This window comes from Chenopodium album, chromosome 4 (assembly GCF_948465745.1).
Source record: "Chenopodium album chromosome 4, dcCheAlbu1.1, whole genome shotgun sequence".
Taxonomy (NCBI): domain Eukaryota; kingdom Viridiplantae; phylum Streptophyta; class Magnoliopsida; order Caryophyllales; family Amaranthaceae; genus Chenopodium; species Chenopodium album.
Window position 1 is genome coordinate 45,119,664 of NC_137837.1, and position 72,089 is coordinate 45,191,752.

Below are 72,089 nucleotides of genomic sequence, written 5' to 3' on the forward strand. Positions count from 1 at the left end.
GCATCAGTCATTGTAAGAAACTAAATATAAGTAGCCGACTTTGTTGATAAATAAAAACATACAAGTGTGGTCCTAGTGGAAGATTTTTCCACAAACTTCTCCCAATCCTCCACCATTATTTGTTGATATAAATCCCACGGTTTCTTATTAGGTTTCTCTTCTTCTCCATATGCAGGCAGATTTTTCTTTGGTCTTCTCTTTCTTCTCTTATGGATCCATCTCGTCCTCAAGTAACTCTTGAAGTTTTTGAATCGCTCTTGTACAAAAGCTTCAAAGACTTTTCTCTTGGCCGGCTCATCAAGAATATGGAACATACTCTGTAATTGGCGCAAACATCCACGTTAGGCAAGAGAAAAAAAATTTTAAAAAGGGAAAAAAAAAACCCGGGAATCGGGCAGGCAGCAGCCGAGATAGCTGCAGCAGCCAAGATAGCTGCATCTGCCCAGGCTGCTGCCTCGGCAGCTGCAGCAACCCAGGCAGTAGCCGAGGCAGCTGCAGCACCAAGGCAGCAGCCCAGGTAGCTGCAGCAACCCAGGCAGTAGCAGCAGCCCAGGCTACTGCCCAGGCAGCTGCAACACCCAGGCAGCAACTCAGGCAGCTGCAGCACCCAGGAAGCAGCCCAGGCAGCTGCAGCACCCAGGCTACTGCCCAGGCAGCTGCAGCACCCAGGCTACTGCCCAGGCAGCTGCAGCCCTCGGGTTAGGCCCGGGGGTTGTTTTTGCAATTTTTTTTATATTTTTTTTGCCAACATATATATGAATTTAAAATAAAAGTGTGATTGAAAGAAATACTTACCATAGTATCGTCCCAAAATGTTTGAAGCAACCCGTGAGGTATATCGGCAAACTTTAGTGTGATTGGTATTTTTACGAGTTAGAATGCCAACTTGACTAGAAAATTTGTCGCGCCATTGGCCAGTAGGTTGACCTAACTCATCAAACTCAAGCACCATAGGAACGTCAGGTTTCTTGAAAACCTTAGTTGCACCCCTACTCCTTCTGTTTACCGAAGGCTTTACCCCTCTTCCACCACCGGTTGTTTTCACTTGGATTTGCATTTGAGTTTCACAATGTGAATCACCTATAACTTCGGTAACCACATTATCATCAATAGGTGGGGCAGTTTCAGCTATACGCTCAAATTCATCAAGCTTATGTTGGAACTCGTCTTAAGTTTGGTCTTCCGGTTCCCCCATATCCGTCTCCTTATTAACATCATACAACTCATCACCATCATCATCATCCATATCCTCATCAGAATGAAGGTTCTCATCAGGATCCATGATATGTGCACACCTATAGTAAACAAGCAAAGCATGTTTTTAGTCATCAGTAATAGCAATCAAATCTGAGGCATGAAGAAAGACAAACACTTACCCAACTTCTTTGGTTTCATAACAAATTCACATATAATCCTCTAAACAATTCATATATTTAGTTCATATTACGTGCTTATACGTTGAAAATGCAAAAAAAATAAAACACTTCCCGAAATAAACAAGGTTGTTGGAGCATAAGATATTTAGTAAATAAAACATGCATTAATAAAAGTACCTCATTCGTGTATTCCCTCATTGTGGTCAGTTCGAATATAAGTAGCATCATCATCAACTTCAGTTGCTACATCAAGTGTAGGAGCAGTGAAAGGGGGAGAATCATCCAATGCATCATAGTCTTCCTCGTCCTCAACCTCTTCAACCCCTAAAATTCTCCTTTTGCCAGCCAGGACGATGGACCATCTTGGATCAGACGGGTCAGTTACATAGAACACTTGCTTAGCCTGAGATGCAAGGATGAATGGTTTAAGACTATCTCGCAAGTGGCCAAGATCTACAAGAGTGAAGTCATCATTTCTCACGTTGCGCCTATTATTATCGACCCATTTACACTTGAATAGACCAACCTTGAAGTCACGGTAATCGAGTTCCCATATTTCCTAAATTCGTCCATAGTATGATAATAGTGCGTCAACTGGTGATGCATCCTTCGCACTTGCAAACTCTCTTGATGAAGCCACAAGAGTGACACCACTATTTTGAGTCGATGAGGATTTCTGATCCCAACTTTTAGTCCTAAATGTGTACCCATTTATATCATATCCCTCAAATGAATGAACATCTTCCTTTGGACCATAAGCTAGCCACTTTATTGAATCAGACACAGTCTCATCCAATTGACGCATCACACGATCATGGAACCACTTCACAAACATCTTATTATGCAACTACATTAGTGCTCTTTCCCCTTTTGATGGATATTCAACACGCAAACTATCCATGTGCTCTTCTAAATATGGGTGAACCTCCGTAATATGATGAAGCACAAATAGGTGAGCTTGCATGATTTGATCTCGAGCAGCCCAGATCCTTTTTGACCCGATTGTGCCATGACCATCAAGTCTCCCTTCATGTCGGGAAGTGGGAAGCCCAATAGGTTCGGCAACGGCAACATACTCTGCCACGAAATTCCCAATCTCCTCGGACACAATTCCTTGTATCATACTGCCTTCCGGATGGGCTGGATTTCTTACTTTATCTTGTAGTGTACCCATGTGTCGTTCAAAAGGGTAGCACCACCTCATAAATACTGGACCGCACAACTAAATCTCACGAACCAAATGCAGAATCAAATGCACCATTATGTCAAAAAGTGAAGGTGGGAAAAACATCTCAAATTTGCACAAAGTTACTACAACAGTCGCCTTGAGAGCATCAAGTGTAAAGGGATCAAGAACTTTGCTGCAGATAGTATTGAAAAACCCACAGAGGCTTGTTATAACTTCTCTCACGTGCTTTGGTAAAATACCACGAAGTGCAATCGGTAGGAAAACTTGCATCATCAGGTGACAATCATGGGATTTCATACTTGTCAACTTCAATTCTCCATTTAAGGAAACAAACCTTTTCAAGTTTGACAAGAACCCAGATGGAAGCTTAATGTCATATAAACAAGCACAAAACCTCCGTTTTTCTTCCTTTGATAATGTGTAGCAAGTTGGAGGTAAATACACCTTTTGGTTCTTTCCTTTTCCATCACCTTTCTTCTTTGCGATACCCGTGGTCTTTTCCTTGCGCTTCCCCCTTACGGTTTTGACCACCATCTTCGTTTCCCTTTTCCTTAACCTTCACCATCCCTACCTTAGCTTGAACCCACAACTCCGGACGAACACCCCACTCTTGCAAATCTAACTGCGCACTCTTGACATCCTTCGTTTTTCCAGGAATGTTCATAATTGTCCCTAGAATTGCATCACAAACATTCTTCTCTATATGCATCACATCGAGACAATGTCTAACATCATGTTCTTTCCAGTACTCAAGCTTCCAAAAGATTGATTCCTTTTTAAAGAGAGCGTGTGGGTCAATAGGTTTCGTTGTTTTACCAAAAACACATGGAATACCCTTCACTCTCTCATAAACCTCCTTTCCACTCAATGGCCTAGGCGCAACCCCCTCCTCAACTTTCCCATCGAAGGCCTTTTTCTGCTTACGATACGGGTGATCGCGCCTAAGAAATCTTCGGGTCCTCACATACACATCTTTGCCATAGTGGTCAAGGTACACGTTCGGTGTGTCATTAATACAAATGAGACATGCTTTATGCCCTTTGTTCTTGTACTCGGACAGATTTCCATATGCAGGAAAATCATTGATTATCCACATAAGGGCAGCACGCAAAGGAAACATCTCGTTCTTATGGGCATCATAAACGGTAACACCTTCGTCCCACGTCTTTCTCAAATCATCAATAAGGGGCTCAAGGTAAACATCAATGTCGTTTCCAGGTTGCCTTGGCCCCGTTATAAAAAGGGAAAGCATTATATATTTCCGTTTCATACACAACCACGGAGGCAAGTTGTAAATCACTAAAAGTACCGGCCATGTGCTATGTTAAATACTAAGAGTGCCAAATGGATTCATACCGTCCGTGCACAACCCAAGCCTTAAATTTCTGACTTCACCACCAAATGCCCTAAACTTCATATCGATGTTCTTCCATTGTGGAAAGTCAGCCGGATGCTTCAACAAACCATTTTTATTTCTTCCCTCAGCATGCCATCTCAAGTTCTTGGCGTCTTTTGGTATTGAAAATAGACTCTTTAACCTTGGAATAATAGGAAGATACCACAACACCTTGGCATGAGGTCCTTTACTACCAGCATTGCATCTTGATCGCTTGTAACGCGACTTACCGCAACGTGGACACTCCTCCAACTCTTCATATTCATTTCGATACAGAACACAGTCATTAGGACATGCATGTATCTTTTAATACTCCAAACAAAATGGACACATTAGTTTCTTTGCATAATAATAGGAATTAGGAAGTTCATTCCCATCTGGCAACATATCACATAACGCAGTCAACAAAAAAGTGAAACTAGTGTCACTCCAATTATGCTTAGATTTAATGTTAAATAGTGAAAGCACGGCTGAGAGTTTTGTGTATTTTTTGGACCCGGGATACAAAGGCTTTTTGGCAGCCTCTGATAATGACTCAAATACATCAGGTCGGTCACCAAATTAACCTTCAACATCACGCATCATCTCATCCAAGTGATCATCAGCACCACCATCCTCGGTGTCATCCCCTTCACCACCATCATCACTCCCATTTTCTTCTTCAACATGAATCTCGGCACTTTCAACATGCGTCTCATTGCCAACAACATTCTCCCTATATGATCCGTTCTCACCATGCCAAACCCAAACATGATATTGAGGCCTAAACCCATGACATTATACATGAGCCTTGATGGTATCCACACTATTGACCCTTATGACATTATTACAATTGACACAAGGACAATAAAGGTAGTTGACACCCGTTCTAAGCTGATAATGTGAAGCACTCTTGCAAAACTCTTGAACCCTAATAAAAAATTCCAATGTATCACGTCTACCATACATCCAACCGCGATCCATTGACGCTTAAAATTGCCTTTAAACATACCAACACATTTCAAACAATGATAAATGTAACATATATTATGTAATCAAAGTACATATCATACATATCATCCATATATCGTAAAAATGAATGCTCCCAAAAGGTCCTTATCACTCCAACCTAACCCATCCTTGAACGTCTAATCTCACTAATGAATGTATGTCAACTTTTCAATTTTAAGGAAAATCCGGCAGCATTTCCCCCCAGTTCTCAAAGTACACGATGTAGGTAATAACTTACCTACATATGTACCCAGAGAACATGGTGAGAAAATGAGAAGCCCGGATATTCCTTAAAATCGAAAAAGAGACATACATTCACTACCTAAGTGAGATTAAACGTCCAAGAACAGTCCCAACTGGGCACTATTCAAGACTTTCTCCTATTGAGAAAGACTCGAACGGGTATCTAGGCAAATAATGATGCAAGCATTCAATTATTATTTGCATTTATTTGACATTCAACAATAAACAAGTTCATTCATTTAAATAGGGCTAATAATTAAATTAACGTACATACAATAAAACTAAGTTTACATATATATATATATATATATATATATATATATATATATATATATATATATATATATATATATATATATATATATATATATATATATATAGCAATCCATTATATTCATACATTGCAATTTACTAACCACATTTAACAAACTAAAATGTTAACTAATATATATTCTATTCATAAATTTCATTTAAAGCTACTCAAATTCAAACAATATATATATATACATATAAAACTTGGGTTAACTACTTGAAACCCTAACTTGAAATTTTGGAATAACAAAAAATTAATACTAATTAATACATCTGAAACTAAAATTTAGCAAGAACTAACCCTAATTTGAGAGTGAGAAAGACAAAGATTGAGGATGACAATTAGAGGTAGAGAGAGATACAACACCCTCGAACACCACCACCAAGTGCACCCACGAATGGAGTGGTGGTGGTAGTGGACAGAATCTGAAGAAGTGAGAAGAGAGGTGAGGACGAGGGAGACAGAGAGGAGGAGTGAAGGCGGGAGACAGAGAGGAGGAGTGAAGTGAGAACGAAGAAGTGAAGTGGTGAAATTTTAGGGAGGAGAAGAGCTATCCCGCTATTTTTTTTTTAAATGGTAAGCGGTTTGGCCTTGAACCGCTTGGTAATTTAACTAATGGTAAGCGGTTCAAGGCCAAACCGTTGGCCATTAGTTAAAAGGCAAGCGGTTCGCGCCAAAACCGCTTGCCAATCCACTTCTCTCTTTTTTCTTTTTTTTTTTTTACTTAAATGGGAAGCGGATTTTGTAAACCGCTTGCCTATTATGGCTTCCCATCATATTTATTCTACTAGTGTAATAATCAATCATCAATGCATACATTAATCAGATCATAAGGGGCTTTCGCTACGTATTATAATCAAACAATTAATTTACCGGCATTAAATCTCATCTTTCCAATCTCGACTTAACCGTTTATAAATTAACCTACCTATTGAAACTAGACCTAAATATCAATTCTCATATGTCGAATCTCGAATTAATATTGTCAAACTCATGCATAAAAGACCAGGCCTAATCTAGTCACAGAGCATTAAATCAATCAATAGGAAATTAATCTAGCATTGACAATCAACAACAATAAATTACACTTTCATATTATTTATGGATCCCCACAAACCCTAGAAATAAAACTAATCACACATATTAGGAACTAAACCAATCAAAGCAATAAAACAAGACATGATCAAAGGAATAAAGTAAACAACTAAGATTAAGAAAAGAGAAATTGTTACCAAAATAAATCTGGAATTAAGAATCAAATTAAGAACAAAGTATAAGACAGAGAAACTAATCTAGAAGCTAAGTAGATAGGGAAAATCTAAGAAAATAATTAAGAGAGTAAAGAAGAGAGTCCTAAACTCGTTTTACAGAGAAGTATTTATACTCCGTAATAATCCTAAACAAAAACAAACTTAAATGACGCTAAACGTCTCCTAACAATAACACGCGCCCGATCGGGCACTGACCTTTGCTTCCCTCGCCCGGCCTCCGGGCGCTAGCCTTTTTGGCCGGGCGCCTCTCTTGGGCCACTAATTGGACTACGATTGGGCTCCAATTCTTCGGGCCATTCTGGGTTTCCTCTTCGGGTATTGAATACTCGGTCCAAATGCCCCGGTATTACATATACCGAGCCCTTAATCACCGGTTTGATGGCTCTAACCGGCCCTGGGCCATAGAATCTGGTCGTGCTTCTCTAATGCTCGTAATTGCTCCATAATAAATCGGGAAAATGCTCCAAAAGTGCAAATCCCTGCAAAAGTCAACCAAATCTACAAAAACACTAGAAAACACAAATTAGTAATAAAAGTTTTTCCAAAGAGCCAAAACCACTACTAATTATGACTAAGGGACGGGGATAAAATACTATATAAAATAGACACATCAAGACTCGAGCAAAATACCAAACTGTCGTCAAAGCAACAGGATCGTCGCCGCACTTTGCAGTGTAGCGCTAGATAACAAAGCTGTCGCCAGGCGCTGCCCAACACAGTGTGGCGCTGCAGTCCAAATCATGGAGCCATTGCTGGAACTTTGATCTGGGATGCTTTCGGTATTATTACTCTACAGAACATGCCTAAAGTCGTACTGAGTCAATTCAGATTAAATTATTATACCTTAATTACTCAAATTAATTAATTAATTAATTAGGCAAAGTCCTTTTAGTCATTAATTAGTTTTTTTAATCTTAAACATAAGTCAAACAAACGGTTAGAAAAAACACATAGAGTATGCACAACAAATAATGCACAATTAGGCAAGTAGGCCCAATATGATGCAATGAGTTCGCAACCTAACCATGGCTCTAGTTCTCTAAAGTTCGGGATATGGGTTAGTGAAAGTGGGTCCATGGTTAATTGTCCGGATACACAGCGCGGAAGCCATACCTTTTGAAGGGTTAGCGCTAGTGGATGGGACACCGTGAGTTAAAAACTCGCTTACATGGTTTGGTGAATTCAACATTCTAGAATGTACTCTTTGTTGCACAAAGCGTTCAATCAGGTGGATGGAGCATGAATTCCTAGAGGGTTCTGTCCATATGTGAGAAAAACTCAATCAAGAAGTAGGATTGAGCAAACAGTGCTAAAAACTGGTCAAAATTAGAACGCATATTTCTGGCTCGGTATTAGAGAAATTAGTGCCAGTGAACAAAGGCTGGTGTCGCGATTTGGCTCTGATGCCTGGCGACAGGAGTGTCGCCTGGCGCCAGAGTCAAATCATTGGCGACAAACTCTGTTTTCTGACGCTAGTTCGTACATGCCTCAAAAACTTTCTGTGCTCGATAAAATTTTCCAGTTTCGCGCACCATTATTTCTATCCTTTTTGTGAAAGATATTCCTTAAATTTCCTTCGTGTAAAAATCCTATGTTTTTAACTCATTATGGATGGTCTTTCCAATGAGATCTTTTTTATGCATATGACAATAATTTTAATCAAAATTACGCACATGAAATACTTAGAACTTTTCGAGACTCATCCACTCATTCTAAATCATTGCCGAAATAATATTCAGGGATTAAAATAGAAATACTCCCCAGTGGAGTCGCAAAAAAACTGTATGGAATAATTCAAGCATTACCCCTAGCTTGAACCCCACTGTGATCATACAGTAAAGTACAGTGGCGTCCAAAGAGAATGAAGATAGAGCAAAAGAGTCGTCAACAAGTTTAAGGAACTTGTAAACTGTTCACGAGGTGAAGGTTACACCCCTTAACGATCCAAGAGATCGTTAACTCCAATAGGTCTGGAACCATGACTGGTAGTTCGGAGATGAAGGTATAAATCAAACCTAAAAGAGATTAAACTTGCCCTAATAATAGGCCTCTACTTTATTCTGATCGTATTCATGTGCGCTTTCTGATTAACATGCAATTAATATGATTAACCCTAAACATGTTCATCTGTGTTGGTTGAATATTAATGCACAAATAAAACTATTATTGGCGATCACTTAAATTATAATCAAATTAACCCTAAACCAGATTATTAATTATCTTATTAAGCGTGATTACAAGTACAAATTCCCTTTAAATATGCATAAAAAGCGTGATCAAGCAATAACAATAAATATAATCAAGCAACATAATAATCATCATAACAATAATAATAAATCATAATAACAATCATATGCATAATCATGATAAAGCATAATGTTAATCTCAAGATCCTAAGCATGATACTAACAAGATTAATAAAAAAACCTTAGCATGTCACTAAGCAATAAAAATTAAAGCTTTAGCTGTAACATGATACTAACATAATATTAAGGAAGAGAATAGGAAGCATTCTTTTAATCATACTTGATATTAGGAATTTTTAGTTGTTACCCTAAACATGATACTAAGAAGCAATAAAACATCCTAACACTATACTAGGAATCAAAATAACAATCTAAGCATGATTTATATATCATAATATCAATAAAGCAATTAAAGCACTTACTTGGATGCCTCGTACCTCTTTCTAATAACAAAATACACATGTTAGTAACTTCAAGGAAAATAATAAATAAAACAATTAAATTAAATAATTAAAATAGAGATTAAGAAATTTTAGACTAGATTTGGACCAAACCCTCATAAATCAAACCTTTCACGTCTAGGGCGAAGGCAACTTCGAATTATGCTAGGTGTGTCTAGTGCTAATGTATAAGGAATTGTGTTTGTAAAAGGCTAGGCTAGAAAGAGGGAGAGAGAATCAAGAAATTCTTGGTGAGAGTTGATGATTGAAAAGGGGGAGATATGACCTCTACTTATAAAGAAAAAAGAGGGTCGAAGAATAAGAAAAGCATCCGAATTCGAATCGAAATAAAACTTGATGGACAGTAGTTTTTGCGGATTTTGTTTTTATCATATCTTTTGATCTATAAGTTCAAGTAAGGAATATAATATGTAGTTGGAAAGATCTTGAAGTCTACTTTTTAACCCAATAAAAATAAGATTAAAATAATTTTAATATAAAAAGATATGGCGGAAATAGTAAGACGGTGTCAGTTTTAGATAGAGTTTCATATCTCATTCATATCTTTTTCGTTAAAGCTCGGATTTAATATTATAATATATCATTGGAAAGATAATTTCAAGATCTATCCCACCATAAAAAATTTGGATAAATATTATGAGGCACGAAATTAATATCAGACTGTCTTTGAACATCTTTAAATTTGAATAGAATTAGGATTAAAAAAAAAAAAGAAAAGTTTTAAAAAAGGAAAGTTTTTATTTAACTCAAATTCTTTAATCATATCTTTTCAAAAAGGACAATTAAGATCTTTTAGAAACTTATAGAAGCTTCTAATTAATCCTAATTAGTTTAGGAATAGGATTAAACCTTTAGACCCTCCACAAGATCATTAGGCCGTAGGTAAAAGCCGGTTTGGGCCCAGTTTAGTATTTTGGCCATAACTTCCTCATTATTCATTGGAATTGGGCTTATAATATTTCGTTGGAAAAGTCATTTCAAGCCCCATCCAACTACACTATTATTCGACCCATATCATGGAACAAACTAAACTGGAATGCACGTTTTTCAAAAATAAGGTAAGAAAAGAAATATTTTCAAAAACAGAAAGAAGAGATATTTTAATAAAAACATCCCCATCACTATACTTTTCACACTTTTTCTTTGTTTGATAATCAAATGACCTGAAAGATATTCATCACTGGGTTTGGTTTTGGGGAGACACATTTGGGTGCATACAACAACCCAAGAAATTCGAGCAAAAAATCACCCAGAAATTCAAGAAAATTAAATTCGACCAAAAAAACCCAGAAAATCGACCCAAAAACACCAAAAATTCAACCCAAAAACCCCAAAAATTCGACTAAAAAAACCCCCTCAAATTCAACAACCAAACCGCAATGTTGACAACACCCATAATCGGAAATAATTTAGGTTTTCAAACCCCTAATTTCGAGCAAAACAACCAAAAAAACCTTAAGAAACCCAGGAATTCGAGCATTAATTCAAGAAAATTCGAGCAAATTCAAGAAAAAAAACTGAGCAAATATTCGAGCAATTTCGAGCAAAAAAAATCGAATCAAAACCCCGGGATTTCGTTGAGTGAATTACTGCCTTTATAATTGAATATTTGAGTGAATTACTTGATTAATTTTTCCCCCCGAAAATCCGAGGATAGACGAGCAAATTATAGCCTTTATAATGTTTGATTAGTGTAGCAGTTCGACCAGTGTTCTCTCCTCCAAATCAACAGCATTTAAGCTTGACATTGTTGAATTTGTGAAGTCGATTTCACCTAAGGTGACATTGCTTCTATTTATGTTCAATATTTTCATTTTCTCAAAAAAAAAATGTTCAAAGAAAATTGGGTTAATATATGTAATTTTATTTGTATATAGAATTAATTAGAAAATTTTTTATAGTTTGATTGGATATTGTTGGTTTAATATATGTAATTTTATTTGTAGATAAAATTAATTAGAAAATATTTTATAGTATGATTGAATATTAATGGTTTAATATATGTAATTTTATTTGTAGATAGAATTAATTAGAAAATATTTTATAGTATGATTGATTATTGTTGGTTTAATACATGTAATTTTATATGGCAGATTCTTAATTATACGGAAGTGAATTCCACAAGTTGCTCGAGGTTCTGGTTGTGGACAAACGATTAAGGCGGTAGTACACATACGAGATTGTCTTCACTTGTGGTATATATATCTTAACCATTCTTTTTATTAACTTATTTTTTGTGGTTGGTATAATGATTGTGAATTGTATGAGATTTTGAATTGTGATATAATTAATTGGAATTGCAATAATACTTGCATTATTGGCTTAGATACCCGTTCAGGGCTTACTCATTAGGAGTAAGTCTTGAATAGTTCCCGATTTGGGACTATTCTTGAATGTTCTATCTCATTTAGGTGCTAACTACTTGAACTGTTTTTGGGTCTAAGAAGATCATGGGTCACTATTTCCCGATCGTTCTCTGGGTACATATGTAGATAGCCGATTATCTACATTTTGTGCTTGGAGAACTATAGGGAAATGTTGCCGGATTTTCTTTCGAACCAAACTTTACTAGTAGTTATTAGTGAGATAGGAAATTCAAGAATGGGTTAGGTTGGAGTGAAAAGGACCTTTGTAGTCATTGCATTTACATGAGATAAACTTTGAATGAAAATGTTTGATGCCTTATATTCTTGTTTATGGTTAAGGAGCTATATATGTTAGAAAATATACACATTATCTTAAAATTAATTTTTTTATTCAGTGGTTGAGAATGGATCGAAGTTGGATGTATGGTAAACGAAATTCTACAAGTTTTTTTACGAAGAATTGAAGAGTTTAGCAATGTTGCCTTAAAACACCAAACAAAGAATAAATCAAAGATTATTCTTTGTCCTTGTTGTGACTGTAATAATTCGAGGGGATATCGGGATATAAATGATATTAAAGATCATCTAATTCTTTGTGGGTTTAAAGAAAACTACACAAGGTGGACATGGCATGGTGAGAGCATATATATTGAGGTAAGTTCTAGTTATTTCCCAAAGAAAGATGAGAATCATTTTGATGATGATAATCAGTACTACAAAAAGCGTGTTTTTTGGACGTTTTTTAGGCCTTTTTTCGACGCTAAAAAGCGTCGCAAAAATATTTCTCGACGCTGCTAAAAAGCGTCGAGAAAACGTGAGTCGAGAATTTTGAAGGACACAAAAAAACGTCGAGAATATCGACGCTTTTATGTGTTCTAAGTAATATACGAAGTGTCGGAAAATACTCATTTCGCGCATTATCCCGAATTGGTGTAGTCTTTTAGCGACGCTTTTACATGTCCACATACTCAAATTTAGCGATGCTTTTTGTTGTCTTGCGTTTATTCGTGCCAGCCTATTGTATGGCGGGAAACTCTTGCAATATGAAAATGTGCAAAATATGTAGACATTAAAAAGCGTCAAGAATTTTTTTTAAGCTTTTTTTTTTCTTTTTTTTTTTGTTCTTTTTATTCAATTATTACCATCATACATACATTATAGTTATTTAAATTTATCATAAATGAAATTAATAACAGTAAACATAAAATAAACAAATATTCTATATAACTACATTAAAATAAACAATAATTAATTAACAATAATAAGAGTACGTAAATAATTACCAAATTTATAAAAGAAAACATCAACACGATTAAAAAAAACGTTGCATATTATAGCAATTAAATAAATACATCACTAATATAAGAATAAAAACCAAAATAGATAGATGGTGGCCTTATAGATGATATAGTCGCTTGTTTTGATGCTCAAGTGTCCCGACCTATTCTCTTGTTGCACCTTCATTACCTTTTCCAATCATAAAAAAAAAAGTAAAAATTAGTACATTACACAATATAGGCTCAAGATTCAACATGCTATATATAAACAACAATGAAAAGACCAATGTATTTAAACCAGAACATACACATGCTTTCAGAGCATATTAAGAACTAGTCCACAATAGAAACTAATAAAAGTCTTTGTATCAACCAAGTATAACGAAGCACCATAATTATATCATGATAAATATCAAAGCATAAGATAAAACAATTTAAATGAGGTTCAACAAGTATATAAGTAAAGATAAACAATGACAAAGCTAATAAAAAGGATAATCGACGCTTATACACACACACAAGCGCTGAATTTCACACACACACACAAACATTTTGAATTTCAGCTCTGATTTCAAATATGATTTTCAGTTCTGAACTTCATATCTGAATTCAGTTCTGAAATTATAAGAGTTTTGGTCCACAATAATGTTTACAACCATAGAGAAAAGCAAGCAAATGATTATAAACTAACACAGCTAAAACCAGCTTCTAATGAATTAGTAGAAACATCAATATGAGCCATGTAATTATAAGAGTTTTGGTATACAATAACATGTACAACCATAGAGCAAAACAACCAAATGTCTATAACAGGACACAACTACAACCAGCTTCTAATGATTATAATGCGGAAAACAAAAATTACCAATGAACAAAGATATCATGATTTTTAAGCAAGTTTGAGATTTCTCATGGTTCATAAAGATATCATGTCTCATTATGACTTTAGAAAAAAGCCACAAAGATTTCAGAAAACCAAGATTCAATCTAGTTATAATCATGTCTCATAATGGAAAATGCAAGTTGATCTGAATTTTTATCCATTTGATAGCAGCTTATTTGATCAACTTGTTAATAACATCTCGTTGCCATTGCAAAAGATACTATAAGCCAGCAAGCATAGGAAAAGTCAAATACTTTTACATTTTCAACATAAAAATCATTTAGGGGATTTTAGAACTTCCATTTCTAGTAAAATATATAAATCTGACATGTAATCTATAAAGTGGTAAAAACACTTTCATGTATCATGTAGCGTGGTACAGCCAATGACTACACCTTAAGCTTCTTAAAGGTATTTCTTTCGACGATGAATGTTTGGCCACATATCCGTGTCAAGAACATGGCAAATAGTGTGAGAGGCCACCTGAGCTAGAGATACAATTTACATAAGAGAAAAAGATCAAAGAATGTTGACTTTTACCTAAACAATCATAATACATACGGAACCAAAAACAATAAAACAAAATAAAAAAATTATTGAAAAGAGGCTATCAAACAACTCAAAAGTGATCATAATCGTGCTTCAAATGCAGAACAAAATGCTAAATTTTCATAATAGACATAAAATAGAAGCACAATAAAACATAATAATACATTGTATACATGAATGAAAAAACCTTAAAATATCTACTGTCTATGAATCAAATATTTAAACAATACTGACAAAGAAATTACTAACAGGAAGGTAATTTTTCTTACTAAGTTTATCGATAATACTTCCAGCAAACATATAAAGATAAGCTTATCGATAATCTTGAGGCTTCTCCTCATGCGCGCTACTTCTTATTTTCGTGTCATTGTCATCAGCTTACTTGTTACTGATTGTCGTACACAAGGTAGGCTCTGTAATCCGCTGCTGCTGCATACATTCTTGGGTCATGGGGGTGTGGTATGTATCCGTAACCACCATCACATATGTGTCCTCCGTAATAGCCTCCATTCCAGTGATTTCCATAATCACCTCTTGACTGACATCCATAATTGAAGTGTTATTTAGCACAGAATCGCAATTCAAGGCGAAAAATAGAGGTTGTTAATACAGTCCAGCTTGGAATGAAAGTCAAGTTCTTGCATTCAACAAAATGTCAACAAAATAATCCATAATCTAATTAAATATACAACCCTCATAATCTAGAACAAACTCATCAACATATCTTGCATTTTTCATATGTTTTAGCATATAGATCAAAAGCAGACAAGGATATTAGGTTCAGAAGAACTATAGAGTTAACAAAGTTTCAAATTCAACTTGATGACGATAGAGTTACACAAATAAAAAGAAAAGATAAGCAAATCATAACGGGAGCAAGACGATGCTTGAGTCCTTTTAAAGACGTTAGGCAATTACCTTAGAGAATACAAAAAAACAAGAATTGATTAGCAGTGAAGAGCACTAATATGAGCAGCAATCCTAAAGTATTCCTGCTTTAATTCTATAGGCAACAAAAACATATGCAACACGGGAATAAAAGAGTGCAATAATATTTTCAAACACCCTAAAATATACCCTAAATCAGAGAGGAAATCCCTAGAGAAATTAGAGAATAACTCTACTAAAACCCCACCCAAACAGTAAGAATAAACCAATTCGAACAAAACAGAGAAACAAACAAGTCCAAAAGAAACAACACCCAAATTAAAAAAAAAATCACCTAAAAAGCTTCTCTAACGAAGGAGAACGAGCCAAATGAAGTCAGCACTCACAATAGCTCCTACAAAAATCAATGCGAATTGTGATGAAATTGTGAGACGAAAAACAATGCAATCATGCTCATTCAAAAAATGAAACAAAAACCTAATTTTCTGAATTAAATTAAACCAAAAGCATAAAATGAAACATAACAGAAACCCTAAAATCTCAATTACTCATGAAGCTAACCCATATCTAAACATAATATGTAAGATTATTGAAAAATAAAACATTAAATTAAACCAAGATCTATTAATTGATTCAAAGAGAAAGTATGTACCTTAATATTATCGATTGGCACTAAGAGGGACGACATAGATTACAATTTTGGGTCAAGTTCTATAAATTGATTCAAAGAGAGATAAAGATATGAATTTTACTTAGAAGCATGCATCTCGCCTTTTCAATTGATCTATTCTTTGAGAAAGGCAGAGATGCAGTTCAGTATTCTGATTTGAAATTGATAATTTAACTCTCTCTAACAAAAAATTTTCAACAAAATACCAAAACAAAAAAGAAATTCACCAAGATAAACACAAGTATATCAAATTTTTAAAAAATAAAACCTTCGTGTACTACAAAATTTTTAACAAGGTTCAACAATAGTTATCTGATTAGTGATTGGTATGGGGTTATTGGGTTATAATACAAGCTAAGACACAAAATCCCTATAATGAAATAAAAATATTAAGAACTAATAAGAATCCTAGATTTAAAAAACAAAGAAATATAAAGGAAAAGAAAATGAAAACAGGAAATTACATTGCTCTTCAAAGAACCGGATTCATTTTCTTATCAAAAAAATCACTCATTGTACTAATCACTTATCAAATTACAGGGGAATCAAGATTTTTCATCATAAAATGCAAGGAAAATGTCAAAAAATAATACATTCATAGCCCAAGTTCCTAAAACTATTGAGAATTATGTGCTCAATTACAACAAAGTTTTCTTGACGGAGAGGATTTAATTCTTTACCACTGACAGTACATGTTAAAGGAGAATTTTTGGGTCATATTTTTTAGTATAAGATTCAAAAGGATGATATTGTCATACTGATAGTAAACTAGCTAAGACATGCAAATCTTACTGTTAACTACATTCCCACAAATAATTTGTTAAGAGATATCAATCACTCTTAACTTAGCTTGCTGAATTCATCCTAAAGATCCATTAATTTCATTCAAGTATACAATCAAACTCATAGAAACGAAAATCATAGAACAATTAAAAGAAAAACCAGTATTCTGATTAATTTTTTAAAAAAAAATGGCAGAAAATCAATTAAAAAATGAACTAAAAAGGGGAGAAGATACCTTGGCATGAATCCCGAAACCCTTGAAAAAAATGAATTATTTGAAATATTTCGGTAATTACATATTTTAAAACAACATTAAACAAAAGAAACCCTTAATAACCAATCGAAACACTTAATAGATGGGCAATAAAAACCCCAAAAAATCGATAATCTACAGTGGGAGAAGAATATACCCTTAATTTTTTCAAACTTGTTACCTCAATTTGGGGTAGATCTGGAAGTTATGCAAGACAGAGAGGGCATGGAGATCGATATCAAAGAATATTTATATCATACCAAGGAAATTTAAAAAAATGATTTGATAGAGGAATTCGAATGATATATTAGCAAAATAACCAACAAATTTATAAAGAGCAAGAAGATTACTAGAAATTGAAGAGCAACGAAAGAAATTACCACCATTTTTCGCCCAATTCGCTGAACTTTTAAAGTTTTGGGAAGCAAATCAAACTGAATTGAAGAAGTTTTGATGGAATTGACGAAGTGGTATTCGGTAATTAGGTTTAGGCTGATGGAAAAAGTTATAGTGTTGTTCATGAGTGAGTAATGTATAGTGGGCGAATTACTTTTATCCGAGTAGCTTCCAATTGAAAGCACGTGCAATGATATGACTTTCCAGACGCTTTTTAATGTCAAGACATTATGAAGACCCCAAAAAGCGTCGAGAAGACACGTGATATAAATTTATTTATTGACGCCTTACGCACAGCGTCAACCCAAAAGCGTCGAAAAAGCAAGGGAATTGTAGTAGTGAATGAACACCAAGGTGAGGATATCGATACAGTTGATATTGGTGTTGAAAGTGAGAGTGAAGTGGAGAAGGACAGGATAGATGAAATGATGCATGATGTTGAAGACCATTTCAATAAGTTTCCCCAGACATATGATAGTATTTTAACAGCTACAGAAACCCCGTTATATCCTGGTTGTAAAAAATTCACTAAACTTGCTGCTACTATGAAGTTATTCAACTTAAAGGCGAGCAATTGTTTGACCGACAAGGGTTTTACGCAGTTGTTGGAAGCCTTAGTAGAAATTTTTCCCGAAGAGAATAAACTACTAAACTCCACCTATGAGGCCAAAAAACTTATGTGCCCTTTGGGTATGGAGTATGTGAAGATACATGCTTGTCCCATTGACTGTGTTGTATCGAAGTGAGTATGCTAATTTGCATGAGTGTCCAAGGTGTGGTGTTTCTTGTTACAAGATGAATGATACTAGTGAGTTGTGTAAGAAAGGGTCTCTGGCTAAGTTATTATGGTATCCTCCAATTATACCGAGATTTAGGCGACTCTTCTTAGATGAGAAAACTGCAAAATTATTGAGGTGGCATGGTGATGGGAGGAAGAAAGATGGGTTAATGAGGCATCCGGCTGATTTTCCACAATGGAGGAACATTGATCGAAAGTTTAGGGACTTTGGTAAAGAAGATTGAAATCTTAGGCTTTGTCTTAGTACATATGGAATGAACCCATTTGGGACACTAAGTACCCAATATAGCACTTGGCCGGTTCTTCTAACTATCTACAATTTGCCTCCTTGGTTATGAATGACGTCTAGATACATTATGTTGTGCCTTCTAATATCTGGGCCTAAACAACTTGGAAATGACATTGATGTGTATCTAGTGCCTCTCATTGAAGATTTGAAATTGTTGTTGAATGAAGGTGTCCAAATGTTTAATGCATATAGTAAAACCAATTTCACTTTATGTGCCATGATTTTTGTACGATAAATGACTTCCCAGCTTATGGGAATTTGTCGGGGTACACTGTGAAGGGAACAACTTGCCCCATTTGTGAAGATGATTTGGAGGCATTACGCCTAGACAATTGTGGCAAGCATGTATACATGGATAATCGCAGACATCTTCCTTGAGACCACCCTTTTCGATTCAATAAGGATGCTTTTAATGGAAAAGGGAAGTTGAGAGAAGCTCGTGGCCCTTTACGTGTAAGTGAGGTTTATCAGCGAGTCAAAGACATTGAGAATGAGCTTGGTAAGCCTTACAAAAGCAAATCAACTAGGGGTTACAAGAAGAAGTCTGAACTATGGTCTCTTCCATATTAGAGACATTTAGATGTTAGACATTGTTTAGATGTAATGCATATTGAGAAAAATGTATGTAATGTTATTGTGGGAACTTTATTAAATATGCCAGGAAAGACAAAGGATGGAGTTAAAGTATGAAAAGACATGGCTGCTATAGGTCGTTAGAGTTGGCACCTGAATCTCGAGAAAAACACTGGTATCTTCCCCCACCCTGCTTTACTTTGTCTAAAAAGGAAAAAACAAGCTTTGGTGAGTCATTGCATGGCTTAAAGGTCCCAGATGGATATTCTTCTAATTTTCGTAGACTTGTGTCAATGTCTGACTTGAAATTGGGTAGCATAAAATCTCATGATTATCATGTCTTGATGCAACAACTATTACTAGTTGCCATTTGGGGAATTTTGCCACCACAAGTGAGGTATACGATTACAAGATTATGTGTCTTTTTTAACAATATTTGTAGCAAGGCCATAAATCGAAGTATATTAGATGACCTGCAGGCAGATATACTTGAGACAATATGTCGATTTGAAATGTATTTTCCCCCATCTTTTATTGACGTGATGCCTCATTTGGTTATTCATCTTGTACGTGAAATTAAACTTTGTTGACCAGTGTGTATGAGATACATGTATCCTTTTGAACGAGAAATAGGTGACTTAAAGGGAAAAGTAATGAATCCGACAAAACCTGAAGTTAGTATTGTACAACGAACAGTTGTTGAGGAAGTGGCAGCATGGGTTGCTCAATATCTTGCACGTTCACAAAAAATTGGGTTGCCAAAGTCGACACGATGGGGGGCTTAGAGGTCAAGGTACTATTGGCAGCAAAAGGATATACATGGGCTTTGAAATGCAAAACAAGGCCGAGCTTTTTGTGTTGCAAAATCTTAGTGAGGTTCATCCTTACTTGGATGAGCATATGCTTGTTCTTAAAAATAAGTATCTTTCCAAAAGTGATCTTCAGCTGATTAAGAAGCATAAATTTTCATTTGTTAAATGGATCAAGGAACGAGTGATGTCCCAGCTGTCCACCACACCTAACGATATATCAGACACATTGAGATGGTTGGCATATGGTGATAAATGTCAAGTCATGTCATATGAGGGATACGACATCAATGGGTATTCTTTTTACACTAGCCAACTAGATGACAAGTCAACAAAGCAAAATAGTGGTGTTAAAGTAATAGGCTTGTCATATGAGTATGTTAGTGCACATGATAAAAACACTTCTGGATAAAGAAGAAATTTTATTATGGAATCATTGAAGAAATAATAGAGCTTGACTAATTGCATAAATTGCTTATTATTGTTATGTGTACAAGTTTATAATTTATAAATGATACAAATCGATGTCTTAATTTATTTATGTCTTCTTTTTTTCAGATAAGTAATATTGGAGGAGGAGGATATGCATAATCCTTCCATGTCTTCGCAAGGTGAGGAAGATGAGCCACACAATCAATCACAATCAAAGTAACAAACAACCAACTCTCAAAAGAAAAAAGAGAAGCCATGTGGTCCTTCAAAGGGCCTGAAATCCATGCCTGGGGTTCCTAGAGTGCTTGAATGGGATAAATTTTGTCGACCCATTGGAAAGTGGGAAAAAGCATACAAAACTCATCTTGGTGAAATAAGCCGTGCAAAAGTGTCTGTATTGTACAAAGATTGAAATCAAGTTCCACAAGGAATAAAAGACACTTTGTGAGAAGATGTTGAGGTAATATTCACTATTAAATGTTAAATGTTATACTACTATATGATCATTTTGACATTATTTGAATATGATGAAAACAATTTATTTGAATATGATGAAATTATTTATTAATTTCTCTTTTTTTTTTAATTTTTTTTTTATAGAGAGAGTTTCAAATCAAAGAAGATGAAGACAAGAAAAAAAAGGTCCTACACAGTTGTGATAAGTGTTGGAGAAATTTTAAAACAAAATTGGTCAGTAGTTGGATCACATGTACCAGGAATATGCCGAAGGAGAAAAGAATGCCGTATGTACTCTATGATTTCATATCTGAAGATATGTAGAAAACATTTGTGGGGGAGGATAGTACAGATGATTTTAAGGTTTGTGTGTGTATTAATATCAATAATCGTGCATGTTATTAATACTTATTTAACGGATTCTTATGTACTATTCTCCATTTATGCTCGTGAAAATAGGAAATCAGTGAGAAGGCAATTAAGACAAAGCCGGTCTTTCAACGAATACCCTCACCATTTAGGAGGCAAATCATATGGTGAAATGAATATTGTATGGCGTAGAATAGGGTATATTCCCACATCATCTTCAGCATCTAGTACTTCATCTTGTTCTGGGGTTGTGTCTAGTTTGTCGGATAGGACATATGCTTGGCTTCTAGAAAGATCAAGAGAAGATGATAAGGGAAATCCTTATTTGCCGGATGAGAAAACAAGAGAGGTGAAAGAATCCATTGTAAGTATATAATAAGTCTTTATTTCAATTTTGAATATATTTTGTTAAGTTTATGTATTGCAACTAAAGTTTTCTAACTTGAAGTCTTTGTGTAGGATACTTTTAGAAAGCAAAAAGCTGATGGAAAATTTGTTCCTAATAAGCATGATGATATCTTAACTCGTGCCCTTGAGAAAAAAGATCGTAATGGTCGGGCAATAGCATTTGGCAGTGGAATTGGCATTAAACCTCTATGGGGATCCGGAGAGAGACGTAGTGGCCGACGGGGTCAGGAAATTGGAGATGCTGAGCTGGAAGAATTAGAGGCAAGAGTAGCCCGGAGGGTACGAGAGGAGACTATGAAGGAGATGGACTCTAAAATGGATTCCATGTTTCAAGAGAAGTTTATGTTATTTGCTAAATAGATTGGTATTCAAATTCCAATTGAATTGATGGAAATGAATAATATAAACCGGACGACTCCACAAAATCCTCGTAGTTGCCAATCAGTGGGTGATGATCCATTTGCAAACATACAGGTATCCAAAACTTTTTAATTTAATTTTTTTATCTTTTTTTTGTTTTGTAATGATTTATGTCTGCGATATACTTTTAACTTTGTAACTCAATTTGTTTATTTTTTTTTGTAATGATTATTTTCTATCTTTGAAAGGAATCGGTTCCATGTCTGCTATCATTGTTGAAAAATAATTCTGAGAAAGTCATTGTCGCTGAAGGTACATATCATCCGGAGTTAATCCTTGATCATCATAGTAACCTCCTTCCAGATCACGTGAGGGTAAGTGTTGATGATTTTTTTGACGAGTTCAAAGAATTCTCGGTTCCAGTTCCTTCTTCATTCATCAAGAAACTTAAGTGTGCTACCTTTACCCAATAGCCGAAACACTTGGTTTCACTCATGCATGACAAGGTAAATTATTTTTATAACAATTTACATAGTTTTCCATACAAAATATAGCAAATTGTTGAATAGATTTGCTTTACTATTGATTAGGAATTCATATAAATTAAGAACGATGATAACAGTAAAGTGGCCAAAGAAAACATGCAAGACAAAGTGAAAGTAGTTGAAAGTGGTCACGAAACAAAAGAGTCCAACACCAATCCAAAAAAAGTTTTTCTTATGGATTATGCTTTGGAAAATTGGTCTCGGAAGTGTGGGTCTCTGAATAGTTTGTTATCTTCATTACCCGAAGGTGAAACTATTAAGGTAAAGGTTGATGCTTGGACTTTTAGTTATGATGACAGTAAGGACATCATTATCAGACGTGAAGATGTCAATCAACTTCTCACGGGAGCTTGGCTGAATATTTCAATTTTGCAAGTTTTTATGATGTAAGATATTCAAATTTCACTCTTCCCATATATACTTTATTACCACGTTTATAATTTTATTACATGATATATATGTAGGGCCTTGAGTGACATACTCGATACGGTGGATGTGGCTTCTATTGGATTCAGGTGTCCGGAGATGATTTCAGAAACCTATTTGCATAGTGATGCAGATCGTATCCTACTATATATACATGACACATGTGATTGAAAAACAAAAATCTAAGCAGTTCATCTTATGCCCATACCATGAAAAGTATAAACTTTGAACTTGTATTTATTTGAACTTTGCAAATTGTTGATATTATTTACTCATTTACAAATGTGTGTCTAATTTATTGTGTAGGAATAATTGGGTTCTTTTGGTTTTATGCAAGGCTAAGCGTGACGTCATCATCTTTGATTCTTTGAAGCAGACGCAAAATTTAGCAATTAAGTTTGCAATGACAAAGTAAGTCTAATTTGTTATTAATGTCATGATTTTATGTGTGTGTAAGGATAATAGATGGGTTTACATATTATATAAAAATATGTTATTTGTTTTAAATGTGTAGTGCTTTTTGAAGTTACAAGGCACTAAGTGGACAATATAGGGGAAGTAAATTGACATGGAATTTGGGACAGGTTACCTTAATTCCTTTCCCAAACTTTTAGTTTCTTAATAATTTAAGTATAGCAATTTAATTCAACTAATAAATATATTACATTTAATGTCCTCAACAATTGGGTGGACGTGACTGTGGCTACTACGTCATGCATTATATTTACGAAATACTTGAATATCATCATAGTGTAAGGAGGGTGATCCAATCGTAAGGGGTACTCTCCTTAAATGTCCTTGGCCACTTAAAAGCCTAGGACTTTACACTTGTTAAGGTGTAGTAGGATTTGAATTACTGACTATTTGGGGGACCTTGAATTAGAATGATTCTATCATCACGCTTTTTTATAAGAAACAAGTAGGAGTCGCAAATGAGTTTTAAGAAAAACTCATAAACCTCGTTCATGCCTTTCTTCCATGTGGTGTTCATGGAATAATTAGCACAAATCATAAGTTTACCCATTCCCAAATTGGTCTATAAACCATAAATGAATTCGAGAGCGAGGGTACTAAGATAATGTTCCTTTTAGAGAGGAATCATCATCCAAGCCCTAGTACGACCTCTACTAGCTCTTCCTTTTTCACAATTTCATCACCAAACAATATATGCAACGCGATACCTAAAACTATGTTAGTTGATTTTGTTTACAAGCATCAACTCACGTAGGAATTACATCACAAAAGTCGTTATTCTTTTTTAATAAAATTCGTGAAAGAACAATAAATAAACAAGATTCGCCTTGGCTTAAGTGATCAACCAACAATTATTTAATTCAATTTTACACTACTAGAAAATCCGTGTTTTTAGGACGCTTTTATAGCTTTTTTTTTGACACCAAAGAGCGTCGAAAATTAGTGAGTCGAGAAAATTCGGTGTCATTAAAAAGCGTCGCAAATCTCGACGCTTTTTTGTGTTCAAATTTTTATACGGAGCGTCAAAAATTGCAATAGTTGGCGCACTTTCACAACTTTAGTGACGCTTTTTTGTGTCTACAATCTTTAATCCGGCGACGCTTTTTAGTGTCCAGAGCTTTAAATATTTAATGTTTTTTTTATATTTTTGGCGATGCTTTTTTTGTCTATATTTTCTAAGGTTGGGATGCTTTCGCTTGTCTATATTTAAAAATATCTAAAATATATTTACAAAAAAAAATTCCACACTGAAAATTAGGCCAATTTTTTTTATTGAATATAAATATATTATATAGTATATGTACAATATCTCATATTAATGAATGTTGTTACAACAAATATAATTCCAACATCTACTTCATTTGTAACTAGTTGTAGACTTTTAGTTGAACAAATTTTGAGACATCGATAATAAATCTTTACATAGCTAAAAAAATATCCTTCTTTTGTTCTTGTAATCTTGCACTGTTGGATTTCAGCTATTTTATATTGCCTCTCATTATTCATACCTGGATGTCCACATAATCTGTTAACCCTGCACAACAGTTTAGCATTTTCATCAAGACATCACCAAAATAATCTAAATACAATAATAGACCAAAATTAGTAACCTCAGGGCGTCATAGAGAATACATTCTCCAAAAACCATTTTCCACCTAATTAAACCAAAATCACAGTCTAAATTTCAAAACCAATTACAGAGTAGAAAACTTTCCAAAAGTATCACGACATCCATATACTCAGAGGATAAGCTAAGACATCATTTGCAAAAAAAAAAAAAAAAAAAAAAAAAAAAAAACACTCAAACCAGCAATAAGCATGAAATAAGGATAATATGCACCAAAACATGGACTTACAAACCAAAACCTGAACCAAGCATCAGATTGGATCTTGACATCAGGCAGCTGGAAGCATTTCTACAACAAATTTGCTACCTTTTTCACTCACAATATTCTTTTGGCCTTCTTGAGAATACCAAAATGCTACGAATCAGCTCAAATAAGTAATAATTAATAACAGAAGCAACAATAGATACGTACCTTCAACACCCAACCTTTTACCTAGGCACACTGCCATGAGGTTGCCAGTGTGGCTACTATGTCAGCAAGATAAGAGAGTAGGGAGATCAGGTAGGCTGTAGGCACCAAATTAGCACAAAAGCAGCCTAAGTTATCAAAGGTCAGCACATATGAATAATTAAGACTAAACCAAAGATGAATAAAATTTAATTAGAACTAATTAAAAAAATAAAATAAAAAAATCAATCAAACCACCAATTAAAGACATTCAAAAGGAACTAATGTTTTAGCGTTTTTTATAGTAGTGCACCCTCTGATGTTTCTGGATCCTTAGGCAGGAACTAATGTTTTAGTGTGGCATAAGGAGACTAAAAAAATACCAACAGCAACATTAGAGGATCAACAGCAGCAGCAACATCGAGAAGCAGCAAGGGAAGCGACAACAACCTGGTTTAGCGTCCTGCAGCATCAACGGGCTAACTAAAAGACTTCCTTCAAAAAAGAAAATTAAGGGTCAGAATAATTTAGTAATAAGGAAAATAGGAGATTATAAGTTACTTGATCCTATGTAAATACAAGGATGAATATATGTAAATACAAGGACGAATATACATAGTAACCACATTATATTTACTAGAACAAGAGGGTGCCAACTCAAACATAACAGAGGATAGAGTAAAAAATCCACAAAATTATTTCCCTAAATTTAGTAACCTCTAAGGGCAATATTAATTAGTATGATTTGAAACCCAAAGTATTGTCGTTAAGTCTTCTAAAAGGAATAAAACAAATACCTCTTATGCTTCAAGTCTAAAGATGACAAGCTTGCAACAAGAATTAACAAAGTTTAAGATAAACCTGCAAAAAGAAGACAGAAAACCACATATCTAAGTAGAAAACGGTAATTAAAATATGATATCACTAGTTTCGGAGCAACATGGGGGCAAACGTAGCACTTTAACCCCTCTTACATAGAAAATCAATTCAAAGCATATTCTAAGAGTAATAATAATGTTTGACTAATTTTCTTACTTAAACATGTCGTGCATACAAACAATGGATTAGTAGACATCCACTGAACTCTTTTGTCAAGTTATTACTACTCCCTAATTACCTATTAAGTTCAATAAGCTTCGTAGAAAAGAAAAACCATTGCATTTATTTAAAAAAAATAGAGAAATAGCATTATTAGAGGGGTTAATGAGCATATTAACTTTAAGACATCAAAAATGTACAATAAAAAATTCTACCAAATTAATCAGTCTCACGGAAACAAATTAAAGTATATATGCTCTACCCCCACTAAAAGGAATAACCGAATAAGCCTAGCTATCAAATAGGCACTAGTAGCAATACAAGCATATCCAGTTGAAGTTACGACGTTTCTCATACTAAATCACCAACCATATGGAACAGAGCAACACTAAATCAACCCTCTATTATATCAATCCATACTAAATCACCAAACATATGAAATAGAGCCACACTGAATCATGATATAAGAAGCCTAACACTCTAGAGTCCTACATTACAAATAAAAAAGTCCCTTCTTATAATGTCAATTACAAGTCTTACAACATTTTCAAAAAAATTTGGCTGATCACATCAGAACTAATATTGATTCAATTGATAAGCACAATTTAATCAAATTTATAAACCTTCTACAATGAACTTTTATAAATTGTGTCATTTTCTTATCCCAAATAACTAGTACCACCAAGATCAAATAAGCTAACTAATATAACTTTTCTTGCAATTTTTCTTTATACAACTAATCTATCAAATTACAAGCTAAGCTTCATTAATTTCTAGCAATGTAAGCTCGTGGATACAAAATCATATCATTCTAGTCATAATCATAATATTAAATATAAGAAAATCAATAAACATATCAAACTTGAAGAAAAGAAGACACCTTGACATAATTCTGCTTCAGACGGTACTAAGCTCATCAAAATTGTTCTTTAGACATCACTTAGCTTATCGAAATTGTGCTTCAAATAACACTAAGCTCATCAAAATTATGGATTAACTGTAGAATAACAGCAGGCTAATTTTTCAAAAATTAAATAAAATAGTAGCATAAAAAGAACATAATAATATATAAAGAAACCTTTTATCTCTATTGTTCATGAATCAAACTCATAAATAACTTCAATTTTGTTACAATATTAATATAAATTGAAAAACAAGTTCACAAAATTGTTAAAAAAAAAAATTGAATACAAAAAAGAAAGGATGTACCTCGATATCATCGGCACTGAGGGGGACGAAACTGATTTCAATTGTAGATGAAAATCTGGATTTGAAATTGATATACCTTAGTGTGAAATTTATTCAGAGAGATATGAAGATCTGAATTTTAAATGGAATTACCTTATTCCAAATTGAATCGAAGAGAGATTAAGATCTAAACTTGATGAAACTGATGTACCTCAATTCGAAATTGATTCAAGGGGAGTCAAACATCTAAATTTGAAACTGATGTAGAGTACCTCATTTGAAATTGATTCGCAAGAAAAAAGTTTTGAGTTTAGAATCCATGGTTTCATGAGTAGATTTGTAATTATATTCTAGTTTCTAGATGAAGGAGAGAAGAATAGTTAGGGTTTTATGTTCAACCGTTTATTTTTCCCCTAAATTCTGCATTTGTGGGTTTTTTATTCACGTGTGAACACGTGCTAGTTGTTCTTGACGCTTTTAAGAGACAAAAATTTATTTCGACCCCGTAAAGCGTCGATAAAACACGCATAGAGTAAATATTCGTTGACGATCCTTGCCCAGTGTCGAGGGTCCTGCGTCGAGAAACCACGGGTTTTGTAGTAGTGCTAGTCTTTATTTCACGCAAGATACTATGTAGAAATGATTAATAAATTATTTTAAAAGTGATCAAACAACACTAATTAATTAATTAAAGTTCTATTAAACAAGAAAATAAAGGTGATTTAACTAAGTGCTCGGGAATTTACCACTTCTCTTTGCTAGATCTCCATTTAGAACACTTATGGACACCTTCTTGTTGGGGAACCTCCACCGTAATAACAAAGTATCGAAAGGGTGAGTATTTAGGACAAGAGGTCTAGGTTGCACATGTTCACAAGTTATTTCGCCAGAGTTTTTAGGTTAAATTTTGTCTGTTGAAGCATCGGTTTAAGCTCGTATTTATAGAGAAGGATTAGATTTAGGGTTTCGAGCTTTCTGCCGCAGCATGTGTCACGCGCAACAGATGAAGTTGCGCGCGGCAACCCAGCACAAGTTACATAGTTGCGCTGCTATGTGCAGCGCAACTATTGGTCTTGCGCGTGGCTTTATGTTAAGATTCGATTTTTATATTTTTCGTACAATTTCCGAATAATTACAAATCTTCCGCAGCGCAACTCTGAAAGTTGCGCTGGGTGTCACGCGCAACTAAATTAGTTGCGCGCGACAGCCCAGCGTGACATTGTGAGATGCGTGCTGCTTTTTCTGAGGCAGCTCTAAGTTTTAACCTAGGCGCTCCTAAATCCATCATTATTAGGGTTTAAGCACGGGCTTAAGCCTAATTATGATCGGGTTTAGTTAATTGGACCTTTGTTTTGGCTTTTCTTTAATTTGGGCTAGTCTTTTATGTTTTGTGGCTTAACCAGTTATCCATAAGTATTATTCACTTTGATCCAACACGAAAATGGCTTTATTTATCGTCATTGCACTTCCTTTCGGGACAGGAGGCCAAAAGTAGATGTCTACACTTAGCCCCCACTTTGATCGAGTCTGGAATAGACAATGATCAAAGTAGTCAAGGAAATAAATCCGTGACTCATTCTGCAAAGTTCTCTAAGGATAGAGAATCTTTCAGTAATGTTTAAGGATGTCGAAACAATCCTTGGTTCGCGAAGTATTTAAAACAAGTAGCTATTAAGGCTACAAAAAGTCCTTCCTAGTCTTAACGCGCTAAAGAATCTAGATTGATCCTTTGCAATTGTAGAACGCTCTTATAAGTAAAAGTATCCTGGGTGATGTCAGGTCATGAGAAGAAATTGGTTTTTAAAAAAGGATAAAAGGGGAGGATTTCCTCTCAATCGTGTCATCGTTGTTCTAAAGTCCTTCGATATGTCATTGAAACTTTAGCCCGACTTTAACAAAATAAAAGATGAAAAAGGGGTTTTTGGTATTCGAGCCGAAATGGTCCGGTATTTGAGACGGACGTCCACAAGATAGAAATGCATGTCTCAGGACTGGGGGCACGTGACTACATAGGCGCGACATGGTCTCGTCACTTCTTTATACAGGGGGTGGATTCGACACCCTAACTGTCCGGTAAGTTAGTAAGCGCACTAACTACCGTATTTGCTCCCATTCAAGAAGTGCCTGAACTTGAAGGTTCGGCGCGCCTGTCGACTCGTTGAGCTAACTCCTACATTAATTTTCTACCTATTAGTTCCGAGAGGTAGATCTCGCAAAGCTTGGGCTGAGTGAAATTTTACGCATCACCTACGCCGTACAATTTGGTGTCGTACCATACGCCATTTGAATTTTTACGCTGCATGAAAACGCCTTCCTTTTTGCTTCGGACGTGAAAAAAGAAGAAAACCTGGACATTTGTTACGTCAGTATAGTAAAATGACAAACCTTTCTATGAGTGCTTTTACGTAAAGCACCACCACACAACGTCTTAAGGAACTCTTACGAAAAAACGTTTAAAACGTATGCTTGGGGAAGACACAAAGCACAGTGTGCATGCAATATGATGCAAAAAACTAACAAAAAAGAAAATAAACTACAATATGCAAAGTAATTAAAAAGACTTTGATAATTTACGCGCCATTACGTCTAATAACGAGCAAAAACCGTTAAAACATGATTAAACGGATCAAAATCAAGATTCCGGCCATTTATTGACCTGTATCCGCGTGCAACTCAGTGGGTTGCGCTGGCCTGGCGCGCGCATCGTTCTGAGTTGCGTTGGTATGTCAAGCACAACATATTCAGTTGCGCGCGACAATTATGTTAGGAAAATGAAATTGTTGAGCGCGATTTTCATTTCGCTCTTTCTTTCTTTCTTTTGCTATTTTCGCCCCTTTCTCTCTCTAAGAAGCTTTGATTTTCTTGTTTTTCGAAGCTAAAGGAAGTAGATCTCGTCCCTTATTCATATTTGCCATAATTTGTTCATGCTTGCTGAATTTGGGCGATTTTAAAACCGTTGAACCCCAAATTTTGAATTTGGGGGTTTTTTATACGACTTGTTTTCATGAATTTGTTTGTTTGTCGTTGTGACATGTTTAAGCAATATATTGCAACAAATTTCATGTGAAGTGGTAAAGTATTGATCCTGTATGAGCATGTCAAGCATATATGTGTTGCTTTTTTTTTTGTTCTAATTTTGACTTTATGCTTGAACTTTATTTCTCTTTTGTTTTGCTCACATAGACTATATTTGTTAATTTTAATGTAAATTGAAGTGCTAAGAACAACAATTATGCATTAAAATTATAACTGAAATTTTGAACTTTTATAATAGCATGAATTCTTTCTTGCGACTCATGTTTATTTTTTCATGCATTAGTTTCAAAATTGGTTTTATCAATGATAAAAATAACCGACGGTTATTATTATTTACTTATAAAGCTGTGATCTCAAGATTTGCACAAAACTAGTTAGTTTAGGGAATTCTTGAAGACATCATCGAACTAGAGTAGTTTGGCTATACTTTAGGCTTTTGAGCCCCCATTTTATATTATCGAATATTGTAGCCCCTAATGTTGGGTGACTTCAATGACTTGTTTATTTTTAATAATTAGACCCTTTCATGTTGCTTGAAATGGGTCTAGAAATCCTGTGTTTCATCTTATTATGATAACAACTAGGATCTTGGAAACGATTAAACTAGTGTGTTTAAATCGTTTTTTGACCATTCATAGTTTTAACAAAGAAATTTTCTAAGTATAATAATATTGGTCATTCTTTAGAACAAGTAAGAGAAAAAAAATGTAATTTTGTTCAGATTTTTTCGTCTATTCTTGCTACTTTTGAATTCTTTCTTTTGAGTGTGATTTTTTTTTTTTTTTTAATTTTTTTGTTTTTTTTTGGTTTTGCAACGAAGTTATTACATTTCATGTATTAATCTTTGTTTTGGATTTTGTAGGATGTGCAACAACCGTCTAGTAGTCGCCGAGCACCCTGATTCCTCCTGTACACATTTATATATTTTTTTTGGAAACTTATGTATATATATTTTTTTGTATATATGACACATTTGTATATATGTCATTATTATTATTATTATTATTATTTGTTTCCAATGTTTACATTAATGCCAAAAAATTTTTGAGGAAGGGAAAGGGTTCCCGACTTACCCCCCCAAAAAATAAACAAACTCTTAAAAAATAGGCAAAAAGAAGGAAAAAGAAAAAAGAAAATTAAAAAGTAGGAAAATAATAAAAAATAAAAAGAAAAAGAAAGTAGGAAAACAATGGAAAAAAGAAAAGTCAAAAGAAAATAAGAAAATAATAAAAGAAAATAAAAAAAAAAGTAGGCAAGAAAAGGGACACAAAGTGTTAGAAGACAAGCATATGATTCGTCTTAAGATCTCGTGAATATTCCGTCATTATATGAGCCAAAATACGGAAAGTAACCATAATTACATGCCGCGTCAGGGAAGTTGCGCGCATGTAATTTTGTGGCGCGCGGGTGTCGCGCGCAACTTCAAGAGTTACGTACGCCACCTATTAGTGAACTTTCCTTTATGCCGAATTTGCCGAAAATTCGCCCCTCTAAGGTCTATTTGAACGTGGTTTTGTGTAGGCTTTTGATCATCTCGCATTCATTCGCTTAGTAACATAAGAAATTTAAAAAGAATTAATCTCTCTAAAATCTTATTCTCTCTCTTTTTATTTGAACAATAGTGAAGACCTTTGAACAACGTTTGAAGCAATGGGTCACTTCCCTTCCAGCAGAGGACAAACTAGCTTTCAAAATTTACCACTTAGACCCTTTATTGAATTATACGCAACTAGTAATTAACTTTGATTTCCTTCATGCCGCAGTCAACCATTGGGACTGTAACAACAATCTTTTCTTATTTAGAGGGGACAACATTGTCCCCCTTCCTGGTGAGTTCGAGGCCTTTCTAGGATTCCCTACAAACATTGTTCCTGTGACTTATTCGCCTACCTTGTCGGATCCCAAACCTATTTTTCAAAGATTTTTTGGTTCGTCCGACAAAGACATGACCAACATAGGAACTGAAGAAGGCGTGAACTTAATTCAATTTATTGAACACTTCGTCACCCCTCGTAAGAACATGACTAAACAACGCTTTAAAATTCGTGCTTTATGTTATTGTCTTGTTGTTAATTGTTTACTTAGGACAGACAAAGAATATGGGAATTATTCAATGGTGTCCATAGTAGAACAAATAGAGGGATGTCATTCACCTGCTCCTTTGGTTTTGGCGGAAACCGTTCTTCGGAGTTGCGCGCGAAGGGTGCGCGTGCCACCTGTTCGTGTAAAAAAAAATCGCAAACTAATTTTTTTTCTCTATTTTTTCAGATTTGGCTCATGAAGCATTTGTGAATCGTTGATCAGCCTCAAAACATTGAGGCTAATGGAGTAAAGACATTCCCTGGACGTCGAATCCTTTATAAGCATAAGAATGAAGAGGAATGGACGTCGTTTTTCTGTCAAGGGGTCCCTAACATATGGTTTGTGATTTCTTGGTGGAACATAAATAATATGATTGGGAATAGTCTCAGTTGCCTTTATATTAGGCTTTTAGGCCTATCTAGTACTACTTATATTTTTCCTTGTAGGGTGATGAGACAATACAGGATGAGGCAATATATTCCTCCGCAAGATCGTGATGCCCCTAAAGATGTGACTTTTAAACACGAAAGGATTGCTCGTTGGATGGAATATTGGTCAAGTCTTCCTAAATGGGTAATACAAAATCCTTGGCGAGTATCACATTATCTTCCTTTTACAAGGCTTGGATGAATGCGACGGATAAGGGTGAATTAAACAAGGCTCGATCTGAACTTCAATCCACCACCGCTCGCAATCCACCTAAGCCTTTGATGCATTCAACCACTACTACTACTCATAGTGGTCAAAACAAAGGAGTGAGAAGAAAGTTAGACTTCTCGTCCCCTAAGGCTCAATCGAAGGAAACAAAAAGAAAGGCTCCCTCCAAACCCGCACAACAAGGTGTAAAAATTATAGAACCTTCACCAAATACTCACTACAAAGCTCCAATAGTCAAAGGGAAAGGAAAACAGTTTGCAAAGGCCCAAATCCCAAAATTGAAAAACAATGTTTGGGTGAAAAAGAAGAGTGTAGAGGAAAGCTCCAAGGTTTCTGAAAATGTTTCGATGGAAACTACTCCTCCATCATCTGTGACAATCGAGGATATAGTAAAACCTTAGAGTGTTACACAATTTTACCATTAGTTTTTTTTCGAATAAAGTGTAATCACTACTATGTTTTTTTTATCGTTTACTATCTAGTTCAATAATGTCTCTTTTAAATTTTGAATGAAATAAAATGAGCTTCATATTTTTATATTTTGATATGACTGAGTCATAAAGATTGCCTACGTATTCACATTACAAAATCAGGTCTTTGCGTAGTTCTATTTTTTAATTACATTTTTTTTTTGTTTTTTTCTCTTTAATATCTTAGATAGAAATTAAATGAAAAAAAATTAATCAAATCTTGTTTAAAAGAATTAAATCAAAGTTTAATTTTATTTTCCGAGTATATGTTATATTTAAGAAACACCCTCTTTTTATCGTAAGTAGAAATCGCAACTTCATTCAAATGCAAAAAAGAATCGGGTTCGCATTTCATCATCAGGTGGCGCGCTACTTCTGGAGTTGCGCTAGCCTGTCGCGCGCAACAAAATTAGTTGCGCGTGACATCCGCGCGCAACTATTCCAGTTGCGCGCGACACCTGTGCTACGAATGTCTCTAAAAAATTTATTTTCAAAATTCGTATTATTACCCCCCGAAGTGAGAAGATTTTTTTCGTAATGTTAAAAAAATTGAACACTTAGAACGGTTTATTATTTCTAAATTACCCCCTTAAGTGTTATGTATTTTACCGTGTTATTCGGTAAAATGCATAACACTTAGAATCTTTCAATTGAATGCTAATTAAAGTTGGTTGTATGAGTGAACGAGTTTTGTTTCGGGGGTTTTTGTCCCTTGGGAGAGTTACAACACTGAGACTGGATTCAGCAAAGGACTCTTGTACCTGCAAAGCAAACGGACCGCCGGATGGTCGGTGGTCCGCCTCCGAAGATTAAGTTAGTAAGTATCCGGTAGTAAAACGTGCGGAAATAAAGTTATCTGCTCGGATTCCAAGCTCAGGTAAAGTGCTGTTTGTTCCTTGAAAACGACAGCTCTGTAATAAATGAGAAAGTGACGTGTTGTCTCGTATTGCGTGTATCCGTTGTCATAAATGTAGGAATTGTCCCTATTTATAGGGTCCTTTTGGAAAGTGTGCCGTCCTAGGATCTGGTGACCTAGGGATTAGGTCACGCCGCAAAACGGCACCTCAAGGTTTGGGCCCTTGAAGGCCGCCATTCCAGAAACAATGTCTGAGTGACACGTGTCACTAAGCCCAAAAGGCTTTGGGGCATCTTTTAGGGTGACACGCGTCGCCCTCTGAATGGTCCATACTAGATCATCAATCTTTTTAGGACAAAAGGATGTTCGCCCACCACGTGTCATCATCTCATAGGTCCAGATGACACCTTTACTAATGACACAAGGCAGTTTCTGATTGGGCCACCTGACCGGGTAAAAATACCCAAATCATTTGCCCCTCACAGGGGTCACGTGCATTGCACATGGCACCTGTGACAGGTGTCATCATCCGACTGGACGGATTTTCAAATTGCATTTTGGGGGGATAAATTAGGGTTACCCCTTCTATAAATAGGAGGGTTTGACTTCATTTTTGTTTTCACACCTTTGCGAATCTTGGAAAATCTCTAGACTTTTGACTTTTCAAAGACTCTCAAAGACCTAAACTTGTCAAGAATCCAACGCTCGGCTTTCTGTCCGTCTGCTTCAGCCAACCAGGCGTCTCGTAATACCTTCTTCTTAGGTAACCGCCTGCTCTTTTCTTTTATTCTTTCTTGCATTTTTCATTTATCAAATGGTTTCCCAAACGTACACGGCACGGCCTAGGTTAGCGATCAGCCGGTCACCGGGGATGGCTGAATCTAGAACTAGGAGTGCCGAATGCTCGTTCAAGAACTTTCCTTTAAGTACATCTCCAAATCCGATAGTGTCTGTGCATCTGCAGGACACGATGGCTCGAACAAAGCAGACAACGAGGAGATGTAGGCCGGATGGTTCCTTTTACCATTCGGACATTGAAACTGTAAACTCTAACGGCTCCATTAGGGTGCCTGCTAGCAAAATTTCTGAGCACCCCCCAAACCCTTCTTTAGACCTTCCCCTAACTCCAACTTATTACTCTTCTCCTTCTTCAAGCGGCACCCCCAGTGATACTATACCGCGGGAAGCCGACAGTTAGTACCAGGCTGAGCCTTCAGAATAGGCGTTGGAGGAGAGTCTAGGGAATGGCCCTAGCCGGCAGTCCCCTAGCTCTAGGGAGAGTTCTGATGACAATTCGGCGTTGTCATCTTCTGATAATGCCTCCGTTACTTCAGAGGACGCCCGAGCAAAAATAATCACTGCAAGGGAATCCTTGTCAGTGGAAAAGGGGGAAGGCTGGGCGGAGCCGAGTGCTTCTAGGCGCTTGGAACGCGCCCCCTACTATCACCATGTTCCGCAAAGCAAGCGTACCTCTATGACATCTGGTCTTGCTAATTTCAAGCGCAAGACCGTAATGGGTCATGGCTTTTCCTTGTCCGTTTCCAACAAGGATGACACGATAACCTGGCCGACCCTGGCCAATTATAAGGACCAAGCCTTCGGCTTCTACGAGGCGGTCTTTCAGGCTGGTCTACGCTTCCCTCTCCATCCGGTCGTGGAGAGAATACTGGACGGATACCAACTGGGTATCTGGCAACTTGTCCCGAATTCATGGATCAATATTATCGGGTACGTTGCCGCATGTGAAATGCTGGAGGTGGATCCCAGCTTTGAGGCATTCGCCCACATTCATTATCTCAGCCGAGCGCCTGCCAAGGGTGGCGAAGGCTGGTACACCTTGTCCACCTGCAAGGGGTACATGATGGCAGTCGGCAAGGAGAACAAATGGAAGGACTGGAGAACAAAGTTCTACAAAGTCCATTCCTCTGATAGCCGACTAAACCAAAAATACAATAGGTGGAACAAGGATCCGCCCCTCCTGGCTGGCAAGAGCGCCTTGCCCCCTCTCCCTAGGCGGGCCCAGGAGGAAATTTTTGACCGGGGTTTGTTCAAAGTGTCCGTTCGGACAAATGAGCAGGGGGAGAAAATAGTCGTCCCCCAGAGCTACCTTCCCCTTTACAAGCGGCTGGAAGATGGGGTGTTCTTTGCCGCTTGTGGGCTAAGCTCTGAGATGCCGAGAGGTAGTCGGCCGTCTGATTTTATGCAACCTTTAAATTGATGTTCAATGTATGTTTATAAAGTCTAACTCCTGCTTTTGGTGCGGACAAAGCTATGGAAAAGGTCTCGGCAACAAGGAAGCTGGCTGTCGTCTCTGTAGAAAAATATCGCTCAAACGTCCTTAATCGGGCGAGTGACGAGTAGAAAATAGTCGGGACTCCCAAGGTAGCTATTTATGACACTTGGTATATTTTTCAACAATGGTTAAATTTTGTCCCCCTATTTTTCTGACGCATTTCTTTTTGCTCATGCAGAGTGGTTACACCAGGACCTCTCCCTCCAAGCAATCCCAACCCAAGATTCAAAAAACTGGGGCTGGTGATGTGAGTGCATCCGGCAAGAACCGGAAACACATTGCTCACAAGCCCAAGAGAAGGGACGACTCTACTCTCGAAGCTGACAGGGAGGTCAGCAAACCGGATGATACTCAGGCATCGAAGGGTGGCTTTAAGCAACCCAGCACTGCTGTCGGCTCAGCAGGAGAGAAGAGGCGTCACGGGAAGGAGGAGGAGGTTCAGCCGGACAGTATAAACCGCGCCTTTATTGAATTTCTATGTCAAGATAGTTTCTTAGAACTTCTTTGACTAACTTTTAATTTTGTAGCTCCTGTACAAAGGCTGACTATCGTCCAAATGGCCAAGGAGATGCTGAGGGCGCTTGACCCAGAGGACAAGGCGTCCGTAAAAGGAGTCGGCACCCTCAACTTGGATGCCATCTTGGGGAACCTCTATGAGGTAAAATGTTAGCTTAATTTTCTTAGTATTTAAGCACATATCCGACTGGTCTTGACCATTCGGCTCTTTTCTCATTTTCAGGCTATGCTGCGCATCCAGGGGCTAAGAAGGCCAATCCAGGAGAAGTCTAAAGAGGTAACAGCCGCTAAAGATCGAGCCGAGTCCGCCTTAGACCGATCTCAATTTGAAATTGCTCAGAATGAGCTTCTGACCCTTGATATGATGTATTCCCAAGCAGACGCCAACCTGCAGGTGAAGAAGGACTTGGATTCGGCTTGCTCCAAAATCAATGACCTTAAGGCCGAAATTAAAGGTCTTTAGAAAAAGCTTGAGCCTCTTCAAGAGGCCAAGAAAGAGGCCGAGAGGGCCAAGGAGCGGGTTGGTCGCCTGGAGGTGCGCCTGTCGAACCAGGAGAAGTAGTTGAAGGCCAAGTTCAGTCCCGAGCTGAGGAGGAGAAGGAGGCCCTTGTCAAACAAATGATGGAAGACTATGAGGCCATCATGCGGATGGCATGGGAGGCGGTACAGCCGGGTGCTGATTTTAGCATCTGGAAATCCAATTTTGATCAAGCAAACGAGGATTTCAATGCTGAACTCCTTCGCCAAGATGAAGAGGAGGCGAACAAGGCTGATGCTGAGGGCTAATAGGCCGGCTCCCCTTCAAGCTCTTCTGGGGACGAGGAGGGGGACGAGGAGAATGATGAAAATGAAGAGCAACCGGCAGGTGATGATGTGGCTGCCAATGTTGATAACTCCCTTGCCCCTTAAGCTTTTTATAAGTTCTTTCTGCAGCCGAATAGCCATTTATCTTATCTTCCGGCCTGCGTGCCGAGTATTTGTGTATCTTTACCGACCGAGGGGTTGGGTAAATTAACAATTTCTCTGGCTTTGCCAGCAAACAATCTTACCCAGTCGTCTGGTGGGGATTGGGCTTTTTAATTTTCAATCATTCAGTCGTTTGGCTGAAGTTATTCATATTGTTATTGTTTTTTTTTTATTTTTTTATAGAAATTATTTCATGCATGTCTTTTGGCTAAGTATTATAACCTGTATAACATGCGAATGTTCTTGCCCCTGGACGGATTTCGAGTGGTTTCGGTTGAGTGGATTGATTGACTTAGAAATTATTGATACTTAGAAGAGTATGCATGGTTTCTAAGTCAATCAATCACTATGGTGATTGCCCCAAACCACGTGACAGACGGCCATCTAGAGCTAATGAATAATTGTTTTTATTCGGCCATTGGCACAACAAAATGCAAAATTCTTGACTTAGCAATTTTTCTAAATAGAAAACCTCAACCTGTTTTGCCCCAAGAGCTAAAAGCAGGCGCATCCGGTTATAGGCCTCGTCGAGATAAGATGCTAAGTTTTAACTTAGTCTTAATTTTACTTAAGAATAGTCCGCATGTCTTGCCCCAAGAGAAAAGAATAGGCGCATCCGGCCTAATGCCTCAATAGCCTCTACTTATGAAACGGTGACCCTTTTCCGACTGTGCTAGAATAGTTAGAAAATTCTGGCCTTTTAGATTTCACTTTCGATTAAATCAAACGACTGCGAATGCTGCCTTAGCATTCGGTAGGGTCGCTTGGTGTATTTGTAGAGCAATGTGCCACCCAAATGGGAGATTCTTCTCTTGGACGAATTCGCCCGAATGGACGTCGCCGGTTATCTGACTCATGTTGGAGCACACGGTCATACTCATGTTGGAGCAGACTGTGACCATTCGGCCTCTATTTGTTTTTAACATCCGGCCATTGGCCTCAAAATGATTTTATCTGGCCTTAGGCCTTTTAAAGAATTAAGCAAATATTCGTTAAGTGTTAGCATAAACTTAAAGAATTTCGTAGAAACGACTGCTTTAAAGCAGTCGGCTCCTTTAGAGAGATTGGAACGTCTGCTGTTGGGACAGACGCTATCCAAATACATTGGCCGTCTGTATTCTGTACAGATGACACTAATAAAAAAGACAAGTTGGGAAACGAAGGCATATTCTAATTAGAAAAATTTGAAATGACAAAATTTGAGGTATTTACATTCGTACTTAGAAATAGTACTTTTTCAAGTTGTCTACATTCCAAGTTCTAGGCAGCTTCCTGCCGTCTGGTTCGTCTAGGCGGTAGGTGCCGTTTCTTACTTACTTATATATTCGGTAGGGGCCTTCCTAATTTGGGGTCAGCTTTCCCTATTCATTCGCCCTACCGACTGCCTCCATTTTCCGTAGCACAAAGTCCCCCACTTTAAGAGGACGCTTGTGTACTCTTTTGTTGTAAGTCGTGTCATTCTCAGACGGTATATCTCATGGCGCAAGGCAGCATTGCCCCTGCGCTCTGGAAGTGAGTCCAATGCTAGTCGCATGACCTCCCAGTTAACTTCTTCGTCATATAACATGACTCGAAGAGTCGACTCATAGTGTTCAATGGGCAGGACAACTTCTGCACCATACACCATGAGGAACGGGGTTTCTACAATTTCCCCTTTTGCAGTCGTTCTGATGGACCAGAGGACGTGTGGTAATTCATCCGCCCAAAGACCACTAGCCTGTTCAATTTTCTTTTTAATCCCGTCTGAGATTAGCTTGTTGAAGGCTTTGACCAGGCCGTTTTCTTGAGGCCGACCGACTGATGCAAATAAGCTTGAGACCCCTTGGTCTCCCAGCCAAGTCTTGAGTTGAGGCGTCTCAAATTGAGGACCATTGTAAAAAACCATAGACATAGGCACCCCGAAACGAGTGATAATATTCCTCCAGATGAAGGAAATGACATCCTTTGTCTTGATGTTTTTGACCGCCTCCGCCTCTACCCACTTGGTAAAGTAATCTACATCTACCAATATGTAGCGCTTGCCGCCTTGTGCCGTTGTGTAAGGCCCAAGTATGTCCATGCCCCATTTGGCAAAGGGTATTAGGCTGTGGATGGCCGTTAGGTCTGTGGCCGGACGATGGATGAGCTTGCCAAACTTTTGGCAATTGTCACATTTTTTGACCATTTCCATGGCATCCGATTCCAGAGTAAGCCAGAAATAAGGCCGCCTTGCCTTGGCAGCTAAGGACCTGCCACCTATATGTGAGGCGCAGTAACCCGCATGCAAATCTTCGAGGACCTCTTTACCCTTCTCTAGGGTAACACACTTCAACAGGGGTTTCAAGAAACCAGTTTTGAAGAGTTCTCCCTGCCTCAGCTCGAAGTTTGCCGCTTTCTTCTTCAGAACAGCCGCCTCCTGGGGTGAATCACGGAGCGTGCCGTCTGCAAGGTAAGCCCGGATGTTGTCTATCCAGGTAGAGCTTCGGTCGAGAATTCCAATGGGGTCTTCATTAGATATACTTCTCTTTTCTATGACCTCCTAGAAGACCGACCGAGGCGTTTCACAGGAGGCGGATGATGCTAGTTTTGACAGAGCATCCGCCTGATTATTTGAAGATCTGAGCACCTGAGTTAGATGGAACTCCTCAAGTGTCCCAATTTCACTTTTGACCGCATGCAAATATTTTATCATGGCCGGATGAGTGGCCTCGTACGTTCCATTGACCTGGAGTACGACAAGTTGAGAATCAGAGCAAGCGTCAATCTTCTTTGCCCCTGCTGCCTTGCAATACCGAATGTCGGCTAGTAGGGCCTCATACTTGGCCTCATTTTTAGAGACCCGAAACTTGAACCGTAGTGCATATTCGTACGTATCTCCCTCTGGAGATTGATAGATAATCCCTGCACCACAGCCGTTCACAGTGGAGCTCCCGTCCACATACACTTTCCAAACCTGGTCAGTATTATCCGGTGCAACCGGCCTTCTCATTTCGACAATAAAGTCGGCGAATGCTTGCCCCTTTATTGCCTTTCTTGGTTTGTAAGTGATTTCTAATCCTTGCATTTCAATCGCCCATTTAAGCATTCGTCCAAAAGACTCCAAGGTTGTGAGTGGCCGTTTGATCGGTTGGTCAGTATAGACCTCTACCGCATGCACCAAGAAGTAGGGTTTTAGCTTCTTGATGGCCATGTAAAGGGAAAGGCCAAAATTTTCAACCATGGGGTAACAAAGCTCTGCGTTCCTCAGAACATGGCTAATGAAATACACCGGGAGCTGGATGTCGTCTCTTTCAGCTAAGAGAACGGCACTGAGGGCATGATCAGAGACGGCTAAGTACATGAAGAGCTTCTCTTTGGGCAAAGGGCTAACAAGCCTCGGCAAAGAGTGCAGATGAGTTTTCATCTTTTGAAAGGCCGCCTCTGCATTGTCCCCCCATTCAAAGTTGGTCTTCTTTTTTATTGCCTGGAAGAAGTAGAGACACTTGTCGCCAGAACAACTAAGGAATCTCTCCAAGGCCGCCAGGCAACCTGTTAACTTTTGCACTTCCTTCACAGTACGGGGCGACTGCATGTCGATTACCGCCTGTATTTTCTCAAGGTTGGCCTATATTCCCCTTTGGTCAATCAAAAATCCGAGAAACTTCCCAGACTTAACGCCAAAGACACACTTTTTTGGGTTTAGCATGACCTTGTGCCGCCTGAGTGTGGCGAATGTTTCTCGGAGATCAGCTAGATGATCCACTTGTTGTTTGGATTTGACTATCATGTCATCAATGTACTCCTCTACATTCCTTCCAATTTGATTAATGAAGACCGTATTAATCATTCGTTGGAAAGTAGCAGGCGCATTCTTCAAACCAAACGACATCACTGTATAACAGAACAACCCCTGATCAGTGACGAATGCCGTCTTTTCTTGATCTTTTTTCCACAGGGGGATATGATGGAAACCTGAATAGGCATCCATAATAGTCATCAGGGCATGTCCGGCTGTTGAATCGACCAGACTGTCGATCTTAGACAGTGGATAGCTATCCTTTGGACATGCCTTGTTGAGGTATGTGTAATCAACACACATCCGCCAAGTTCCATTCGGCTTTTTTACTAACACAACGTTAGCCACCCACTTAGGAAAATTGCACGGCCGAATGAACTTGGCGTCTAGCAGCTTTTTAACTTCCGCGGCTGCCGCCCGACTTCTTTCCTCGCCATGGTTTCTTTTCTTTTGCCGGATGGGCTTCTTTTTAGGATCCACGGCGAGTTTGTGGACAGCGAGATTCGGGCTGATGCGTTGCATCTCTTCCACTTCAAAAGCAAAAATGTTTTTGAATTCTTTCAACAGTTGGTACAGGCTCTCACCCAGATTTGCAAATGCAACCGTCCCCACCTTAACCGTCCGTTCTGGGCGACTGTTGTCCAGAGGGATATCAATGTGTTCGCCAGCAGGTTGTGGACGGAGATCATCCAACCGTTCCCCGGTCAGTGATTGCTATTGTTTTTCATTTTTTACCACCACCAGGTGATCAGTCTTTCTTTTATTTCCGTCTAGTGGGGCCGACTGTTCTTCCTTGACATCGTCGAGGTCGATCATTTGCTTGCCCCGGTCGGATGCTGCGGCCACAGGCTTGACGTCCGAGAGATAACACTCTCGAGCTATCTTTTTGTCGAGCATCAGAGAATGTTTTCTTCCTACCATCTGGCTGTATGTGTCGGATGGCTTTTCTTATGCCCGTTTCTGGGAAACGGAGCCTGGTAAGGTCAAATTGTGGCCGAACCTTCTTCGTAGGAGCAGGATGAAGAGTCGGCTGACGGTCCTGACCGACTTCTGTTTGCCAGCTTGGGCTGGCTTCTTTGTCGATTGCTCCTTTCTAGGAGTAGGCGACTTCCTAGAGGCGAGTTGTTTGATTTCACCCCTAAGACTACTAAGGAGTTTCATGAGTTCATCTCGAGTGACGGGAGTCGATCCTGTAGCCTAGGACGGATCACCCGTCCGCACCGAGGTCTTTTTTGGCTGACCAGCAGTTTTGCTTGGCCCCGCCTGATCAGTGTTACGCTCCCGCTTTTCCCTACTGCGGATGCATTTTTAGATGACGGACCCGTTAGGATCCACATAGGTTTCGACGTCAGCGTCGTCCCCTGAGTCATGGTCCGTCTAGACCACTATGTCTTCTGGAAGCCAATTGGCCTCAAGATTTGGTACATGGACTTGTGAAGCGATTTTAGAGGTACTCTCCCCACAGATGGCACCAAATGTTTCGGGGGTTTTTGTCCCTTGGGAGAGTTACAACACTGAGACTGGATTCAGCAAAGGACGCCTGTACCTACAAAGCAAATGGACCGCCGGATGGTCGGTGGTCCGCCTCCGAAGATTAAGTTAGTATGTATCCGGTAGTAAAACGTGCGGAAATAAAGTTATCTGCTCGGATTCCAAGCTCAGGTAAAGTGTTGTCTTTTCCTTGAAAACGACAGCTCTGTAATAAATGAGAAAGTTACGTGTTGTCTCGTATTGCGTGTATCCGTTGTCATAAATGTAGGAATTGTCCCTATTTATAGGGTCCTTTTGGAAAGTGTGCCCTCCCTAAGATCTGGTGACCTAGGGATTAGGTCACGTCGCAAAACGGCGCCTCAAGGTTTGGGCCCTTGAAGACTGCCATTCCAGAGGCAATGTCTGAGTGACACGTGTCACTCAGCCCAAAAGGCTTTTGGGCATCTTTTAGGGTGACACGTGTCGCCCTGTGAATGGTCCATGCTGGATCATCAATCTTTTTAGGACAGAAGGATGTTTGCCCACCACGTGTCATCATTTCATAGGTCAAGATGGCACCTTTACTAATGACACATGACAGTTTCTTATTAGGCAAACCAGGCCCGGTAAAAATACCCAAATCAAGTTTTATCCGTATTTCATATGTAATATTTCGTAAGGCGATCAATGTTTATTAATTGGCGAATTTCATCTCCTCCAATATCCATTAATTTGACGGCTCCTCCTGATAGGATTTCAATAACGTGGTAGGGACCTATCCAATTAGGTTTGAATTTCCCTCTTGGATTAGTTGGTGGACCCCTAACCTCCTTTAGTACAAAGTCACATTCTTTGATATTTCTAGGCTTTACTCTTTTATTAAAATGACGCACAATGCGCCTATGGTAGACTTGTACATGATGCAAGGCTCTTAATCGTCGCTAATCGAGGAATAAAAGCTCTTCATACCTCGCTCTTACCCATTCAACTTCCGGTAGCTTACTTTCAAGTACGATGCGTCCATTCCAAAAACTAAGGAGTATGGATTTACCCCTGCTGATGTTCGTATAGACGTCCTAGAACCCCATAATGCGAAGTATAGTTTATTCGGCCAATCTTTATAATTTTCTGCCATTTTCTTAATGATGACTGTTATATTTTTATTTGCCGACTCTACAGCTCCATTCATTTCAGGTCTGTATTAGGATGAATGATGATGTTTTACTTTATAACTAGTTAAGAGGGTCTCGACTTGAGCTTTGAATTGAGGTCCCTGATCACTAATTAATTCATGTGGAACTCCATATCTACAAAATATGTTTAGTTCGAGAAACTTTGCGACATGTTAAGAAGTGATTTTCACGTAAGAAGCAGCCTCAATCCACTTAGTAAAGTAATCAATGGCAACTAATACGTACTCGTGCCCTCCTGATCCTATTGGAGAGACTTTTCCAATTTTGTCAATTCCCCAAGTTGAAAAAGGGCAAGGGGAAGTGATATTGTATAGTTCGGATGGTGAAAGGTGTTGTAAATTAGTGAACATTTGGCACTGTGGACATTTTTTAACATATTGTATGCAATCATGTTCCATAGTTGACCAATATTACCCTTGTCGTGAAATTATTTTTGAAAGCATTTTTCCATTCATGTGAGGTCCACAAACACCTTTGTGAGTATTTTCCATAAGGTGTGTGGCTTCCGGTTGGCCTATACATAGTAAGCTTTGACCATTAGGTCCTTTTTTGCATAATTGACCATTTATTAGACCATATTGGGCCGCAAGTGTTCATAAGGCTCGTTGGTTTTTCGATGAAGTATTTTCCGGATATGTGCCATGATTAATATGTTGGAGAATATGATCATACCAAGGATTGTCTCCTTTAATGTCATTTATTTCCTCTATTGCGTTACAATACACTTGTTCAACTCTTCTATCAACGCATAATGGCATCATATTTAAGTGATCTGGAATGTTGATCATTAAGGCTAATTTTGCTGGTGCATCAGCAAATTGATTGTCATCCCTTGGGAGATATTTAAAATCAATACGTTTAAAATGCTCGATGAGTTTCTCTAGGTGTGCTTGGTATAATATCATTGTGGAGTACTTTATTTTCCATTTTTTTAATATATGATTTAGAATCAAACTGGAGTCTCCATATACCTCTAATTTATGCATGTTTAAAGGGAATTGATACTTGTAATCACGCTTAATAAGATAATCAATAATCTTGTTTAGGGTTAATTCGATTATAATTCAAGTGATCGCCAATAATAGATTTATTTGTGCATTAATATTCAACAAAACATAGATTAAACAGGTTTAGGGTAATCCTATTGATTGCATGTTAGTCAGAAAGCGCACATGAATACGATCAGAATAAAGTAGAGGCCTATTATTAGGGCAGGTTAAATCTCTTTTAGGTTGGATTTGTAACTTCATCCCCGAACTACCAGTCCTGGTTCCAGACCTATTGGAGTTGACGATCTCCTGGATCGTTTAGGGGTGTAACCTTCACCTCGTGAACGGTTTACAAGTTCCTAAAAAAACTTGTTGGCGACTCTTTTGCTTTATCTTCTTTCCTTTTGGACGTCACCTGTAGGGAATAATTTCAAGTCTTTAAAATCCCACTAGCTTGAACCCCACTGTGATCATACACTAAAGTACGGTGGCGTCCAAAAGGGAGGAAGATAGAGCAGAAGAGTCCCCAACAAGTTTTTTAGGAACTTGTAAACCGTTCACAGGGTGAAGGTTACACCCCTTAACGATCCAAGAGATCGTCAACTCCATAAGGTCTAGAACCAAATAAGGGTTCGGGGATGAAGGTACAAATCCAACCTAAAAGAGATTGAACCTGCCCTAATAATAGGCCTCTACTTTATTCAGATCGTATTCATGTGCGTTTTCTGATTAACATGCAATCAATAGGATTACCCTAAACCTGTTTAATCTACGTTGGTTGAATATTAATGCACAAATAAATTTATTATTGGTGATCACTTGAATTATAATCAAATTAACCCTCAACAAGATTATTAATTATCTTATTAAGCATCATTACAAGTACAAATTCCCTTTAAACATGCATAAAGGCGTGATCAAGCAATAAAAAATAAATATCAAGCAACATAATAAATAATAATAAATAATCAATCATTAGAATAAACATGAATAATAATAATCATCATCAAAATAATAATAATAATAAAAATAATAATAATAATAATAATAATAATAATATTATTATTATTCATAAATTATCATAAATTATAACAATCATAATCATGTTCATGTTAATGTTAAAGCATAATAAAAATAGCAAGATCCTAGGCATGATACTAACAAGATTAATAACAAACCCTAGCATGTCACTAAGCAATAAAAATCAAATCTTTAACCCTAACATGATACTAACAATCATAAATATTAGGAAGAACATAGGAAGCATCGTAACAATTATAAGTAGCTTAATACGCTCTTTTTGTTGCATAATTGGTCTTCCCTCACATTGCTTGACTTACACACTTTGACCTCCCAATTAGTTGAATCTGTTATGATTACATGTGGATCCTATCCCTAGGGTTTTACATACTTGATTTCAATTCGTTGTTTAGTCATTCTTTTCCTAGTTTACATACCTACACCCTACCATTTCGGGATAGCTTGATTTAGGCAATAGATAATCGCCCACCGTTCCTTAGTGGTTCGACCGTCAACTTACCATTATACTTGTGTAAGGGTGTGTTGAGAGATTACAAATTTTTTTTGGCCTAGGGTACGGGTTACTTTCAACGACCTATTTCTGACTGTGTAGCTTTGCAAGACTGGGACACCGGGGAGATTCCTTGTGGGGGAATGGTCACTAGGCTCTTGACCAACCTCCACCTTGATCATTATTTGCCATATTTCAAGCCGGTTGGATATACCGCCTCCCTATACCTTGATATGAAACAATTGGGGCAAATTCAATTCATTTCCAAGCATTATGAGGAGGGGCATTATGAGTGGCTTCGGGATAACAAGCATTGGTGCTACCTTCCCAACCCATCTTTGACATCTCTCCGTCGGACGGACACCCCTAATGTGTGGCATATCCCCAAGAGCTTCTGTCGCCCCTACTTTGAATCCATTGAGGAAGAAGAAGAAGAAGAGGAAGAAGAGCCACAACATCAACAAAATCAACAACAACAACAACAAGGGCAAGTTCAACAACCTCAATTTGCTAGCTCCGACTTGGAGGCCCTAAGCAACCAAATGCGTGGGTTGCAAATTCTCTTGGAGGGCATGTATGACCAATATTTTGATGCCCTCTACTCCCAAATGCGAGGTATTTTCAAAATGTAACAAGGTATGTTTATTTAATAACAACAACTCTATGATGCGGAGGTTAACCGAGGGAGCATCACTCCCCTGGTTAACTATCCTTACTTTCCACCCCAGCAAGGTCCTTTACCTTCGCATGGGCATCCTTATTGGCAAGGGCCTTTAAAGCCCGGTATCGAGCCTCGTTCTTACCTGGACGAGCATGGTAACTACGGTTACCGTGCTCCCGGAGGGTGTGACTATAGGGGTGACCCTAATTATTCCTATGTGCACCGTAACCATCCATTTGAGCTTGCCTTGCCCAAGCAATTCACACATCTTACCCCTTGGAAGCAAGATAACTTCAAGGGGCATTATGGTTGGCCCGAGGGATTCACCTGAGGTTGGGCTCCTTAGTCACCCCCAACCTTCGATGACTTCATGGGCAATAATGATTCCAATGAGTTCAGGTAAAGTGGTGGTGGTAATGATAAGTCTTAGTTCCCTCACTTTTGTGCCTTTTACCTCCACCCCTTATGTTTTATGTGCTTGATTTGTATTGTTGGGATGTTGAGATGTATTCATGTTTAGCTTAGGGGTACTTCATTTGTATCTCGGTTGCCAATATTTGTTATTGTTGCTTACCTTGTATTTTATTTGCCTCTTGCGTGATGGTTTTCATTTCTTGGTCTCTAGTCTTGATGATGCTTGTTGCTACTCCCATGAGCTTGTCATGCCATTGTTGTTGATGTTTTCTTTGTGATGATGTTTATTGATTCTTGCTCCCTTATATCCAAAACCCTTGAATCCAAAACCCTTGAATCTAAATCCCTTTGAATCCAAATCTTGTAGTCTAGTGTCTTTTAGTTAGTTAGTTGTTTAGTTGTTTACTTAGTCTTTATTTACTTTCCTTTTTAGTCTTTGTTAGCTTAGTTTTGCTTAGTTGTTTAGTGTTTTTGTTAGCTTCGTTTAGTTTTACTTTGTAGTATCTTTTTCTTTTGTTTTGAAGTTACTAACCTTTTTCTTTGTTTATAGCTTATTTTGCTTTCCTTGTTCTCACATGGCTTTTTGATGATGCTTACGATTTTGGAGCGCAACGAAGGTGGTTCTTTCTATTGCCTTTGTTTATTATGCTAAGCATGGATAGCCCGGTGATACCTTTCTAATTATTCTCTTTATTTTCTTTGGATGCTTAGATTAGGTTTAGTATAGGGGAAGTTGAACGGTTCGAGGATGATTGCTTGTTAACATGTAATGTGTTTGGGATCGTTGACGATGTTGTCATTCGATCACTTGTATGTCGATTGGGATATATGTCTTTAACCTCCTTTCTAGTTCCTTTTTCAATTTTTCCTATTCTTCTTTTACCTATGGCTTTCCTTTTTTTTTCTTTTCCTTTTTTTTTTCTTTTCCCTTCTTTTTACTTTGTTCTTATCTTTGTATGTGGTATGCTTTTGAGGCATGTTTTTCACCCCTTTTTGTTTTCCTTATGAATTGGACTTTGTACATTGGACTTTGTCTTTTGAATGAGTTTCTTCCTAGGTAGTAAAGGTATGCACGGTTTGAGACTATGCTTGGTCGACTCTAGGATAGGTGTATGCTAGGGTAGTTGGTTTGAACTAGGAGGATCATGAAGCCGGATTCTACTTGTTTGTGGCATGTTGGTAGTTACTCCCTATAGTCGATTTGACACCACTAGTGAGTTTTTGCTACATCCATTTGAGGTTCATTGTTTTTCAACCCTTCAACCTATTTTGTATGAGCGGCGTGGATCCTTTCTATAAAGCTTGATTTATGATTATTCAACCCGAGACTAAGCTATCTAGGGAGGACAAAGGCATCTTTTCGGGGTGGTATTTTTCATTTTTAGGATAGTTTGTTTCATCTTTGTTTTTGGGTTTACATTTGCCTTCTTGCAACCAGTTGAGCCTATTACCTTCTTTTAAAGCCACATCTTTAGATCTTTGGCCTTTTGTTTCATTTTCTTTCTTTTCTTGTTTTTTGTGAAGCAATTGATCATTCTTAATGGAGTTTGTGGTGAAAAAGTGGGGATATGTGGTTCCCTTGATGCAAGCTTATGTTATGTTTTCTTTGTGAATAATGGAAAATGAGTATAAGTAAAAGCGGTCCTTAATTATAAAAGGCATGGACAAATAAGTGCAAAATTGAAAAGTCGTCCGAAGTTGGAAAGAGGCAAGGACAAAGCATAGCAAACAAAACAAAACAAAATTTTTTTTTTGAAAAAGTAAAAAATTTTCAAAAATATTTTGATGTATTCTTTTCTCTTTCTAAGCATTGAGGACAATGCTTCATTTAAGCTTGGGGGAGAAGCGTTTACGCTTTTTGTACATATTCTTGTGAGTATAGTTTTGAATAAGCTTGGGGGTGTTGTTGTTTTTGTTTGGTGATTTCTTGATCGTGATGTTAAGGATTGATCACCCTTTTGCTTCACTATTTAGGAAAACCGCCAAATTTTAAATTTTAGCCTACCTTCACCCTTTATGCCTTACGTTACAACCTTTGGGAAAGCCCTTTTGACCTAGAAGTTGAGTCACTATTCGGGGGAGGGAATCATGGGTCATTGCCTAAGGAAAGGGGATGCATAGTAAAGATTGTCGAGTAGCCTAAATAAATCTCTTCTTCCGGTTCCTTTGAGGAATCATTGGGATGCTCACTAAGGGAAGATTTGAGACTAGTGGGGAGAACGCGGTAAGATCGTTTGGGATGAACGTGGATTGTGATGTATAGTTCCTATTCTTAGCATACCTTATGTTTCAATCAACCTTGGATATCTTGGAACGTGCATACCTTGATTGCTTGAGAAAGATTTTCATTCATTTGCAATGTAGTCTCTTTGTAAGTCCATTATGCAAAGGTTTTGTTTTCCCTTTTCCCTTTTCCCTTTCTTTTTATGGTTTTGCATCTTGGATGGTTGGGGGAGAATTATGGGTAAACTCTTAGGATACCCTTACGAGAGCATTACTCGTCCTCTAGGGCGATCTAGGGGTTTAAAATGGCTTGTTTTAGCTAAAAACAACCGTGATTCCTACAACAGTGAGTCTTAGTGTATATTCTCATCTTGAGTCTTTCTTTTTCTTTTTGAATAAGTCTTTCATCCTTATTCTTTCTTGCTTTGTTTTGTTCGAGGACGAGCAAAAGTTTAGCTTGGGGGAATTTGATGAGTGTCATTTATGGCACTCATTTGGCTCCTTTTAGGATGAATTTAATGCTATTTTATATCTCTTTTCTTTAGTTTTCCTTAGTTTTGTTCTTTATTTCTTTAGTTTGTGTTTTCTTTAGTTAGTTTTCTTTCTTTGTGCATTTCATTATTTATTTAGTCTTTTTCTCTTTTATTTGCTTGTTTTCGTGTATTTTCAGGTTTTGATCGTGTTTCGAGGATTCCCGAGCCTTCCTCTCATATTTCTCATCATTTTGGATGCGTCTTGCTTGTCATTTGGAGCTCAAGTTTGAAGGAATGCAAGGAGCAAGTTCATGAGATCGGTGCATGCATGCGGTGGGGGCATCATCTTTGGCATGAACCCACCAAAATGGCCATTTCAAGACTGCCTACCTTAGTGTTCATCATCACCACCAAGACGAGCGCATGAGGATGAGCTAGGACGAAGAAGAGGATTGCTCCCCTGCTGCCAAGTGCTGTCAATAAGCAGATGATTTATAAAATCCATCTGAGCACGACCATGCATTTTCACAGTCTCGCTCTTCGAGAGGCCTTGTAAACAACAAGACATGTTCCCTATTGTTAGTAGGGGGACATTCCCAGTCATGTAATGTAGCTTCTCTTATTTAGAGGATCTAGCCGCCTAATAGCCGTCGTTATAATCCCTAATTACGGCAGACGTTTGACCGACATAAAAAATGGACTAGTACTCAAACAAGAGACCTCACAATACTCATTGTCAAGGAAAAGAGTTCCGATAGCAATAATGAGAAATATACTTATGACGATTTAGAATCTCTTAAAGTATTCTCATAAGTCGATCCAGTATGGTTCTAAACCAATACTTGTGAAAATGATTTACGTCCTTATAGCACAAGAAACGGTTCTATAAATCATACTACACACTAATCTCTATTGGTCATTAATCGTCCACCATATAAATAACCTTTATTAGAGATAATTTTCGATTCAAATATTCAATAATCACTTAATAGGTGTTTCTTTATCCAAGACATTGTCTTGATACCCTATTTTGAATATTCTTTAAATCGAATGGACTCATTATTTAATTCTAAACCACTATTAAATAGAAACTGAGTGATTTAAATTGCATGAAAATTTAATTACTCCAAAACTGAATGGTTCATCATAGTGTTTTACATCAACATTGTCCAAAATTTAATTAAAACACTAAAATAAGGAAATCAAAGCCAGTTTCCAATATGCTTGATTCCCATTGCCTCAACGTGTTTGTTGTGCTTCACTTGAGACAGAGATTTAGTAAGTGGATCGGCTATATTATCATATGTTTGACCTTCGGATTTCCATTCTCTAATCATGTGAAATCGCCTTTTGACATGTTTGACCTTCTGATGTTCTCGAGGATCTCTGGCCAAAGCAATAGTCATATTGTTGTCATAACAGAGATCTATTGGACCCTTGATGGAGGGTACAACATTAAGTTCCCCAATGAACTTGCAAATCCAAACTACCTCCTTAGGTGCCTTAGATGCTGCCAGGTATTCAGCTTCAGTTGTAGAATCAGCAGTTGTTCTTTTCTTAGCACCCTTCCGACTAAATGCTCCTCCATTGAGACATAATATGTACCTAGACTGTGACTTGAAGTCGTCTCTATTTGTCTAGAAGCTTGCGCAGGTGTATCCCTCAACAACCAATTCATCTCTACCGCCAAAGACCAGGAATTTATCCTTGTTCCTTTTTAGGTACTTTAGGATATTCTTGGCCGCAGTCCAATGCGCCTCTCCCGGGTCTGATTGGTATCGGCTCGTAGCGCTCAAGGCATACAATACATCTGGCCTAGTACATGTCATGGCATACCTGATTGATCTAATAAGCAAAGCATATGGAATCTCATTCATCCTTTCCCGCTCATCAGGTGTCTTTGGACACTAATTCATGCTTAGGGTTATGCCATGTGACATGGGTAGGTGGCCTCTCTTGGCTCCTTCCATGTGGAATCGAGATAGTACCTTATCAATATACGTACTTTGACTCAATCCTATCATCCTCTTTGATCTATTCCTATAGATCTTGATGCCTTATATATAGTGAGCCTCTCCCAAGTCTTTCATTGAAAAATATTTTCCTAGCCAAGCCTTTATAGACTCTAATAACGGAATGTTGTTTCCAATGAGCAAGATGTCGTCGACATATAAGACTAGAAAGGCGATGTCAGTCCCACTAACCATCTTGTAAACACAAGACTCATCTGAATTTTTGATAAAACCAAATTTACTAATGGCTTCATCGAATCGTAGATTCCAACTTCTCCTTGCTTGCTTTAATCCATAAATGAACTTATTAAGCTTGCATACCTTTCTAGCATTGTTTTTGTCGACAAAACCTTCAGGTTGTGTCATGTACACAGTTTCTTCCAAAATTCCATTGAGGAAGGCGGTTTTGACGTCCATCTGCCATATTTCATAATTGTAATATGCAGCAATCGCTAGAAGAATCCAAACGGACTTAAGCATTGCAACTAGAGAAAAGGTTTCATCGTAATCAATACCATGAACTTGTCTGTAACCTTTTTTTACCAGTCCAGATTTGTAAATGAATACATTTCCATCTTTGTCGATTTTCAACTTGAAAATCCATTTACATTCGATAGGTGTGTAACCTTCGGGAAAATCAACCAAGTCCCATTCTTGATTTTCAAACATGGAGTCCATTTCAGATTTCATGGCCTCTTGCCATTTTGCAGAGTCCGGGCTCGTCATAGCTTGCTTGTAGGTTGCCGGTTCATCTCCATCCATGATTAGGATGTCCTGATTCTCGGTTAAAACAATCCGAGATATCTATCAGGTTGAGATCTCGGCCTCTTAGATCTACGTAGTGTAATGGACTGAGCATTAGCATTGTCGGTTTGACTTTGCATATTTTGACTTTGACCAATGTCAACAGATGCTTCGTGAGCACTTTTATGGTCAATTTGTCCTTGTTGCTCGTCCTCTCAAACTTCATCGAGTTTGATTTTCCTCCCACTTGTCATTTTGGAAAGATGCTCCTTCTCGGATTTGTTGTAGAACACTTTGTTCTCGGATTTGTTGTAGAAATAATACCCCTTGGTTTCTTATTGATACCCCACAAAAAAAACCTTGTCAGATTTTTGATGAAGTTTGTCAGACATGAGTCTCTAAACATCTGCTTCGCATCCCCAAATCTTTAGAAAAGTCAATCTAGGAGATTTCTTCGACCATAATTCATATGGAGTCTTTTCCACAACTTTTGACGAAGCACGATTCAGTGTAAGTGTCGCAGTTAAAAGTGTATGTCCCAGAAAGAGATTAGAAGTTCACTAAGAGCTATAGTCGATTGTACCATGTCTAACAATGTTCGATTTCTCCTTTTGTTCCATTGAGGAGTTCTCGGAGGTGTCAAATATGATAGTATCCCATGTTCTTTCAGATGGTCATCGAATTCTTGGCTCAAATATTCGCCACCTCGATCTGATCGAAGCGCTTTAATTTTCTTGCCAAGGTAATTTTCAACTTCACTCTGAAATACATTGAATTTATCAAGCAATTCAGATTTGTGTGATATTAGATAGACATAGCATATCTACTATAGTCGTCCTTGAAGGTTATGAAATACAGATAACCATTCCTTGTAAGTGTACTCATTAGCCCAAAAACATCGGTGTGTATTTGGCCTAATAAGTCACCGACCCTTTCTCCTAACTTGGGGAATGGTTGCTTTATCATCTTTCCTAGTAAACATCCTTCGCAATTTTCAAATATTTCTAAATCAAATGAGTCTAGAATGCCTTCTTGTAGAAGTTTCTTGATGCGTTTGATGTTAATGTGGCTAAGGCGACAATGCCACAAGTAGGTTTGACTAGACTGTGTAGTCTTAGCTTTCTTAGTGGAATTATTGACGTTATAGATATCTTTGTCTAAACATATCACATAATGACCATTTTCAGAATGTGCCGTACCATATAAAACATTATCGAGATAAATGAACATTATTGGTCTTTTAATCGAAATTCAAAACCTTTGGCGTCCAACGCTGAAATTGAAATAATGTTTTTGGTAATGTTGGGAACACAATAAACATTTTCAAGTTCCAAAACTAGCCCCGTGGGCAAAGACAAACTAAGAGATCCAACGGATATAGCACCAATCCTTGCTCCATTTCCAACCCAGAGCTCGATATCTCCTTTCGCTAGCCTCCTAGTGTTCCTTAGTGCCTGAGAATTGGAACAAAGGTGTGAGCCACATCCGGTGTCCAATACCCATGAAGCTGAGCTAGTGAAGTGAAAGTCTATAACGTAAATACCTGATACAAAAGCATGCGCAACGGTTCCGTTCTTCTTATCTTCCTTGAGCTTACGACAGTCTCTCTTCCAATGTCCCTTCTTCTTACAATAGAAGCATTCGGCAACAGACTTAGAAGATGCTACCTTCTTTTCCTTGTTGTCTTTGGTAGCTTACGACTTAAGCGGAAAGTTCTTCTTACCATTCCCCTTAAAGCCCTTCTTCTTTTTGTCTGCCCGTTTGAATGGCTTGCCCTTCTTGATCATAAGCATATCATGCTTTCCCTCATCTTTGAGCGTCTGCTCAGCTTGCTTCAACATCCCATGAAGCTCAGTGAGGGTTTTCTCCATGCTATGCATATTGTAGTTCATCTTGAACTGGTCATAGCCTTTGTGAAGGGAATAGAGAATAATGTCAATAGCCATCTCATTTGAGTACCCCACATCAAGCCTTCCATGTTCTCAAATAATCCAATCATTTTGAGCACATGTGGGCTAACTGGCTCTCCTTTCTTGAGCTTAGTCTCAAGGATCTGCCTGTGGGTTTCAAATCTTTCAGTTCGAGCCTGCTCTTGAAACATACTTTGTAACTCAGATATGAAATCATAGGCCGATTCCTTCTCGAAGAAGGTTTTCTGAAGCTCAGGAGACATAGTGGCTAGCATAACGCACTTGACATTCCGATCAGCCACTTGCCACCGGTTAAGGGAAGCCTGAGTCACCTCCTCATTAGGAGCCTGGGGCATTTCCTCATCAAGGACATACTCTTTCTATTCTTGCATAAGAACAATGCGCAAATTCCTTTGCCAATCAAGAAAATTGGTCCCACTCAACTTCTCCTTATCGAGAATTGAGCGCAATGAAAACTGGTTGTTTGAGTTTTTCGAAGACGTGATTCTACCATTGAAAGAATTTGAAATGAAAAACCATTCAAAAATTACTTAAATAAGATTGAATTTATTTCATTCATATTTCAATACTTATTTAACGTCTTATATATATACACATAAAATTGTCCCTATATTATGAAAATAAGGTGATTCCAAGATCTAAGAGTGTAGGGAATATTTCAAGCATTACCCCAAGCTTGAACCCCACTGTGATCATACACTAAAGTACGGTGGCGTCCAAAGGGAATAAAGATAGCGCAAAAGAGTCGCCAACAAGTTTTAGGAACTTGTAAACCGTTCACATGGTGAAGGTTACACCCATTAACGATCCAAGAGATCGTCAACTCCAATAGGTTTGGAACCATGACTTATAGTTCGGGGATGAAGGTATAAATTCAACCTAAAAGAGATTGAACCTGCCCTAATAATAGGCCTCTACTTTATTCTAATCGTATTCATGTGCACTTTCTGACTAACATGCAATCAATAGGTTAACCCTAAACCTGTTTAATCTATGTTGGTTGAATATTAATGCACAAATAAACTATTATTGGCGATCACTTTAATTATAATCATATTGACCCTAAACAAGATTATTAATTATCTTATTAAGCATTATTACAAGTACCAATTCCCTTTAAACATGCATAAAAGGTGTGATCAAGCAATAACAATAAATATACACTACTACAAAAAAGGGCAAAGAAACCATTCTAAATATGCCTCAGAGACTAATAAATGTATGGTTTATATCTCAGTGGTCTCTTAGCATAAGAAACCATAATTTTTGTGTGGTTAGTTAGATTGAGGTAAGAAATCATACTTTTAAGAGATATGGTTTCTTAAATGAGCTCTTGATTCGTGAATATTAAATGATAAGAAACCATATTTTTGAGATTTATGGTGTCTAACCTTAAGAGATAAGATACCATATTTCTCACTAATTTGGTTTCTTATTTCTTATTATCTGGTGATTCAGGTCGTTGTTGGAAACCTTTAATATTAGATGTATGGTTTCTTTGTTCTTTTTTTTTTTAATTAATATTTTTTCAAATAATATATATATATATATATGTATATATATAAATAAATATTAATAGTATTAAATATATTCATTATAAAATGAACCTGCCACGCATGCTTTATTTTCTAAAAAATGTATATACATCAAAAGTGTACTGTAGGCATAATAATAAGCATTATATAATCATTTAATATAAAAACAATGTAGTGGCTTTATAATTCATCCAAACTAACAGCATTTATCTAATAAGTACCTAATTCAAAAATTCAAACCACCAAAACTATGCACTAAAAAACACATTGTACATACTAACTGTTATATCAAGCAACAAAATAATCATGTTTTCTCAATCACAAATTAAAAACAAAGATAATAGTGATCAAGATCCATTTTCTCCAGACTTGTAATTGTTGACTTGTTTTTGCTTCAAAACATAAGTAACCCAAGTGTCTCGTATCTCATCAATCATTTCTTCAGAATAAGTGGTAGGAACTCGAGGAAAATTTTACAAAAAAACAAGGATTAGAATTTATATCCGCAAAACATAAATTAAGAGTGTTGCTTTCAATGTATGAAAGGATTTACCTTTGGTGGAACTACTTGTCCTCTACTTTCAATAGTCTCTAGCATGTAACGACATACATAATATCCACATACTTTGGATCCTATAGGTTGACGAGGACACTACAATACAGAAAAAAATAAATATACAAATAAGTTAAATGTAATTATTCATTGTTACGTAAACGATTGTAATCATACAACAAGGTCCTAAGTTTACACATTTTTCATTGTTTGGGTGTGTACTACGTTTCATTTTACTCATAGTTTGATTGCTAGGCAAATTAAAAAACCTAATATAGTTTCGATAGGATATGTAATGTATCACTACAGCAAGAAGATAAAAATCTAGGTTCTAACTTATATCCACGTTTCTCTAGTGATTAATTAAGATTCACTTTTGAACACATAGTTTAAGGTATTCACAATTAGCAACAAGTGGTTAATTACATACCTGTAGGGTAATCCAAGCAATTACAGGATTCTTCTTTAGTTTCTTTATATACTTCCGATGAATTACGCTAAATTTTGTAAGTCCCCTATTAAATCATAAATATATATTAGGCATACGTAGAATGATAATGTTATAAAATAAAAATACAACTAAAATAGATAATAAAATGTACATACGCTGCTATGGTCTTTTGTACAAATTCACTAATGTCATCTTGTCCTGCTGAATCAAGCCAAAACACTGTACCTTTCCACGGACTTATCGCAGCTAAAGTCCAATGAAAACTGCATATTCATTCATTTTCATATGATTCCATACAAACAACAGTAGGAAATATTAGCAATTAATTTAAAAATCTTTCTCTTGAATGATGAAAACATAGGTAAATCACCTACTTTTCATAAAACGGTGCAAAAAAATAGTTGATTGATATTCTTGCCTCCATTGCACCCAAAAATTTTACACAAGTAGTCAGAGCGAACCTCCTCTTCTACTGTTGGGGATAACGGAGAAACAAAATTAACATCGCAATATCCATACATCCCTGCCACACTCTCCTTTTGACAGACTTCACTTAAGTACCTACACATAAGTATATAAAAAATTATTTTATACATGACAGTAATAAAAGTCATCATTTTTTTCTTGAATAATAAAGGTAGTTTACTTAAGACATAAAAAATAGAAAGAAAAAATAACATTTGAAAATTATATACACTTACTTCATGAAAATCAACATATGAGATGCTCCAACTTCTTTTTAGAAGCACCAATCAAGCATTTTAGAAAAATCAAGTCTAACATCAATCTCATTATTGAACACACTATTTGGAATTGTTACTATGATCTTTTCATCTTTCTTTCTCAATTCCATAGCTTTACCCATAAACACTTCTAACAAACCTGAGTTCACCTTTCCTCGATCTGCATCATCAATGATATACTCTTTTTCGGATGATGCTTGTTTTGGTGAAGATTGCAAGATAGAGGTATCCTCTTTTTCTTATTCTAGCTATTTATATACACAATACATGTAATGACGTTAAATATAATGATATTAAGATAAATTAAAATAATTAGTCACATAAATATTCATACCTTTTTTTTTGGAAAAATCAAGTGAGCCGGCCATGGAACAAATGTTTCCTTTGCTTCATAAATGTAAAGGAAATCTTGAATAGGACATGGAAGTAGTGCAGTCGGTTCAATGTCATTAATTATGGAGACTCGCCGATTTTCAGTAGACACATCAAAAAAATGATTCTTGACTGCTAGGTTTTTCCCTGGTATATACACTTGTCAAGTGGCCACAATCTTGATTTCTTTGTTATCTTCAATGGCCAAGCAACAATCATGCATACCCTTGTCATTTAGGCAATAAGGCATACACTTAGTCAAAGAATAAAAAAGCGGGCATATAAAAGTTATATTCACTTACAAAAACAGATTTATGTAATTGCAAATTGACGAAAAGAAGTGGAAATCATAGTAACAATAATACCTCATGAAGGTCACTAGTATGCAAATTATTGTCTATTTTAGAACAAGAAATAGCAGAGTTCTTGTGTTGTGGAGATTGATCTAGTTGTTCATTGTAGGGGACATTGTCTTTAGAGGGCCAAGACACATGATAAGGGTCAGCTTGTTCTGGCTCCTTTTCTTGCTCTTCATGTTCAAATGAAGGTAATTCAGGACTTGACACTTGTCTAACCTGACCATTAATATCACCTGATAGTAATTGGGTAAAGAAACCATTTGTATGCTCCAAATTAGCCATAGCCAAACTAATACCTTGGGCAGTAATCTAACTACCAACTCTCATTATCTGTGATTGGTAGTTGATACCACCGAAGTTACCATTCACGTGATCATTGAATTGTCCATGTTGTCCATTAGGAATGCCAAGAAACCCACCTCCACCTATAGTAGTTTGAAATTGATTCATTTGCTTCAATTGCTCGGGGTTTAGGATTGACATCATACAAGACATAAAGACATTTTGTTGGTTTTGAATTATCGCTATATGCGACTGCATAGATGTGAGTTGTGCATGCATATGGCTAGGTGGTGTAGGTTTGTTGTACCCAAAGTATTGCTTGTTTGTGATTCCAGACCCAACACCTCTGACATGTCCACCACGCTCCGGCTTTTTTAGTGCTCTTGCCAAAATATCATCACGACGACTGTGAAAAACCACTTCACCTCTTTCAGCCTGACCTTTCAATTCATTCTGACATCAACAAAGCCAACCAATTATGAACTGACTAGTTTAGAGCCAACTAATTATCAAGTAATCAACACAACACTTACAATTGCATTTGTTGTAACTTCATCTATTGGATTACTAAAAGTGTATATTCCATCTTTCACATGTGCATGAGCTCTCAACCAGGTTTCATGTCGAGGCACGTCATCGACATGGATCCCTTTTCTCAAAAATTCTTTAGCTTGACAGTAAAATAATAATGTTATGACATTCAAAAATTATTTTACCTAACTAAGTCTCACACGACCTTTACCAATTGAAAAAAATAAAAGTGTATATTGAAACTTACTATCTCGTCTCTGTAATATTGATACCCAAGTCGGCCACCTCGATAGCTTGATGTCTTATGCTTTGACCGTTTTCGACCATTTTCACTCAGAAACTTTGGATGATAATGGCTCATGGTTAAAATATGCACACATCTTTTTCTTGTATGTAAATAGATTGTATAAAAATAATAATAAAAAAAGGCATATGCACACATCTTTTTCTTGTATGTAAATAGATTGTATAAAAATAATAATAAAAAAAAGGCATATGCTCACAACTTTTTCTTGTATGTAAATAGATTGTATAAAAATAATAAAAAAAAAAAAAGGCAACAAACAAATACCTTGAAGTCATCAGAAGTACTCCATGTAACAAATCTGTCCCAAATTGTTTGTGTTATCCAAGGATATTTCCAACTAGGTGCCCCACTCCTTAACCTTCCAGATTGTTTATGGTACATCCATTTTTTTCTTAGTCTTGTCTTGAATGCTCTCCATCTATTATCTGCTTGCCTCATGATCCATGCTTTATGCTCTTCTAAAACTATAAAACCTTTCTGCATCATTTACAAATTTATCATCATTGTTGGACACAAATTTTAACTAAGTTTTTTATAAAAGAAATAATTAGGTACATATATAGATATTTACCTTTATTAAGTCAAAGAATCCATCTTGGGTTTCTTTAAGAACTTCTTTCCAACTTTTATAGCTGATACATATTCGCTCCCGAGCAATTACACCAACATATGTGGAAAAGGTATCTTTATGATCCCCGCATGGTATTTAGGTAATTGGATCCCACTCTAAAGGAATTTTGGTTCCATTTTGAATGGCCTTTCCTACAGTAGCAAGTACAGTGCACCCCCTCTCATCCTCACGCCTATCTCGTTCTGCATCAGAATCGTCTTCATGTTCATTATTCTCTTCACATATAGCATGTACTCTTTTAGTCATGATCCTTTAAAGATGTAAAATAATATATAAGACTTTTCAAGTGTTGTTACTTTTAAAGCGACATGAGGATAAAAGAAAGAAATTCTTAAAAATCGGTATATAATTAAGCAAAAATTTATAGGACATCATAATTCTATTAAAGGAAATATCATAGGTCATTCACAACACATTTGATCCCTTCATACAAACTATTAGCTAACAAAAAAAAAGCTATGTAATTTGCTTACAAAAAGTATGTGATTTACTGTCAATTATTTCGACGACGCTTTCTAGAAGTACCCTCCTTATAATTTCCATCAACTTCTATGCCTTCGTCATGATCTTCGCGTACATAAGATGAAGAATTCTAACAAAAGTCATCACTGACATCATCAACTTGTACCACCTTGGCAGCATGGAATTCCTGCAACTCACAAAACTCAATCAGGAAGTAGGATCGAGCAAACAGTGCTAAAAACTAGTCAAAATTAGAACACATATTTCAGGCTCGGTATTGGAAGAACTTGGCGCCAGCAAAGAGAGGCCGACGCCAACGATTTGGCTTTGGCGCCTGGCGACAGAAGATATCGCCTAGCGCCAGAGTCAAATAAGTGGTGCTAGAATCTTTTTTATGACGCTAGTTCCTACATGCCTCAGCAGCTTTCTGTGCTCGATAAAATTTTCCAGTTTCGCGCAGCATTATTTCGATCCTAGTTGTGAAAGATATTCCTCAAATTTCCTACGTGTAAAAATCCTATGTTTTGAATCATTACAGATGCTCTTTCCAATGAGATCTTTTTTATGCATATGACAATAACTATAATAAAAATTACGCACATGAAATACTTAGAACTTTTCGAGTCTCATCCACTCATTCTAAATCATTGCCCAAATAAATTTCAGGAATTAAAATAGAAATCCTCCCCAGTGGAGTCGCTAAAAACTGTACGGAATATTTCAAGCATTACCCCAAGCTTGAACCCCACTGTGATCATACACTAAAGTACGGTGGCGTCCAAAGGGAATGAAGATAGAGCAAAAGATTCGCCAAAAAGTTTTAGAAACTTGTAAACCGTTCACAGGGTGATGGTTACACCCCTTAACAGTCTAAAAGATCGTCAACTCTAATAGGTCTTGAACCATGACTGGTAGTTCGGGGATGAAGTTACAAATCCAACCTAAAAGAGATTGAACCTGCCCTAATAATAGGCTTCTACTTTATTCTGATCGTATTCATGTGCGCTTTCTGACTAACATGCAATTAATAGGTTAACCCTAAACCTGTTAAATCTATCTTGGTTGAATATTAATGCACAAATAAACTATTATTGGCGATCACTTGAATTATAATCATATTAACCCTAAACAAAATTATTAATTATCTTATTAATCGTGATTACAAGTACCAATTCCCTTTAAACATGCATAAAAGGTGTGATCAAGCAATAACAATAAATATAATCAAGCAACATACTAATAATCATCAAATTATAATAAAAATAATCAATAATAATAATCATGAATCATAATCATGATAATAATAATAATAATAATAATAATAATAATAATAATAATAATAATAATAATAATAATAATAATAATAATAATAATAATAATAATAATAATAATAATAATAATAATAATAATCATGTTAAAGCATAATAATAATAGCAAGATCCTAGGCATGATACTAATAACAAGATTAATAACAAACCCTAGCATGTCACTAAGCAATAAAAATCTAGTCTTTAACCCTAACATGATACTAGCATGCTATTAGGAAAGAAAGTAGGAAGTATCGCAGGAATCATAATAAGCATATTTGATATTTTAACCTTTTCCCTAAAAATGATACTAGGAAGATCAAAACACCCTAACATGACAATAGGAATTATAATAACAACCTAGACATGATTTCTATATCATAATAACAATGCAAACCATTAAAGAACTTACTTGGATGCCTCGTATCTTTTTCTAATAACAAAATACACACGTTAGTAACTTCAAGGAAAATAATAAAAGTAATTAAATTAAATAATTGAAATAGAGATTTGGGGCCAAACCATCAGAAATTAAAACCTTTAACTTCTAGGGCGAAGGCAACTTTGAACTTGGCTAGGTGTGTCTAGTGCTAATATATGAGGAATTGTTTTTGTAAAAGGGATGGTTTAGAAAGAGAGAGAGAGAGAGAATCAAGAAATTTTTTATGATAGTTGATGATTGAAAAGGGGGAGATATGGCCTCTATTTATAGAGAAAAAAGAGGGTCGAAGAATAAGAAAAGAATCCGAATTCGAATCGAAATAAAACTCGATGGACAACAGTTTTTGCGGATTTTGTTTTTATCATATCATTTGATCCAGAAGTCCAAATAAGACATATAATATGTCTTTGGAAATATCTTGAAGTCTACTTTCCAAACCAATTAGAATCAGATTAAAATATTTTGTATATAAAAAGACATGGCAGAAATAGTAGGATGGTATCAGTTTTGGATAGAGTTTCATATTCTATTGATATCTTTTTCGTTATAGCTCGGATTTAATATTATAATATATCATTGAAAAGATAATTTCAATATCTATCAAACCATATAAAATTTGGATAAATATTATGAGGTACGAAAATAATATATAACTGTCTTTGAATATCTTTATATTCGAATAGAATAAGGAGTAAAAAAAAGGAAAGTTTTAATTTAACTCAAATTCTTTGATTTTATCTTTTTAAAAAGGATAATTAAGATATTTTAGAAACTTATATAAACTTCTAATTAATCCTAATTATTTTAGGAATAGGATTCCTCCACATGATCATTGGGCCGTAGGTAAAATCCGATTTGAGGCCTGTTTAATATTTTGGCCATAACTTCCTCATTATCCATCGAAAATGGGCTTATAATATATCGTTGGAAAGGTATTTTCAATCCCAATCCAACTACACTATTATCATATCAATATCATGGACAAAACTAAACTGGAATGCACTTTTTCAAAAATAGGTAAGAAAAGAAATATTTTCAAAAACAGAAAGAAAAGATAATTTAAGAAAAACATCCTCATCACTAGACTTTTTCTCACTTTTGCTTTAATCGATAATAAAGTGAAATGAAAGGTATTCATCACTGGGTTTGGATTTGGGGAGACACAAATGGGTGTCTACAAAGGGACCAACAAGTATTTTAGGTATGCTTTGGCTTGTCCTAACACTTGTTATCCCAAGGTAAGCATTACCTTGCTAATGGCTTCGAGCCATTCTTAGTTAGATAATCGTCGCATCCAATGCATTTTGACGATGTATCTCTTTTGCCACGGCATGTGAGAACTCCTCACTTATACCGATGAGTTCAACCAAAACCATCATGCACACCCGGTGTGACTTACGTTCCTTATAGTAGTAATGGTGCCTCGCTTTGGCGTAGCCCACCATTACACTCATTCGGTGTGCAAGTATTGTTTTTGGAAAGGCAAGTTTAACTCAATATTATTAGGGACCTAGGTTTTTTAAGTTGGTTGATTTCAGTGAACTTAATTAATCATCGCAACATCAAGAAAGCCTAAACATGCATCTAACATATCATTCATATATAAGTACTAGCATAAATATAAAGCATAAGTATAAGATGCATATTGGCAACTAGCATGACCCCTTGAAATCTTCAAGTCTTCAAAAGGTCTTCACTTGCAATTTCAAGGGTTCGCCTTCCAAGAAACTCCGTCTTCAAGACTTAACCAAACTATGCAAATACTAGTATTTACGATTTTGACTAATCAAAATATTAAGGTACAAAAATACTCAACGGTGCGTAGACCGTATTTAGATTTACAAAAATACATCACGGCATGTAGTCCATATTTTCTATCCTAATCGGGTCCCACTAGTTGCCATTTCATAAAACTTGTGAGAGAATATATATTCCATTCATCCATTCACGTACTATTTGTGAATGGCCCATGCATTTTAGAACAAACAAGTAATAATGCATTAAACAAACGCGCGCACTAGTAACTAATCTAGGTGGTTAATCCGACTAACTCGCCTAATTAAAAGTAGTTTAAGTTGTTTAACCAATTGTGAAAATAATAAATGAAGCTCCCACTAAATTCCGCATCCAACTTAATTAATCCAATTAATTAAGTCGGTAAACCCAAATATTTGTCAAAACAAATTTTGCCAATGTCGCTCAAAAACCGAGGCCTAGCCTCCAAAATTTATTAAAAAAATTAAAACCAAATTAGATTAATAAAATAATTAAAACGGCAAAATAAGCAAACACAAAGCCAACCGTACTGAAGTGGTTCACGCACTACATACGTGCCACATGAAAGTCAAAGTTGTCTAACAACCCTGCACTATACGGCTTGGCGAACGTGCCTTCACCACCCCACGTAGCACTAGCTAGGTGCACCCTAGTAGCGTTTGCTATGGGTTACAAGGTGCTAGACACAAGGCCACGGCTTCTTGCCTTTTTACACCAAAACACCAAGCACATACACGCACTAAACGCTCGCACACCCCACGTACATGGCCGCACACATCGAGCATGCCCTTGGCAACCACATGCGGGCTGCTATGCAGCCCGGCTAGCCAAGGGAGGCTTTGCCTCGATTTCATGCCATAGCCTCGGGATTTAATCCCAAATTTTGCATGACAATTTATTAATTCTAAATTAATTTTAGAACTAATTTTCGTGAGAAAAATTGAAAATTTAAAAAAGTCTAACTTAAAAAAAAAAATTCATCCAAGTGCATGTAACCAAAATTATTTCCAAGAACCATTCTTTAATAAAATTGGTTTAACTTGGTGCAATAAAAATAAGAGGGCAATTACTCAGTATCAATTTAATTAATTTAAATTAATATTGAGTTTTTGACAAAATAAAAGGGAGTTGAAAAATGAACATAAGTTCAATAAAGATTCCAACTTTAATACTTGTGAATGCTTGAAAAAATTATATCTTCCAATATGAAGATAAACAAATTTCTATCACAAGTTTCAAACTTTATGATTCCAATTAACTGAAAAATGATTAAATCAACAAAGTTCAACAAAAATTCATGGAATTTAGTAACTCAAAGTATCAATCACTTAACATAATTAAAGATTGAATATTTAGTACTTGGAAGCCTCAAAGAACAACAATTTCACACTTAATGCAATTAGTTTTCAATTATGTGAAAAATAAAATTAAGCTTTCAAACACAAATTACCACCAAGTAATCATGCCTAAAGAGGTTTAAAATTGCATATAAAATATGTATTGAACCAATTACATAACCACCATAAATATGCAGTTAATTTTCAAGGTTCAAAAGACTTAAAATTTTTCGTCAAAACGAAAAATCCCTCAAAAAGTGCATTTGTGGTTGTTTTTTGGCAAAACACCGAGCCCTAGAAGGATAAAGCCATTTCTAGAACGCCTTTTCCACCCAAAATTCACTATTTTTTGGTCAAAATCTTGGTTCGGGGCTAAAGACAGCTCTAATACAAGGTTAAAATAAATAAAACGAGCTACTAATCTAATTAGCAACTTAATACCAGAAAAATTAAGCCATAAAAAACACCTTAAAAATATTATGATTTTTAAAATAAACGAGCGAGGCTCCGATAAACATACTTAAATTAATCACAAGATTAAGATAAAACGATTATCTTTGGAGCGTGATTCGCACAACCAGAAGGGGCTCTTACTTTGAAAGCAAGCCTCGAAATTATGACAGCCTCCAACGATAGTCCACCAACAACTCGACCACCGAAAACGGTCCAATGCCTTGGGGTTAGCATAACCCGACCAAAACCCGAGTAATTAATGAGTTCAAAGGTTTTCACAATGGCGATGCCTTTTTCAACTCTTACTTAAGTGCTTTTCCCAATACCCCAACTTGGGTATTTATAGGGAAATGCATGAGTGTGAAAAGCTCTCCTATCAATGTGGGAAAATTTGATTTTCCAATTTTATTTTAAAGCTAAAATAAAATTAATAATCAAACTAGTAATAAATCAACAAGTGGCAAACTAATATAAGAGGTTAGGTGAGGACCATTTGGAGGAGGGGGGGCCCAAACTTGCTCCCCACTCTCTCCCTCACCTTGCGCCACTTGGCAACTCCCACTTGGGCACCAAGGCACCCAAGTGGGCTTCCCATTTGCTGCTGCCCTTCTCTCGACCCAGCGATCCCCGCAACATAAAATACGGGCTGCTGCTCGCACTCTCTCGGCCTGCACCCCATGCACTTGCGTGCGGGCTGCTGCTGCCGAGAGCTGCTGCTAGCATGTCGCGCACCTAGTGCTGGCTGCTAGTTGCTGCATGCTAGCACGCCACGCACTAGGTCCGGGCAGCTAGCCGCAGCTTCCTAGCAAGCCCTGCACTTGGTGCGGGCTGCAAGCTTGGCTAACCCCCTAGCACTCGGTGTTCCGATGCTAGGGGTATTTTGGTCTTTGTTGTTTTATTATTATTTTCACTTCTCGTCTTTTACTATTTTTCGACTCGACTTCCGACGTTCGGTTTCGACGCACTAAGCTCGTTTTACCGACGCCTAAATATTAATTACTGGGTTGACTTATTAATTCCTTCTGGATTAATTCGTCCCTTCGGTTCGTTAGTTGCTTGGGTGTGATCTGAAGGGTTCAGTCAAAATTAAGCTGTAATATTAATTATGCATTAATATTACAGATCGGAAGCGGCCTCCACCCAGGCATTCCGATCACTTGACCTTACTGAATATATTAGCTTTCTAATAATTCTGAACCCACTAACGGAATAGTACACTTGTTCGAAGGACACCATTCCTTTCAGTAAATGTCACTCATCAGTTAGTAATTTCAAGGAAAATTATAAAACAAACAATTAAATTAAATAATCGGAAAAATGGTTTGAGACCAAACCCTCAGAAATGTTAAACCTTTCACGTTTAGGGCGAAGGCAACTTCGAACTTGACTAGGTGTTTCTAAAGCTAATGCATGAGGAATTTTGCAAAAGGGAAGGTTTAGAAAAACAAAAGAGAGAGAGAAATCTTGTAGCTTTTAGAGACAGATGATTGTTGTTAATGATTAAAAACGGGGAGATACGACCCCTATTTATCGAAAAAAATAGCACGAAAATCGAAAGAAAAGAGTTCGAGTCCTATTCGAAATAAAAAAAAAAACCTTTTTTTGCCAACGACAAGAGCAACGCCAGACAACAAGCTCGTCGCCAGGCGACAGGTATCGTCGCCAAGCGACGGAGCTGTCGTTTAGCGATGGGACAACTTTTATGTAGATTTTGTTTTTATCATATATCTTTTGATCCAGAAGTCCAAATAAGTCATATAATATGTCATTGGAAAAATTTTAAATTCTACTTTCCAACCCAATTAAAATCAGATTAAAATATTTTGTAGAAAAAAAGATATGAGTGGAAGGGTGTCAGTTTTGGATAGAGTTTCGTATTTCATTCATATCTTTTTCGTTATACCTCAGAATTAATATTATAATATATAATTGGAAAGATAACTTCAAGATCTATCCAACCATATAAGATTTGGATAAAGTTTATGAGGTACAAAAATAATATATGTCTTTCTTTGAACATCTTTAAATTCTAATAGAATTAGGATTTTAAAAAATGAAAGTTTTATTCAATTTCAAACTCTTTGAATTTATCTTTTCAAAAAAGGATAATTAAAATCTTTTGGGAACTCATAGAAGCTTCAAATAAATCCTAATTAGTTTAGGAATACGATTAAACCTTTGGACCCTCCACATGATCATTGGGTCGTAGGTAAAATCTGCTTTTAGCGTAGCTTAGTATTTTGGCCATAACTTCCTCATTATTCATCGAAATTGGGCTTATAATATATCGTTGGAAAGGTCTTTTCAAGACCTATAAAACTACACTATTATTGGACCCTTATTACGGAACAAACTAAATTGGAATGCACGTTATTCATAAATAAGGTAAGAAAAGAAATATTTTCCAAAACGGAAAGAATAGATATTTTAATAAAAACATCCTCATCGCTAGACTTTTCACACTTTCTCTTTTTTCGATAATCAAATGACATGAATGGTATTCATCACTAGGTTTGGTTTTGGGAAGACACATTTTGGTGTCTATAGAAGCCCCCACTTTGACTGAGTTTGGAGAAACTTATGTTTCGAAAATAAAAGTCAAAGTAGTGATAAGGACGGAGAATGATTTAGAACATTCTAAAATCCAAAATTATTCTTGTAACGCCGATACCTGCAAACAAGCGTTAGTTAAAACATATAAGAGAGTTAAGAAACGCGTATCTTGCACCGTCGAGCACACGTCACTGAGGGTAATCGATTTGTTGTTGCATTTGTTGTTGTGATAACCTTCCACAACCTAGGGAACGTCGTCTTGCTGTTTTGTTGATGTTCACTCGTCTCTGAAAAAGAGCTTCTTTTTTTGTTTGACGATCTTCCTCAAGCTAGGGGATACCGCCTAAAGACTGCTACGCCCGTAACTACCTCAAATTTTAGTGTGATAGTTTTCTACAAGCCAGAGAACATCATTGAAGATTGTTTCGCCCGAAACGATCTTCTACCGCTTTGTGACCATCTTCCACATGCCAGGGAACATGATCAAAGATTGCTTCGCCTGAAATGATCTTCTACCGCCTTGTGACCATCTTCCACAAGCTAGGGAACATGATCGAAGATTGCTTCGTCTGAAGCCATCCTTAGTTGTTGCGATAATATTCCGAAGAAAATTACCGAAGATCAACGCCCGTCCATCCTCCATACTTGTTTTAATTTTACTGTTGATGCTTTGGGTGATGACAATCCTCTTTACTTTAGGAAAAATTGTCAACACAATTGTTGAATAAAGTATGACAATCTGATTTAGGGAAAGTTGTCAATGCCACGTAACAATTCGTCCTTGGAATTGTTACCACAATGAAGCGACAATCCGTATCTCGGAAATTTCGCCAAAATCCATTTTTGGGAAAAGTTTCCAATGCTTCGTAACAATCTATCATTGAACCTTGCTACGATCGAGAACCCACATCTTGGAACATAACTCTTGAAAGAAATAAACCTTGGAAATTTGCCAATGCTATGCGACAATCCTTTTAAGAAAATGTTGCCACAATTGACAATTCGCGTCTTGGAATTTTGCAAAAAAGAATCGATCGATAATCCACTTTGAGAAAATTTGCCACTTACTGAAATGAATGACAATCTACGTTGAGGAACCTTTGCCGAAATATTAAGATGAATAGAGACCTGCGACAATCCTTTGGGAAATTTTGCCATAGTGAACTATATGTACGACAATCCAATCTCGGAAAACTTGCCAGCGATGACATTCCAAACTTGGAAAAAATTGTCAAACAGAGCAGAAGCACGACAATCCACGCTTGGAAACTTTGCCAGAGATGACAATCCAATCTTGGAAAAATTGTCGCTTAAGAAGAATACAAGAAAATCCATAATTGGAAATATTGTCTGTTGGGGATGAAAATCCAATCTTAGAAAAATTGTCCTATAAGTGATTGCTTTTGAACTGAGGCCTAGGTGCTTGTAATGGGCCAAGTGATTGTAATCGAGCCGACTACTAATCATGTCAATTTGCTTATAGGGGCTAATTGGCGTACAAAGGAACCCCATCAATTAATAAGACCGTCGTCAGGCTGATCGACAATCAAATATGATTGCAATCAAGCTGACTCTAGTTGATTTGCTAAGTTGTTTGCGTCCTTTTGCTTCTAACCTTTTGTAAAGCTTACCCGTCCGTTTGGGACTTAGTGTACCTGCATTTACATTTTGGAATATAGGACTTTGCTCATGTAATTAGGGTTGACGTAAGACTTAGTGTTGCTTGACTCATGAAACTCGATATGTACATGACTCGAAATGCAAAAAAACAAAAATTTCTGTCATTTTTGCGGAGGGTACCGACTTTCTCCAGAAAACGAAAGATGCGAAAAAAAAGAAAGAAGCAAAGTTTTTGAAGGTGCATGTTGAATGAGCTTAATCCGTTAATGTTTTCTCTCACAGTGCAAGGAATGTAAAGTCTTAAACTATCCTAGTTGACTCGATAATGAAAGTATTTAGGTAACTTAGGCGCGGAGGCTAAATACGTCATACT